We start from the raw sequence: 72089 nt of genomic DNA, 5'->3' as shown, positions 1-72089 counted from the left end.
AGCTCTGAGAAATTAGAGGTTTAGAGACAACAATTTGGTGCCTATTTTATAAAGAATCTTGAATTTATTAAAACCTTCAAAGCAAAGTTTTTTCACATTCAAAATGTGCACACTGAAGCCACATGCCTAGCCTGTCGTTTCACCCTACTCAATCATTGCGACCCATAATTAAAAAGTCACTGTACATAAAATGTACACAATGGTCACTTTTAATCTGGAATAATATTCAGCAATTACAGCACTACACTTCTCCTCAGTTGTCCCTACTCTAATGATACTAAAATATTTGCAAATCATGGGAAACTGAAGAAAATATAGTTGCAATATTGTTGGAAACGTTATGAAAGTCCAGAGAAAATAATTGCGGTATAGGCTCCAGTTTGCATATGCTACAGTGTGTTAGGATAATAGGTTTTGTCCCCTGCAGGTTGGATATGCAATGCATAATAAAAAACATGCGAACGATGGATCAAATGATACAGGAACACTGTTGTTAGAAATTCACGGGAATTGAGAGGTGTTAATCTCGGAGGTAGGAAAGAAAACACGGATATCCGCGAAGTCGCGGAAAAGCTCATGCCTGATAATGGTCAACATGGATTCAGGCCTAAACACTCAACGGTGCTGGGCACTTACTGCAGTTGTCCAATGCCCTATATCATAATAAGATTTTAATTGGAATTTTTCATGATCTTTCGAAAGTGTTTGACACCATTGACTACAACATTTTGCTTTATAAGCTTAATCATTATGGCCATCTGAGGAAAAAGCATCTATGTACCAGTTATGAAGATCATACAAGTTGCACAAGATGACTTATCCTGTTTACAAGCAGAGGTGTCACGTACTACATACACACATGCATGCCATCGTATAGATGCATTTTCTCTTCAACACACGGAATAAAGGTCTAGACATTTTTTACATTTTCTAAATCCCCCCTGAGGCTTATATAACTCATAAAGAGGACATGGTCTGGGTAATTTAGACATATGTTAATGTTGCACTCATCCTAGGAGACAAAATACATTTGAGCTTCTTCTAGGTTTTTGAGTACTAAGGAAAGGGTAAGTGTGAAGAAACATTCCAAATTATTAAAATTAATCTGATCAAAATCATACCGAATACAAACGATTCAATTCTATCCGAAATATTTCATTGGCTTTAATCTTCTTCACATTAAGCTGCAAGCACCAATTAAAAATATCCTACCCCACCCCTGATATAGATACTGAGTAGGGACCATCAATGGATCACTGCGGGTAAAATTGCGCCAAGTATTAACTCTGGAAACTCTGATTAATGCAATTCTGTGTTTAGGACCTTTTCTATGTTGAAATCTATTTGACACACTTTACACCAATGGAGTGTAACCCAGCTGTAGTTGTTGAGTATTAGTGTGCTTACAAGGCAAGATGTCATATACAAACACCTGTACACACACAAAGAATCAAAATGCATTGCAACATGATCAACAAAATTGAAATGAAAACGAAACTGACAAGAAGTGGTGCAAAGTTGCTTTCATTGATCCAACTTGTTTTCTATATTGAAAGTGATACAAATACATTATGATCTTTAAGATAATAAATAAGGGATTTGCAGCTTGTGTTTCTGAAGTTAATTGAAGGCTTCTTCTAACTGGTCAGTAACTAGATGAGAGCAACAAACTTCTGCATAGGATTTGACACCCAGCTTTGTTACTGCATAAAGGCTCCTGCTGAAAGGTGTGTCTGACTTCAAACAAATACAAACAAGATCATTTAATTTGATTCTGTTTTCTCCTCAGTGTGCATACTTGTCTTTTACTCATATTTCTTCTTGTACAATAGGGTTGTCATTGAGTATTAAAAGTTCCACAATATTTGGCAACCACTGATACAGTCACAGGCTAAGTATAATGTATTAAGTGTGCTCTAGCATAACATAGAAAGCACAGTTGGTTATTATATTTGACAAAGAACTTGTGTCAAAAGTCAACTAACTGTATTATCTAAATGAGTTAACACTTGCCCATCATTTGCCCTCCAGCCTAAGCTACATAACATATCTAACACACAGGTCACATCCATTATGTGATGGTATTCTGCAGGGTATATTAAGCTATGGTCAGAAACCAATAATCCATGAAAATTAATTATCTCCACAATACTTAGATAGAGACATCTACTGCAGAGCAGGATTTCAATGGTAACCACCACAAATGACAGTATTATGTAGGCAACTCTCAATGATACCTAGTTACACAATGCTAACAAAATGCCATCCTGAAAGATGACCATATCTGCTTCAGTTTGATGGTCCCAAAAATAATATTTGATCAATACAAATGGAACCTGAATGTCTAATAACAATTTCAAGATTGTCTAAGAAGGCAACCACAGTAAACAAAGTCCCACTCAAGATCAATTTATTAGCCTTAATAATCAATACATAGGTTCTTGCAGTAGTAATCATCAATGGCTGATTGATTTAATCATCCATGTATAACAATAAAGGCACCATGACGAGAACAGAAATTAATTTTTCCAGACTGCACATTGCTGATTTCCCAGCATCTTTATCGACTGATGAACAAATGAATCAAGGCATGGTCTTGATGTGTAGTAGTTTATTACAAGTACAAAATAATGAGCTTTCTTGTTACTGATACTTTACAGGGTTGCATATTAATCTGCTCCCAGTGCAAGTGACAAAGTAACCCAATAGTTAAACAAAGTTGAATATAAAGATGCCTTTCACCTAACTGATCACCATTGTTAAACAAAGTTGAATATAAAGATGCTTATCATCTAACTGATCACCATTGTTAAACAAAGTTGAATGTAAAGATGCCTATCACCAGTTAGGTGATTACCACTGTTAAACAAAGTTGAATATAAAGATGCCTATCACCTAACTGATCACCATTGTTAAACAAAGTTGAATGTAAAGATGCTTATCATCTAACTGATCACCATTGTTAAACTAAGTTGAATATAAAGATTCCTATCACCTAACTGATCACCATTGTTAAACAAAGTTGAATATAAAGATGCCTATCACCTAACTGATCACCATTGTTAAACTAAGTTGAATATAAAGATGCCTATCACCTAACTGATCACCATTGTTAAACTAAGTTGAATATAAAGATGCCTATCACCTAACTGATCACCATTGTTAAACAAAGTTGAATATAAAGATGCCTATCACCTAACTTATCACTATTGTTAAACAAAGTTGAATATAAAGATTCCTATCACCTAACTGATCACCTTTGTTAAACAAAGTTGAATATATATAGATGCCTATCACCTAACTGATCACCATTGTTAAACAAAGTTGAATATAAAGATGCCTATCACCTAACTGATCACCTTTGTTAAACAAAGTTGAATATATATAGATGCCTATCACCTAACTGATCACCATTGTTAAACAAAGTTGAATATAAAGATGCCTATCACCTAACTGATCATCATTGTTAAACACAGTTCAGTATAAAGATGCCTATCACCTAACTGATCACTTCACACCTACCTCTCAAGGTACAAAACCAGAATTATAATAAACATTCTTCAACATTCTCAGGGTGCTAATAGTTGATGAAACAAAACCTTTCTGATTCTATCTTGAGGTTCACTTAAACTCTTAATAGGTACTTAACACATCACATAACTGAATAAACAAGGAAACCTTAAATGGAATTTGGTTCACTGGCAATGCACAACTAATTGAGATGACTGAAAACTGATGATGTCCTACATCATTCCATCAAACGAGGAATTCATAATGGCCACAGGCTGTGGTTTGTGACTTTCTCTGACGGTTCCAGTCAGTAAATATTTCGGTTGAGTAAACTGATTATGATTACAGTTATTTGCCACTTTCAATTAACATTCCTTAGATATCTTACATAGGTCATTGCATGTGCTTCTTCTGTACAAGTGTTTGTACAATTCAAGAAGGCGGCTCATAAAAATGCTTCTGTGAAGTTGTGCTCTTCTCTTCTTTGCTATATTATTCAACATGTGTGTATTTGAAATTGGTTAACTAACTTTTAAGCATTGTTCATGAGATTGCTGTTTTGCACAGTAGAAGTCTTCTGACAGACATAGCATTCCACCTAATAAATGCAATTGTTTTCCAAAGTGGTGTCACTTAAGTCATCAGTTTTATGACCTCATTGGTCCTCCTCCACCTCCCCCTCCTCCTCCTCCTCTGTTGGGCCTTCTGTTATCTCCTTTGCCTCCTCTACCTCCTCTTCCAAAGGCACCTGAAACATCAACAAAGAACAAAAAACCATAACAATGGAGGATGATATGAAACTGATATGAAACTACTATGGAGAGGCCATTCTGGATGGGGTTACTACAAATACCTCTTCTACGGAGAGGCCATTCTGGATGGGGTTACTTCAACTACCTCTACTATGGAGAGGCCATTCTGGATGGGGTTATTTCAACTACCTCTACTATGGAGAGGCTATTCTGGATGGGGATACTTCAACTACCTCTACTATGGAGAGGCCATTCTGGATGGGGTTACTTCAACTACCTCTACTATGGAGAGGCCATTCTGGATGGGGTTACTTCAACTACCTCTACTATGGAGAGGCCATTCTGGATGGGGTTACTACAAATACCTCTACTACAGAGAGGCCATTCTGGATGGGGTTACTACAAATACCTCTACTACAGAGAGGCCATTCTGGATGGGGTTATTTCAACTACCTCTACTATGGAGAGGTCATTCTGGATGGGGTTAATTAAAATACCTCTACTATGGAGAGGCCATTCTTGATGTGGTTTTTTTTTCTTCTGTCAATCATAGAAGTCATACCTTTAAAATGATTCAGTTACAGCTACTGCTGTAATCATTTTAGTAGATAGATGAAAACGTATGTGAACAAACAAACACAGTAGTTCAACAGTGTGTTGGTTAGACTCTAGTATTACTGAAGTTTCAAATTTCAGGAGTTAGGCCCATCTACCCTGTTGTGAAGACATCATTACTATGTACCATAGTATCAGTATGCACTACATTGTCACATTTTACAACTCTAAAAATATCTGTCAAAGCTTCATCAGTTAGTGATTGAACTTAAGTGGAGACCAAGTCCATGACATGCTTAGCGAAATGTGAATTTTTCTCATGCTACCCTTCACTATTTGATCACTGATTTTATGACACGTTAGTGACAATTTAAACGTAGAATACATTCTTCTATAGCCTATAGATGCTATTGTTAAAACAAATTTCAAAATTTGACCCCTGACACTTTCAATTTACCCTTTGTCTGCAAGAAAAACCATGCATATATCTTTCTGATCAGTCCATTACACAAAAGTGTGTGAATATGTTAAGTTTGCAGATTATGACCTCTAGTGACCTTTGACCTCTCTGACAAATGAAAAAGTTCTTGCACCATATTAAAAATGACTTGACAGTATGAAATTAATGTGTCATTACTACTGGGTTGCCAAAACTGGATAAACTTTGGGTGAAATTCTCCATTTCATACAACAACTTTGGTAGAATGATACCCAGTATATCTGTGGTCAAAATTGAGCTAATGAGCAGCAGGACCCCCAAACTAGCATCATACAGTATACTCCTGATGTAGTTAAATGGTAAATCTCAGATGTTTACCTAGCAATTAAGAAACCAGTGGTAATTGGCTCACACCTAGAGGGTTAATGAGAACGGAGAAGGTGGGACAGGACAGTCGTTGTCTAGATTAAGTTCAAGATGACGAAGAATTTCAGTTTCAAACAGCTTCAGGGACAGTAATGTCATGACTAATCAATGTTTTTTGCTTCAGTCTGACAACTCCCCTGAAGTGCATCTCTCACAACCAATTAAAGAGCATGTAGAAACATCACTCTCTTCTATGCGCCTACAGATGAACACTCAACAGCTGCTAACAATATTACTTCTAGGTAAAGAAACTGATCCTAGTTACACAAACTGAACTTATGAGAAAGAAGAATTAAATTTATAACATTGTACAATTGATCCGAAGAACTTTTCACTAACACATTTTGCACAGATGAAGTATAACATCACATAACTATTACTTAAATCGGTTACTATAAAGGCTACACTTGGTTTGTTTCATTTGTTACATTTTTTTTTAAGAAACCAAGAAATATTTTCCATATTGCAACTATGATAAAGGTAAATGTGGAGTGAGATGGAGAAGTTTCACAATAAGAACACAATAGAGGTCATTTGGCCAGATTTTGAACAGTAAAAACTTAGAACCTATTTAAAATGAAATTTTAAATTTTCTCTGAAAGATACTAAAATATAGCACTGCTGCTACAATTCCCTTTTAACAATGCCAAGAGTGATAATATTCAGTATTAAGGGCTTTCAGACCACCACAGGAATCTTCCAGCCGAACAAAATGGGCAAGAAAATATAATCTATATAGATATCGTATCATAATGAATTACAAAACGTGGGAGCAACTTAAATTGCTTCACTGTTTCAAATGTTAATTATATTTTGTTGCATGCATTAGTTTCCTTTTTGAATCAATATCTAGCCCTGAATCATCACTAGCTTTTTGTTGGTTGTTCTCATTCAAGGTGGATACACATAGCAGGGTGAAAGTACCCCCCCCACCTTCCCCTCCCTACCATCTCCACATAGAGGGATCATCTAACCTCAGGCTTACTCTTGCTGTTCTGTAATTTGTTGGAGGACAACATCACAATGAGAATCACTCCCACCTTATTCATCACATGTAGGACATTCTTTTGGAATTCATTGACAAGTTTAACTATGCAACTTTTCCTGGTCCATTTTGTTTCTCTCTGTGTTGTTATGAGAAGAAACTGAAAAACAGCAGAGTAAATGTCATTCAAAGACTCACATATAACCCCATGAAAACTTAAACCAGATTTATATTTCTCGCCCATGAAGAAGGAGGTAACACATTGAAGCATGAGAAGACAGCCTAGTGCTTCCAGATGTCCCAGAAGGTTCTATATGTCAGTGACCCCCAAAAACTGTTGGTATGTGGGTTAGTGCCAAACCTTTTCTAACCTTGAGACCAACTGAGGTCTGGTGCATACAAGCAAATTATTATTATTATGGTCCCTTATATAGCGCAAATACATTACTATCAAATATATACAATCTAGGATATATTTAAACTGAATAACATCAGTACTTTATACTCCTGTAGGAAACGTAATTTATGAAAATGGGACTACACTTTATAGTTAATTACTTTACTGCCTTTCCAAGCTGTGCAGAGAATAAGATAAGAATGAAACTATACTGGTGGTGGATGTAGTGTTGTTTCAGGCTGTACTCATTGACATCAGTGCATAGACAGTACTGATCTTACAAGCAAGCAACATGCACTATGGTTCCATACTTCGTGGAATATTAATTTTTTGTATGTCATCATCCAATATCATAATTATTATACCCACATGTACCACCAATGAACCAACAACTATATTCCAAGTTTGGATATAATCTGATTTAAGGTTTTGGAGTAATTGCAATTTTAAAATTTGGCCCCTCCCCCAAAATTGGGCCCAATAATATTTTGCACCCAAGTGGTACCTAAAATATTGAGCCCCACAAATTCGGGCCCAAATAATGTGTCGCATAATGCATTTGAGGTGGAAATAATATTGAGTCAACCCGGCCCAAAAAATGGCGCCAAAAAATTTTTTGGGCCAAAATTGCCAATATGTACCAGCTATGAACCAGCAACTGTATTTTGTGCAAAAAATAGGCATTTCGCACGAAATTCAACAAGCATCACCAGTGCAGGAGAATGCATGATACGTAGGCTGCTACTGTTACACCAGGGAGCTCCATAACAACTCACTGGTTACACCTAGAGCCATATTGGTACTCGAACTACTGCTACTACTAGACTCAACAATGGAAAGAATTCTAAACAGTCTAGACTACAGTACCTACATATCCTAATAAACGACGTGTGTATATCAAGCATATGCAGCGCAAGTTGAATTTAGTTTGAAAGAGCTATTTTTTCACATCACGTGGTTGAGCAATTGTTGAACAGCGCCGATGGCAACAACTTAAGTTTAGACAACGGGGAAGTTTAGACATCAACATGAGTTTGAGCAACAGCATGGTAGAACAGCAGCAACAACTTTAGTTTAGACAACAACAAACTTAGTTTAGAGAACGAAATAAGTTTGCCGTTTCGCGTTCCATAACAGACGAACACACACACTCACGACAACTTGACTGCATATGTTCCTTTGTTCCAGCAAGGAACCAATAAAAATGGCTTGTTAATAAATTAGAAATATGCCAACAGTCTGCATTGCAAGCCTTCATGTTGGATGTGAGTGATATTAAGCTTTTACTTCAATCTTCTTATACTACTTAAAATGGACCAGCATATATGAGAGTGTTGTAAATTTGTTTTTTAAAAACATCTTTACTTCCTTTTACTATGTAAACTAGACCATCATATATGATAATGTGTTAAACCAATCCATGTAGACATTCCTGTTTGATATTACCTTATTGCAAATATTGAAAAAATACTAACATTTACAATTATATCGAAGCAACCAACGAGGACACATGCAGGGACTAATACCACAGAGAAATTCTACTAATGATTACTGCTGATTCATCGATACATGCTTCATCATTAAAAGTGCATATGATCCCAATACATCTTCTTTTATAGTGATGTGCAGCAACTGTCATTAATAGAACAGGCCCCCTTTTCTCTGAATGATTTACTATGTAAGTGGAAGTATGGAATGGGTTTCATTTGGTTTTGACAGGAGATCAAAGGAGGCCTCTTTACCTTACCAGTGCACCTCTTTCCCTTAGTGAGTAATCAATCAGTTCCCTGATATACCTAATTTCTGTCCTGCCAAAGTCTGCTCTGTTTGTTTCTGTTTGCATTCCTACCTGTCTATACTGTTTTGTCTGTGATTGCTTAACTTGTTGCGTTGTAATATTAGTTGTGCTTGTAAGACTGAGGTGTGTATATTGAGATTACTTAATACTGTACACATACTACAATGGTTGAAGTGTCTACCAAATTATCAATAAAGTTACACAAATGTTCATCCTTATGAGGTCAACTGACATACCACACTTGATATCCAATTATTTTGTTTAAAATGCTCTCACTCGTTCAAGAATTTTCTGCCACTTAGTACTGGCAAAGTACCACTTAGTATTAAACTAAACATACTGTATAGTGACTGCGCATGTGTGCAATAGGCAATAAACAATACGAACAACATTTGGTCTGGAGCTTGTGTACCTGGGTCCTATTTCTTGCATTTTGCAAATATTGCAAACAGCAATTCACACAAGAGGAATAAACCATTGATATTCTTCCAAAGAAATGCACAAAGCCTTGACTTCAGAGCACCTTGAATGGAGGTTACACCCATAATCCAAGAATGGTGAAACTGTAACATCATGATCCAAGAATGGTGGTAACACCATTATCCAAAAATGGTGGTAACGTCATAATCTAAGAATGGTGGTTACACCATTAACCAAGAATGGCGTTAACACCATGATCCAAGAATTGAGGTAATAGCCATGGTCAAAGATGGTTGCTAACAATCAGTTCTGTGTCTTAAAACTTAGAAGTATCTTCTGCTGCATCATCCTTAAAGGAATAACGAAGGCAGGGATCAAAGACAAATTAATATTATTCAGTAACCTCAAAACTTTCTAATACTGGATTTTTATGTGAACCGCATCCCGTTTGACAGATTACGTTCACTAGAAAATTGGCTCCTAAGGCCTCACCACAAACACAGCTAGCCGCCATTGATTACGTAATACGCTTGAAATTCCATATTGATATTATATATTTATATATCAGGGAGGAACAACTCAATCATGTAACTCACTGAGTACTGTGGTGAGGGCTTAGTAGCCAATTTTCAAAGTGAGTGTATTCAATCAAATGGGAAGTGGTTCACTTAGAAATCTAGTATCAGAGAATTTTGAGGTTACTGAATAATACCAGTTGCCTTGGTTATTCCTTTAAAATTGCCAAAGGCAATAACCCCAATCAAAAAAATATACTAGATGGAGGCTGGTCCTTGCTGCTCATTACAATGTAAGATAAATGTCCATTAAATCAATGATAGATGGAGTTGTAACAACACCCTGCTTTATAGTAAAAGGCTTCCTTTAACTTGATTCCATCAAATTGTCACATAAACTACTAAAAAAAAAAGATCTAACCATTCAGAAGATAAAATCCATTCATAAGGGACTGCCAAACTGTATTCAATGAAGTTATAAGAACTAGATAAAAAGATGGAATCATAACATATGTGAGCAAAACAGTGACTGTGACATATCTGCAGACAGTTAGCAAGCCAACAGTGTTTGCGATTCAGACCTTTGAAATTGAAGGAGATATTTTAGGACTACTAAAATATTGTCTATGAGGCAAACCAGACATAATGGAACCAAACTATCATATGACAACAAACTTCATGTCTTACTGCTCTTACCATAGCATTCCAGGAATCAAAACATTTTGGAAGAAGTTATGTATTTGTACATATACAGTACAGTACATGTCCTTCCCCCATATCCCACAAACCCCTACACCCTGCAACCCTGGCTGTGCTTACAATTAGCATATATATGCCAAACGTTGGGAAAATACCACCCCCTATCTGGAGAAAATATACCCCCTATCTGGAGAAGGAGGGAATGCTCTTGTATTGATATCAGAAATTGACTGATGCAATGTAACCTATATGTAGGAGAATGGTGATATTTCAAACACTTTGGGTACAATCTGTATTGAAAATTGAAGAGGAAACTTCACTCTTAGGCATCTCATACCCGAATATCATAAAATGACATCGTAACGAAACATGTGCAGCATTTAACCAAGTTAACCTTTTTCGATGTGAGCTTGATAATTAATTGAAAACTTACTGTAAGTCCACCAACATATAACCTACTGTAGTCAGACTAATTTTAACAATGGAACCACAATCCTTCCTCCAATAATACAATTTCCTGAGATATTTCAGTTTTTGTACCACCCCACCTCATTCCTTGTAGACAACTGTCTGATCAATACTGTGTTAATGCTTCAAAGGTTTGCAATGATCATGATCAGGATGAATGTCCAGTGATGCAATCTATCACGGTGGTTTTCCCTATTTCGATAGTAATAATAATAATAATAATAAAAACTAATATTTATATAGCGCATATTTATAAAGTAAGCCCTCACCATTTCGTACTAGTTGTTCCGGTATACACCTCTGAGTCATGAATGACGCTGCCTTTGTTCTATGATTTCAGAGAAACGTCATTCATGACCACTTTTCCCTGTGGCTCCGTGAGATATAGAGGTTTATTTAACATCATCTCATCTTTGTTTTATATACTACTAAGAAATAGAGTTTTTCCTCGGAACTTTCACTCGCCACTTATATTTTCTTTACTGGAAGGTCATGATCACCATTACTTGTTTTCATCATTTACATATTTCGTTATAATTATATATTTCATGCCGGACCCCTTTTTATGTTTGGACTTTGGAAGATCTGTTGTGAATAGTCAAGAGGCTGTCTAAATTGTAATTGGTGGGTTGCAGTTTAATGACCAAGTATTAATATTTTTTATCCCGTAATACCTACGACCCATATCACCAAAAATGTATGATCTAAAGTTGATATACACATGGCGTAGATCGGAGAGCTCTGAAACGATAGTATCCTTGACTTGTTCCTTCTATTTGCCACAGCATTGGTAATATGTTGGAGACTGAGGAGCAAATGCTCTATCACTGATAATTGTCCATTATTCACTTATACTGTAGATTTATTACACTAGGGCAAACAGTTGCACTGATTCATCTCTGTCAGTAGCCCAAAGGTTAGGCCATAAAGGCAATATAGGGTTTGGGAACAACAGATGTTGATACCAAAACTTTAAATTTATTTCTTCAACTTTAACTGGTGAGACCTTTCCTTTCATGAATTGCTGCAAATCCACTAAATAGAATAAATTTATTGGGTGCTGGAAAAACCATGACCCCAAACAAAGCTGATATAATGATATAAACTTGTTTGCCGAAACTTTAAAATGTATATACAACAAGAAGTGGTTAGTGTAAGCATGTGTCATTTGTGGGTCTAATATAAATACAGTTGTAAGAAATATAACTTTCATTTTTTAACAGCTGTTTAGTGAGTGTTTGAGTATATTCTATGGTCCATTAAAAGTGATGACCCTTATACATTAATGTAATAGGTTTACCCAAAATACCTCAACTCACTGTCCATAACAAAACAATGGCAAAACATTTCAAACAAATTGGTGAGACCTTTCCTTTCATGAATTGCTGAAAATCCACTAAATAGAATAAATTTATTGGGTGCTGGAAAAACCATGACCCCAAACAAAGCTGATATGATATAAACTTGTTTGCCTGACACTTTAAAATGTTTATAAAATAAGAAGTGGTTAGTGTAAGCATGTGTCATGGTAGGGTCTAATGATACAGTTGCAAGAAATATACTTACATTTACAACAGTTGTGTTGCCAGTGTTTGAGTATATGCTATGGTCCATTAAAAATAATGACACTTTTACATTACTATTAATAGACCTACCCAAAATATCTCAACTCACTGTCCATAACAAAACAATGGCAAAACATTTCAAACAATAATTATCCCCAAATTAAAGCAGCATTTTGCTTCTTGTCACTGTTTTCCACTTTTTTGACAAGTCCATCAAGTTTTTTACATATATCAATCACAAAACAGTGAACTAAGATATTAGCCAAGTTTTTTCCCTGCCAAAAGCGTTAATTGGCGAGTAATTAAGGACATTTGCAGATAATGAGAAAAGTGTCCTCCGACAAATTACACATTTAATATTAATCGCATACAGTTCCCCCAACCCACTAGTTTGAATTCAACCAATCAGAGATGCAGGTTTAGTTATGAGCCGTTGCTAAAAATAGATTCAAAACGTTGAGTTGGTAACTTGGTACAACCAGCAAGCTGGACTCTAACAGCTCCCTGGTACAACTGCCATAGACAATCTACACAAATCAAGCAAGGTGTTGTATTACGTGTTGGCCAATGATGTTCGTAGCTCTTAAATATTCCTTATATGGGCGAGGTTTATTTGGATCCCAAACGGAAAATATCTTCGAGAATCGAGAGAAACAAAGTTGAAAGTTGTAAATATTTCGACTTTTATGCCACCATTTGAAGTAAGATTTGAATAGATAAGCTAGTTATGTATGTCATTATGGCATTGAGGAATCAGTGGGGCTGAGAAAAACCATAGAAAAGGACGCAAAATGAGCCCAGTAGCACTGCTTTAAGGAAAGCTCTCTTAATATTGCCAAACAAGTAAGCAATTTGTGGAGTTCAGAGCAGATCTCATACTAGTATTTGGTTATGACAAATATCAGGTTTATCATTAATTCTGGAGGCATGTATGGTAATACACACACCAAGTTTGAATTATGTCAGCCTTTATGCTTGGAGGTTGCAGAACACTTTTTATCAACTAGTGAACTTCATTCACTTCATGACCTTTGACATTTGCTAACATTGGAAGTCGTTACCTTCTATACAGGTATACATAACACTTCCCTTTTACCTCAATTGACCACACAACGTTTGGTGTGTGCACTGTAAACTTAAAAGAGTATGATAGCCATGTACCAATACAAGGAATAAGTATAGTTCTAACCATGACCATGACACCATACAACCAACTAAGTTAAGCCCATGAACAAACATCAAGGTGAAGGGCTTGTGTGTGTTAGGGATTAACTTCTTTGAGTGGCTTTTAAAGGTTGTTAATGGTAATGTAATCAAATTACTGTCTTAAAATAAAATATCTTTCACAGTAAGACTTTCTTCGATAATACAGTAGTTCGAAGGTCTGACCATGGAGGTAAAACAGACCTCCATGGTCTGACCAACCAGGCAAATGCCACTATTCTCTGGACAAACAAAGCCAGAGCTATACATGTGCCTTCTACTGCAGCTATAAGAGTAACTCAAAAGGAAAAATGTACTCCCAACAAAAAAAGAAGGAAAACATGTACCACACACATAGAGTTCCATGTTTTGTTTCACTTTTTCACAGGATGTCAGAACATGAATGAGGTTAAACATCTAGACAATAAGTACTCAGTAAATAACCAGAAATGTGATCTGTATCTTTAACAATCTGAAAGTCTCCTTCTTGATTCCAATCGTTTCTTTGTAAAATTGACATGATATGCCTACTGAACTCCACAACAAACAATATAGTTACTCACTAAGAGAAATCCTCATGCAGATTTATACAGAGTATGAGGTACATCCAATTTTCCCTTTTGTGCATTTAAAAAGTTAATAAAATATGACTTCTACTGACCTTTTGAGCTTCAATATAACAACAGGCTTCATCTACTCATTATGCACAAATATATTGATACAAGTTTATGATATTTATTTTTGCAACTTTTCCAGATTTATAAGAACCATAACATTCATCTACACAAAATGGAATATCAACAGCAACACTTCCCTCGAGATATCACTTCAAGTTTGTATAGTTTGACCTCTGCTGTTCCTAAATGACCTTTGATCTCTAACGATAAAAATAAGGTAATCCATACAATGATGGAACATGTATGTATACTACATGTGAGATACATCCAAGTTCTCTTTCTTGAGATACTTGGCTTACAAGGTTTTCAAACTGGTGACCTCAAATGACCTTCGACTTCCATGTAAAACTGTAGGGATCATCTACTAAACATGGGGAATCCACATAGCAAGCTTTGAGTTTGTGTCACACACAAACATACATACTGTATGCACACACAAACACATACCTACACCATTATGATTGCATCTAGGTGCATGCAAGCTAACACATGAGTAAATTATGCAGACTTTGCATTTAAGCCAGCTTTATTACAGGTGCTCTCAGAGCACAGCTCATAGTGGCTTTCAAAAATTACAGACCTCCACTTAACTAGGGTTAACGTCACTCTAGGAAAAAGGTGGTAGCATAGCAAAAAGTAAATGTCACTAGCAAGATAATGCACACAGCTTCATGCCAACTTCATATGTAGCTAACTAACTTGGTAGCCTGACTCAACACAAACTAGGACTACATATTATCAGATTGATTCATGCAATTCTAAACCTGTTACCACCTAAATGAAAAGTGACACTGACTTTTCTTACAATATCACTTTAATAAAGACTATATTGGACACAATTTGACATTAAAAAGAAAAGTCTACATCAAGAATTTGATATAGTTTATAGCAAACATGTCAATAGTAAAGGTTTTACTCTCCAGGCTAACATAAAGGACATAACTTTAAACTAATACAAGTTAATTAACACTTCCCTCAGACTCACATTTACATGTAACAAAATTCTTTCTGTCTCGGACTACAGTTTCTCCAAATATGTGCAAAGATGCGCCATGGATACAACCAACAATTATATTTTATAAAGCCCTATAATATTAACATAACTATATCCTACAGCTCAAAGATTTTACAATGTGCATGAGTGCGCCACATACTGAAAGAAACCACAATATCCCCGATCAGCTAAGTAAATTAAGGAAAACTTGATTATGAAGCTCACTGCTTTAATGAAACGTGTAGAAAATAACATTGCATGATGCTAATAAAAAAGTCCTCAGATTTAAGACGAGATATTTAAAATCTTTTAGCTCCGGAAAGAGAGGGGGAAATGACAGATTTGACACCTGCACATCAAAGAAAGGCCGCAGGTGCTGAGGGAATTTGGCAAGCTGTAATCTGCTAAATGCTGTTGTCTGAGCAGAAAGGTGTTAAATCCCCTCAGGGTACTTCCTATGACAAACAAATGCTGGAATGCAAACTCAGGAGAGGCAAACAGTTGAATAAGAAAAACAGTTTTGAAGGCAATCGAAAACCTCTGCCTCTCTTTGATTTTAAAGGTATAAGTAGGTCAGAGGAAGTAATAGAAGGTGTGGCAATAACAAGCATTACAGGTTGTTACATCTTGTTAAATAATGACATGATATTCCACGGGGAGTATGTCCTTCAGCTCTCAAGATATCTGGTATCAGGCTCTATCAATCAGCAGTCAAACATCTCCAATAAAAAGCAACTACCATTGTTACTTCTCCATTAACATGTTAATGGTCAATGGCAAGAGGGGATTCTTACCATTGCAATCAATCCAGTTGTTTAGTACTTTGACACAACCAGCTGGAAAGTGCAACAGCATTCAAGCTGTCAATCAGGCATAGTACTGAGAAGGGCCATTGTGAGCAGAGAAGAAAATGTTACAACTGTATGTTTGGTTTATAATCAATGTTACCCTGTCCCCCTCTACTCCTCCTGACCCCCCCCCCCGACAAAACAAATGACATCATTTACTGTCTATATGCACTACTATTCTTCTACAACTTAGAACATCTGTTAAAAACAGTGCCCTTTGGTTTCATGAAACAATAGTCTGCAAGCTGTTTTTAGCACCCAGTCAATCAAAATGTCTGTGATGCAATCTTTTCTACAAGAAGAAATAAAACAATGCTGGTCTACAGACATGCTTTTAGTCCCACTTTAAAGCTCTTTAAAACAGCCAACGTAATATTGTACAGGTCTTTGACAACATGTCAGCTCATTTCACATAATGGGTTAACTGAACTTCTGTTATGTACATTTGTTTCCTAAACAGTCAACATATAATATCAAAGGATTTGATTGGCTTATAGTCCACATAAAGTTGTCTGCAAGCATTCTTGAATTGTCTGTAAGCCTTGCACACCAAGCTCATTATCAGACTTAGGATTCGTTTTTTTTTTTTTTTCTGTAGAGGTTCAGTTCTTTGTAGTGCAGTGTACCATCACTACCGTGCATACATGAACACAAGGTATCACAAACGGCTATAATTAACACATTTCCCAGTGCAAAAAGCATTGATGCTATACATGCTAATTAAAATATATTGGCAGAAGCCATTGGAATTGATTCAGGGATTTTCACAGATTAATGATTGCTATTTCCCACAAATGTTTCCAATCTGAACTGAGTCGCACCACAATGAATTGCTCCATTGACTTACACACTAAACCCGTCACTTTCCATAGCTGCTATGAGCATAGATAGTGGTTTTCAACTGACATGTCTAACAACCATATGATAGCTGGTGGGTTCGTGTTATCACATCACATTCAACTTTTGCCACCATGACCGTTTTGATTTTGAGACAGTTTACAGTAGCATAGTGCTCCCAACCCATCTGCAAGCTCTCGCTGCGGAATCTTCTTTTTTCACACAAGATGTTCAAATATGCCTTTAAGGGAGTGAAGACTGGCACACAAGGAAACGCCTGATGCCGGTAATCTGACCTAGTTTCGAATTAGGTGTAACAGAAGTGTTGGACACCACATTGATCCCAGAAAATACACACACAGCTTGTTACCATTGGTAATTAGACACTAGTGTACAGTCAATACATACAGCTACAGTCAATACCCACAACACAGTGTACATAGCAGGTGGACATCTCAGCAGGGAGTTGTTATGGAACTCCCTGATCTCAGGTCCAGATAAAAGATAACAAGGTATCACATTTCATTACTGATTGCATTTTGTAGTGACAAGAAGAAAACTTCACCTGCAAGCAATGGAAAGTTAACTTTTTCAGAGGGCGACACACTGTTTGGGGCGAGTCTTCAATGCCTTTAAATCACCTTACTATAATCAATAGTTTATATCATCCTCTGCAACAACCAAGTTTCAATAAGAAAGATGACGACTTACAAAATGCCCCCAAAATCAATACAGTACTAAGTAGGTCACTTTAGGGCTATTATCCTACGGTTAACCTTGCAGGCTGATGAGCAATACTCTAATTGTGGTGCAAACACAGACCTTAGGAATCTGTTATAGGAGACTGTATTATTATATGTTGCTATTTCTAGGCATCATTTCTATGAGTGTGTTTATGCTCAGCTACTTGCACTGTAATGCATAACCATTTCATTTGCCTAAGGTCTAGGATGTCACAATATATATTTGTGACTTCCAAAACATAATCAGACTTAAAGGTCGTCAGTATTTAACCCAAACTTTAGCATACTCAAATTTCCTAGACGTTTACGAAAATACTGCCTTTGAGGCACTGATCCTCCAAATTACTCCCAGCAATTGAGGATTAGGTATTTAAACTACACAATTCAATGTCTCAGTACAGATTTTACCTTTAGAGCAGTGGTTCTCAAACTTTTTCAGACGACCGCCCCCTTCGACCATCTTGAACTGTCCCAATGCCCCTCCCCCTCCCCTACCCCCTACCTACCGTTCATAGTCGGCCGTTCAAGCGAGCAATCAGATTGTTCAAAGATATGAATATAGGAATTAAAAAATAGCCTACATTCCCTAACAAGAAGATGAATTTTCTCTCAACAATATTTATTTTGTTATCAGTTATCTTTTCTGTTTGCAAGAACAACAAAAACCTGCAGAAGGCAGGCATACTGTGAAACTGGTATAGAGAGCCTAAATGTAGTTCAGTCAGTGCGAAGGGTGAGCTTGGTGTAACGCTGCGAGATTAAAAATGTCTGGTTCCATCTTAGTGAGGAAGAGACGCAGATCGCCTCTCCCAGTTATGTCAAAGCCAGATCGCTGCAGTGATGTGTCATAATCGCCAGGGACTCCCAGATCAGTGCCCCTACTCCCTGTGTACCCTGCAGCACCCTCCTGAGACTTTCCAACGCCCGCCGGGGGGAGGCAGGGACCACATTGAGAACCACTGCTTTAGAGGGACTGTAGAACTCTTGTTTAAATGGTAGTATGTGTGACCATAATCTGGCTTTCTAGCATATTTGTGGGCAGTTCTGAGGACCTTTCAGCACATACAGTAGGGTGATCAGTCACATACAGTAGGGTGATCAGTCACATAGGGTGATCAGTCACATACAGTAGGGTGATCAGTCACATACAGTAGGGTGATCAGTCTCATAGGGTGATCAGTCACATACAGTAGGGTGATCAGTCTCATAGGGTGATCAGTCACATACAGTAGGGTGATCAGTCACATAGGGTGCTCAGTCACATACAGTAGGGTGATCAGTCACATAGGGTGATCAGTCACATACAGTAGGGTGATCAGTCTCATAGGGTGATCAGTCACATACAGTAGGGTGATCAGTCACATAGGGTGATCAGTCACATACAGTAGGGTGATCAGTCACATAGGGTGATCAGTCACATACAGTAGGGTGATCAGTCACATAGGGTGATCAGTCACATACAGTAGGGTGATCAGTCACATAGGGTGATCAGTCACATACAGTAGGGTGATCAGTCACATACAGTAGGGTGATCAGTCACATACAGTAGGGTGATCAGTCTCATAGGGTGATCAGTCACATACAGTAGGGTGATCAGTCACATAGGGTGATCAGTCACATACAGTAGGGTGATCAGTCACATAGGGTGATCAGTCACATACAGTAGGGTGATCAGTCTCATAGGGTGATCAGTCACATACAGTAGGGTGATCAGTCACATAGGGTGATCAGTCACATACAGTAGGGTGATCAGTCACATAGGGTGATCAGTCACATACAGTAGGGTGATCAGTCACATAGGGTGATCAGTCACATACAGTAGGGTGATCAGTCACATAGGGTGATCAGTCACATACAGTAGGGTGATCAGTCACATACAGTAGGGTGATCAGTCACATAGGGTGATCAGTCACAGAGGCTAAAATGCTTAATAGCCAACAGAGAATGCAGCGGGAAAAGTACAAAAAGAGTTTTTGTGGAAATTGGATGTAGCTAATTCCCTGTTGAGCTGACAATCTCTTGCACATTTTGAATTACATATATTTTAGCTACTGTATGTAATTAAAATGAATTTTGCAACTGGAATCGTGGACAGGTACTTGAGCAAGTGGAAACAGAGTTTGGAAGTAAGTGACATCAACTGCCTGGCTCCTGTCATTAGCAATTTTCATCTTCTGCAGATAACAGGGCCTCTAATATTTACATTTCGAACTGGGGAAACTATTAATACTAATACAGAAACTATCAGCTCAGATACTCAGTTGAAACACAAAAGACACTAGGAATTGTACGACTTTTGCTTAATCTCTGGAATACCCTTAAATGCTAAATTGATGACGAGTTGGCTCCATGGTTACAGGTATAAACTTAAGGTTAGTCTATATTGTTAATAACTCAATCAAATGTTCTGTTAAAGGAAGGTAGGGTGATGTGGAAAACAAACTACCAAAATAATAAATCTTCTGTATCAGTCTAAACATTTTACATTTTAGGTTAATTTCCTTCATTTTTGGACAATACGATAATATCCATGAAGGTACAGTATGTAGGCTTCTCCTTTCGTTTCAAATATGGAACGTTGCAAAGGTCAAAGGTTGACCCAGTCGAATGAGCAGTTCTGTGATTACATTGTGTACTGAATATGCTTGTACAGTGTAGCTGCTAACACTAGTCCGAACATTGAACAATGCCGCAAGTTACCGTGTTGTAACAAAAGTAATCTTTCTTGAAGTATATTTGACAAGGAGAATAGCCTACAAGCAGTATTTGGAGACTTTGACCAGACCCAGGGGCACCATTGAACTGACAATTTGACCTATTACCAATACACCATTCAAACAGACTGTAGAGAAATGACTGTAAAAAAGCATTTCAAAGTTTTTAAAGTGACCATGACACAAAAATTTCAACGACCAATCTATTTGGGGATCCATCTAAGCATGTTTTCTAGAACATGTATCAACCATTCTGATTAAATCTATTTTACTATTTGCATACTTCTGAAATTGTTTTGGACTATTTCATTTTAGTTTCTAGTATCGTGTAGTACGGGTGTGTTTTTTATATTGTTGCTTTTGGCAGTTACATTTTTTGCCTTATTGGATCTATATATTTAATATTTAAGTTTTTGTTACTATTTGTTTCTAGGTTTTACATTTGTATTTTGGTTTTTGTTACTATTTGTTTTTAGGTTTTACATTTGTAAAGCACTTTGAGCAGCTTTGCTGATTATGCGCTATATAAACATTACTTATTATTATTATATTATTATTCTGCCAGTTAAAAACTTGATGCTTCCGTTCAAAGGTGATAAGAATTATTGTCAGCAAACCAAAAGAGTGATTAAATTGAACTGTAGAAGATGGAAAATCTGTGATCTGAAAAAGGTGGCACTCTTTTGGAAAGGACAAAAAGAAAACATAAAGAGATGCTACAAGGTCACTAAAGGTCAAAGTCCACAAAAGACATCCCCTTCTACACTCATTATAACAAATGTAGACCTTTATTTACATTACATTCAGTATGTTGTTCCATTATCTATGAATTAAGAGACCCCTTTGACCCAACAAACAAGGGTACAGTTCATCTACTCACTATGGGCATCTATGTGCCAAGTATGACTGCAATCTATTGATTGACATTCTTAAGATTATGTGTTGTTATACAAGGTGTCATACAAAAACATACACCAGCATACACACATACATACTAACGCCGACTTGAATACATAGGTTCCGACTTTTGGAGGTACTGTACTAACAATATTTGCAGACAAACGATATCGTTCTTGTGACTCTCTAAGGTGGATCCTGATGCTTAAAGGTCATCTACAGTAGCCTAACTAATGAAGTTATCATGTTTATAAAATTCCAGACTCTTTTGACCTGAAATGGCACTTGATGGCCACAGAAAACACAGTATTCCTCTATTCACTTAACCAGATGCACATATTACAATCAACAAATGTGGCAAAGAGACAAAGACAGTAAAATACCACATTTTTAAATTTTCAAAAACTCATGAATTGCTTAACTTTCCAAAATATCAGCTTATCATTTTCAAGCCTGTTTGCTTCAAACTATCTCAGACTCAGGCTGACTAAACTTTGTTTGCTTGATGCAGACTAAACTGCTTTAACTGTTTTAAACTCTTTGGTGAATTAATTAATATCAATGCAGTTCTGATGCAATGTGGTAGGCATTAATGTTGTCTACAATCACTGCAAAAGTGTAACCTTTCTTAAAGGTGAAATACCACATCCCAGCATTAAAAAGTCTGGCTTGTTTGGTATGTCCTTCAGAGCAATGATAATTATGGCTGGGGATCTGTAAATGGCTGAAACTACATCACTCAGAGATAAAGAAGGACTCCAGGGATGCGAAGTAATAGGCATAAACAGCAAATTGAACACATGCCTAATTCCGAAAGCGTTTATCCACAGCTTGTAAAGGGGTGCAAAGATTTATCAATTGCTTAGAGATGTTAGTAGTGAAGAAGATTAAGAAACAGTGTCTAGTCACTGTGACAAGGTTTATATCCAATTGACTTTTATGTCATTTGACTACTTTGACCCCATATGACACATCATCTATTGATCAGTATGACTTGAGTATGAGGGGTGGAAGAGAACTGAAGGACAGGGGTATCATAACACATGCAGAAATATCTCCTGCAGCCTAAAAATTGGTATTTCTTTGGCCAACATAACAAATTTCTCCATTGTAATGGATCTTAAAGTCTCAGTATGTGTTTGCCAAATTTAAATTCGACCTTCCCAGCTTACTGCACTAAAGAAGCTCAGTGAAAATGACACTGTTCTATGCAATTTCCATATCAATATTTATTATTATAATAGGGTTATCTGTAATTTTGAACTGAATGTTTTCATCATTAGCTACAACATAATACTTGAGTTTGTAATGTCTTCATCATTATCTACAACATAATACTTGAGTTTGTAATGTCTTCATCATCATATACAACATACTTGAGTTTGTAATGTCTTCATCATTATCTACAACATAATACTTGAGTTTGTAATGTCTTAATCAGTATCTACAACATAATACTTGAGTTTGTAATGTCTTCATCATCATATACAACATACTTGAGTTTGTAATGTCTTCATCATTAGCTACAACATAATACTTGAGTTTGTAATGTCTTCATCATTAGCTACAACATAATACTTGAGTTTGTAATGTCTTCATCATTATCTACAACATACTTGAGTTTGTAATGTTTTCATCATTAGCTACAACATAATACTTGAGTTTGTAATGTCTTCATCATTATCTACAACATAATACTTGAGTTTGTAATGTCTTCATCATTAGCTACACCATAAAACTTGAGTTGGTAATGTCTTCATCATTATCTACAACATACTTGAGTTTGTAATGTCTTAATCATTATCTACAACATACTTGAGTTTGTAATGTCTTCATCATTATCAACAACACAATACTTGAGTTTGGAATGTTTTCATCATTATCTACAACATAATACTTGAGTTTGTAATGTCTTCATCATCATATACAACATACTTGAGTTTGTAATGTCTTCATCATTAGCTACAACATAATACTTGAGTTTGTAATGTCTTAATCATTAGCTACAACATAATACTTGAGTTTGTAATGTCTTCATCATCATATACAACATACTTGAGTTTGTAATGTCTTCATCATTAGCTACAACATAATACTTGAGTTTGTAATGTCTTCATCATTAGCTACAACATAATACTTGAGTTTGTAATGTCTTCATCATTATCTACAACATAATACTTGAGTTTGTAATGTCTTAATCAGTATCTACAACATAATACTTGAGTTTGTAATGTCTTCATCATCATATACAACATAATACTTGAGTTTGTAATGTCTTCATCATTATCTACAACATAATACTTGAGTTTGTAATGTCTTAATCAGTATCTACAACATAATACTTGAGTTTGTAATGTCTTCATCATCATATACAACATACTTGAGTTTGTAATGTCTTCATCATTAGCTACAACATAATACTTGAGTTTGTAATGTCTTCATCATTAGCTACAACATAATACTTGAGTTTGTAATGTCTTCATCATTATCTACAACATACTCGAGTTTGTAATGTTTTCATCATTAGCTACAACATAATACTTGAGTTTGTAATGTCTTCATCATTATCTACAACATAATACTTGAGTTTGTAATGTCTTCATCATTAGCTACACCATAAAACTTGAGTTGGTAATGTCTTCATCATTATCTACAACATACTTGAGTTTGTAATGTCTTAATCATTATCTACAACATACTTGAGTTTGTAATGTCTTCATCATTATCAACAACACAATACTTGAGTTTGGAATGTTTTCATCATTATCTACAACATAATACTTGAGTTTGTAATGTCTTCATCATCATATACAACATACTTGAGTTTGAACTGAATCAAAATTCACCAGATTTATTAAAGAGTCCGTAGATTCTACAAACTTCAATCAAACTTTGCAAGCCCACCCAACAGATCAAGCGCCAATCAAATCTCTCTGTTTTGCTAATGACCGTTAGGCCTAGGACTAGTTTCACGGTAGTGGCTAGCCTTCTCTTGTATAGTATCTTTCTTTCGGTCTTACCAATGTAGCTTGCAAAATTGTGTCATTTCCTTCCATTGCAAGGAATACACAAGTGTTTTCAGACATTTCTTCCGTAGAATTGGGTAAAAAAAAATGGATGATACAAGTATACATACTGTAGGTTACATTTGTGTAATGAACATGCTGGTATGGGCGGTTGCAGAGATTTACAGCAATTCGTTCGCGCCATTAAGGCAATGGAAAATAAATTGCTTTCTTTCGATTGTGACAGCTTTTCTCCATTAAACCCACCTGGTCAGAGTGCATTTAGAAAAAGAAACATTGAATCGGCTTCGGAAGTTTATTTTCCGAAATTCATCAGCGAACACATATTGAGACTTGAACTGCTTCTAGATCTGACAGAGTGTGTTAAGCAGTAACCCTGCTGTGTGAGTCTATATATAATCTATACACTGATCGACATGTTATTATTATCAAAATGATCTTACCCCCTCTTCCACCTCTTCCTCTACCTCTCATACCGCCACCTCTGCCACGACTCTTTGCAACAACTTCTTCCTTGACCATGTCGATGACCTCATCTGGAATTCGGAGGTATTTGATGGTGCTGCCTCTGATGTAACACTCAGGCATTCGCCAGAAGCGATCTCCATCCTAGAAGAGAAATTATAGATAAAAATATGTTTGTATTCTATCCACAGAATATTTAATTTTCTTTCAGTAATACAAAGGATACCACCAAGCACATGAGTACAATTTGTCTTGGAGATCCCCTTTTTGGTTTTAAAAAATAACCACCTTCCCCAAATGTAAATTACAGTGCATAAAGCGGAAAACCAATTGACTGAGTGATTCCTAGCCACATTGTCATGTGAACTTTAAAATGCCAAAACAAAATTTTTAAAGACATTTTAATTTTTACCAATATTGACTTCAAGTGATTAAAATTCTTAAATAAATGTGGCCCTACCTACCTATGCAACATGAAATTCATCCATGCTTTATTTATTTGCTTATATTGCTTACAATGTTTTTGGACTTTAAACTATGGATGTTGACCTCAAATGACCTTTGATCTCCACCAATTTCAACTAATTTCTTGCACTTACTGTACCAAGGCAAGCTCTACCTCACACATATGAAGTTGAAACAAGCTGCAGTTTGTTTTAGTTACAGTATCTTGATTTCAAGGTTTTCAGAGTTTGACCTCTGTTAACCTTCGACCTTCACCAATTTCATTAGAAATTTTGTTCTCGCCAAGGTAGATATACTTACCAAATGTGAGCTTCAATCAAGTGGTACTTAATAGTTTGTGTGTACAAAAAGGTGCACTGCATACATAAACACACACCCACACATACAATCGGCAGCATATAGATTCATTTTGCATTCAGTGAGGTGTCAAAAACACAAAAGAATGGCAAAGTGTCAGTATATATTCCTTGACCTAAAAGATTAGGCCAAGATATCAAAGTTTTGTATACTCTTCAGGCCTTGGAGAGCTCTGCTAACCTGAGGACCTATGGTTGTCCTTGCCTTGGCAGTTATCTGATGACTAAAAGCAAATATAATTTAAACTTACCCTTGATGTGCAAATGACTTCCCTGAGGTTGATGTTCATCCAGTTGTCACAGGCAACCAGGTGACCATTGTATGTTTCACCATTCTTCAACTCTACAAGCTAATAAGCAAACAGGAAGAAATGAATTGCACACACACATCCTTGTGAAATTGTTCATAGAGAACACATTGTACTGTAACTCACAGTTCATCAATTGTAGATGATTGTTCTCCCTAGATTAACAAATGCTTAGTCAGTACCAATATCTATGAAATGCTTTTAAGAAATGACTGGAAATTAAAATTAATGCCAAAACATTAGTGTTAAATAATAATAATAATAAATGAGACTTATATAGTGCCAAATCAGTAAACAAAAGTTACTGCTCAAAGCGCTTTACAGAGAAAGTAAATTAATTTACAAAAGAACAAGTGAAAAAATGGGTCTTAAGTAGACTTTTGAAAGTAGAAAGTTTATAGCATGTTCGAATGTGATCTGGTAACTTGTTCCAGAGATAAGACCCAGAGTATTGGAAGCTTCTGTAACCATAGTTCTTCAATCAAATCATGGTTAAAAAATGAATCATTTGATGTACAGGATTTATATGGCAGGTAAACTGTACAATAATAATTACAAACACCAAGCATGTCAGACTTAACATTACAGTAGTTTCCTTGCATGCACCAAAATATTTCATCTACAATATTTCTAAAATGTCAATATTAGTAATAAATGCTACAGTAGGTCAATGGTAAGCTACAGTAAGTTGCGTCCTCATAATTAAACAACCAGATAAACTTAATGTGCACTTTTTGAAATCTGAGGTCATTTGAGTAAGTAGAAAGCAATATTAATGATCTAAGTCAAACTTCCACATATGAACTTTCGCAGCTTCAAGATTGAGAACATTCAGCATCTTGTGATTGTGTTAATTGATAATTTTTTATACAATTCCAGAATTTTGAGCAATTAGCATGATCCACTTTATCACAAATTAACTGTCCTATAAAAGATGCTTGGAAGTTCCAAACAGCAACCCAAATAATTGACTCAATCTAAAGTGTCTCCTGACTTTCCGGTTTCTTGTTTCTTTTTCATCTCTGGTAAAAGCATTTTTAGTTAATTTCAAGTGTTTTTATGATTAATTATCAGTCTATGCAATATGCAAAACTTCTCAACAGGCTATGAAGTGTACAGTAGGTAGAGCTGTTCATAATTGCATCATTGATGTATACATAGTTACTAACCTTATAATTATGATAGTAGAGCAACCACATGACAGACTAACATACAACTAAGGAGCCAGGTACTGTAAACTACAGTATATATCTGAGCATTGACAATTTAAAAACAAAATAAAATAATACTTACCATAGGATGATTCTGAGCTGTCCTAAGTAATGATAATGGTAACTGTGAAGTAAAAAATTATGAAAACAAATGATCTTTCAATTGCACCATTAAAAAAAAAAAAAACAGAATATCAAAGGGAGGAAAAATTAAAATTAAGAATTTGTTTTTGGTCAAACCATTTCCTGGTAACTTATAGTGGATACAGTATAATCAAACATTCACATAGTCTAAGTTTGATACTTGACAATATTATTGTTATCAAGTTGTCATGAAAACTTATCTATCTGTCCATCCCTCAGTCCATTTATTCATTTAAAAGGAGATACAGTAGTGAAGAGGATACTATCTCAAGTACTTTGGAGAACATATTTGAAAAGCCCTGGATGATCAAAAAGCATTTGTACTGCAAAATACTTGTTATTCCAGATCAGTGGAATATAAAGAAGTGTGGCAATCTTAAAAATAATGTAAAGTTGGAGACCAACAGAGGCGTCACACAGCCAACATGCAACACAAATTAATAAGCATGAGATTAACTGCCCAATTGTAGGCCAAAAAACAGATGATGCAGAAGATTGCCTTTAACTGGACAGAGAGGTTACTTCAAAAGTGGGTACAGTATTCCAGACTGTAGGTTTGAAATGGCCAATTGGGATGGAAGTGTGGTGAGCTGAAGGAACTGTCATATATGCTATTCAAATGTTATATTTATCAGAATAAAATATATTATAGAAGATTGAAGGAAGTCACTATATCCAGGAAAAAGATAGTGGTGACAGCAGGTGCAGGAACCACTTTACAAGAGGGCTCAGACAAGTTAAGAAACAGAGGCAACTCTTGTGATCTTCTCCTTACAAGAGGGCTTACACAAGCTAAGAAACAAAGGCAACTCTTGCTTACTTTCACCTTACAAGAGGGCTCAGACAAGCTAAAGAATGCAGGCAACTCTTGCTTACCTCGACATTACAAGAGGGCTCAGACAAGCTAAAAGATGCAGGCAACTCTTGCTTATAAATCTTGATAGGCATCAACTGAAATTGATGACAGTGCTGGAACATTTTTTTACTTTACTTGGTATATATTTGATGCTTTGAATAACTATGACCGAAACTTGTAATTTGTCTAGATGTTTGCACTTTCAATGTGACACTATTTTTCTTGCGGGTTACTTTAACTTTGTATTCAATTAGGAGAGCTATGTTTTGCATGAACCAATCTTCAAGCAATGGGGAAATGTTTGGAATTATGGATATTGATCACCTCTTGGATCTTTGGAAGACATTTATGACATAAATAATGATATAAATATTGCCAGATATTCACTATTTGTTATTTCAGTTCCTAGACATGTCAGACGCAGGCTGGCCTCATTTATGCCTTGTTGCTCAGGCCTCATTTATGCCTTGTCGCTCTGGTGTCCACTTCACAAACAATTTGATTTTCTTCGTAAAAAGCTTGCATCCTGATCATCCTCTCATGGTACAATATAAGAATCATAAATGCCACAGCAACATGCTAATTTCTACTTAGATTGAGTGTGTGTGGGCCGTGCATCTAGTGTAGTATTGTCATCCTAAGGCTATGCTACCATGACAACTAAAGTTTTGGAGTATACGTACTGAGATCTGCGCATGCATGACATATTTCCAATCCATTTTTTTAACCAACATCCAGTGAATAGTGGAGGATCAGAGTACGACTCAAGTGTAAATGCATCCTGATCATGCATTATAAGTTTACCCCAAGGAGAGATGATCGTCTGATAACATCAGGAGATCTGATCCGAATCAAGTGTAAAAGCACCAATGAAGCTTGTGGTTCTCTCTAGCTTTGTAGTATTTAAAAGAACATATTGTGGGAAAGGGGAACCAAACTAATCCATTATCTCAGAGCTGGGGAAGTGAAGGCAAAGTTGTGACATGAATATTAATGAGGACTAATCCATAAGTAATTACTGATTGGTCATTGTATCAGTTGAGAAAGTACTGCATTTTGCCAGAATTAACCAATTGGACGGGTGAAGTCGTGTGACCAAAAGTTGTTGTCACCCAGTTCTTGTTGATAGTTGACAGTTCTTGGTAATATTTTTTAACTTAGTCTAAGAAGTTAATTCTAGTCCTCAAGAGAACAGGATCTCTCTTGCTTAATCTGTTGTAATCTTGTCAAAGCACCCTGGAAGATGTGTCCATCATTAGACATTACATTATGATAAGACTGCAATATTGCTATATTTTTGGCCACCGGTGGGGATCTTAGCGAGTTGGGAACTTCCACCCGAACTATTGACATTTTGTGTTCCATTTGATTGTTGTTTTCAAGAAGATACATGTATATTTAAGTCAACTCAACTAAATGACATCTAGTTGTACAATAATTTTGTTACCAACTGACTGACATTTAACTGGAAAGGAATCCATGGTAATTAAGGATCAGGGAGTGTCTTAATGTCAGCCATCCTGTAGTACCGTATTTACTTGATGGACTGGATATGAACCTACTGTACTGTAGATGTCACCCTAAACTATTTGTTAAGTTGCCACTTGCACCATAAATCTCTGGAGTGCTGTTTACTGCCAAGCACTGATGTACGGCATAACTTAATTCAGGGAGATTACCTTTCCAGGTATAGCAAAGCGAGACTCATATTTCTTTTCTACAGAAGCAAGATAGCGAGCACAAATTGGAGGATTAAATATAAGTGATTTATGGTACATTTCTTTGTGTTTGTGTAGTGAAGTTGTGTAGAACTGACTCAGAAGTTGTTTCATAATTTATCAGCATAGAACCTGGAGATAATTTTCATGTCTTGGAGGCTCAGGCCCACTTGTTACAAATATTGCTGATACATCATCTTAATTTGCTTGACTCAAGGAAAGGAGGGTAACATGACTACCAAGTATTTCTGAGTAGCATGGTGACTTCGAAGTTCGGACACTTAAGACTTAAAACACCCCAAAACTAAATCTTCTGGTATAATTAACCAGAAAATATACTTCATATGGTGGGAGAATTGTGTTATAGTACGATACACGGCCAAACTTTCTTTCCTGCAAACTGTTTTCACGTTGTTTTCCAAGAAGATTCTTCGTGATTGTGGAACTGGTATTTCTTTGCTAGAGTATTGCGAAGTTCGGACGCGCAACCCACAGTGTGGCGCTGGTGATAAAATTGGTGGCGCAGTTGCTCTTTCAGTAATTATAACAGACTTCATAGATCTTCGTCATTTTGTTGACAAATATGTAAGTAATTTCTTGCACACGGGTCATTTTGGAGAGAAAATAACTGTAGCTTCGTACTTTTTGGTGAAATTTGGCTCTTCCTGTAGTTTTTCATGGTGAAATCGTGTGTTTCTTAGGGGTGTCCGATCTTCGCAATATGCCGAACTTCGCACTACTGACTATACTTGACATTCCTGATACCAAGAACCATGTGCGAAATTACATGATTGTTTGACTTAACGTTACTGAAAATCAAATCTAGCACAGTTCAATGTGAGTTTACTCTCAGTTGCTATGGTAAAATTAAGAATTTTTCCAAAAGTGCGTCATAATAATAGGTACCATGCTATATTTAATTTTAAAGTGTAACGATAGCCATGTTCTTCGACTATACCGGTCGTTACTATGCTACAGTGTCAGTAGGCTATTCCTAAAGTTACAGTGGCCTACGCGCGTTATTCTAACGGTACAAACTTAGTGATGTTAAAGCTTTGTCTTGGTATTTAAGCAAACTTGGTAAAATAATTGTAAGCAGATAAAACTTACCATTATATGTTTCTGACTGATTAAGGATGAGTATGAATGGTAAGGTAATGTCTTATTTCCTATTCTTGGTCGGGTAATGCAGCAAAGCAACGTCTTTGTAAGTTGGTAGCGATTGTGCGAAAAACTCTTAGCATGTTCGTTTGCCGTACCCGTGCTCTAAGGAACGCGAGAGAAGATTTTAATAGTACGTTAGTAAAATACCACTAAAAATGTTTCACAATTATCAACACCGCGACGTTCAAAACAACAGGGATTGTTTGTAATACGGCCCAATCATTGGTGTAGCGATAGGATTTCAGGGATATTTTAATATCATACTGATTACTGACTTAAATGGAAATTATATGTTTTATAGTAAAGACGACAACAACGTTTATACGAACAATGACTTAAACTTGTCAAACACTGCATCAAATTAAGTCAATTCTTTCAGAGAATTCTAGTTCCATACTTATATTTGCTAGTGAGGAAAACAGATCTAACGATAGAACAAGTATCAATAAAGGAGGAAAATGCTGAATCTTATATCTTAACCTTAGTAAGAAAAGGTTGTCAATGTCAACACTGTTATCAATTTACCTTCGTTTGAAATATGAAACAAAATCAAAGAGAAAGTAAAAGGTTTCAGATTTTAATGGCACTATGACAGACATATTTACAAAATAACAGCGCTAAGACAAAATTTTAAACTAGGATATTTATCAAACGAAACAAGGTATTTCTTAGTTGTTTGAGAGAATTGATCGTTACAAAGATCTCTTTCATATAAGCTAAAGTTGATGGTTGGATTTGTGTATTCTTAAAGCAGTGCGTGGGTTGGTGGCTGGTGTCTGGTGATGGGTGGTTGTGAGCCCGGGTAGGGGTTGGTAGGTATGATGTCCACCATCTGACAACAAATAGCACGTCTCTCTGTAAGACGGTCATTTCGACACGATCATTAGGTGTATAAGATGATAGTGATTTTACCATTTCGGCTGCCAGTTTATATAAACTGTATTGGCCATCATACGGAATGGACGAATCAAAACGTCACGTGTTGAAGGTAGTGAAGACTCACGCACAAAGAAATGTTTGATGCCGGTAATCTGACCTAGTTTCGAATGAGGTGTAACGGAAATGTTAGACACCACCATCGATCCCAAAGAATATGCACACAGCTTGCTACCGTCGGTAATAAGACACTAGTGTACAGTCAATAAATGCAGCTACGGTCAATACTCATTACACATTGTACATAGCAGTGATGGACATCTCAGATCCTGACAAAAGATAACAAGGTATCACGTTTCATTACTGTCTGCATTTTGCAGCGACAAGAAGAAAACTTCACTTGCAAGCAACGGAAAGTTAACTTTATTCAGAGGCAACACGAGGTTTGGGGCGAGTGTTAAGATTAACAGGCAACCAAAGCGTCACAAATTCAATGTCTGAAGGCCTTTTTTGCTGTATAATGTTTCTCGAGGTAGCCTTAGCCAAATGTACAGGGGCTCGAAAAAGGTAAGTTTGGTTACAATTTTTTGACATACTCTATAGAACATCTCGAAATTATTTTTGAATATTGGTAACAACCCTCATACGATGAATGATGCCTGATATCAGACAATGCCCATGCAACATCACTTGTATAGTACAGCACCTTACATACATCCGTCAATGACGAGAGGACATAACTTTGAGGTTTCCAGGTATCCGAGACCATTAGGAATCATATAGTGTAAACGAGGAATGTATATTGACAACTTTGTTCTGAGGTGGGAAATGTTTTTTATGACGTTAACTCCATGTATTTAATAGTACTGTATATGACTGTGGAGTAATTTCTATGGCAATTGCAAATATGAGTAGAGGCAAATTTGCAACATACGATATTGTGGGCCAGTGTTAAGAGAAATGGCACTGGGCGGTGTTTATCATTTAATACAATTTACTGTTAAGTAAGAATATTGATAATTTGTTTAATTGTCACATATTAACTGTACTACATGTTAATATCCGTTATGAAGTTCACCTTATTGGGAGGGATCACTACTAAAATAGTAATAACTTCAGTTCTTCTTCAAGTATTTCATGCACTCAAGATGGAGTGTGGTGCTTACTTTTAGGTATGTTGCCCAGGCCCGTAGCCAGGGGGGGGGGCGAAGGGGGCAGCCCCCCCTTGAGCATATTTTTTTATTTTTTTTTAAATGTTTTTATGATATCGCTAGTATTTTCAAAAGAGAAAATGCTAAGATGCAACTTACAAGGCCTGGGAAGTGCCATTTCCAGCGATCTGGGAGGCATTTTCAGCCAACATTTTCTTGTACGCTTCGTGCCAATTATGGTGGCGCTACGCTTAGATAGTTTGCAATGCCGAATCTACAGTTTCGCCCCTCCCTTGGCAAATTCCTGACTACGCGCCTGATGTTGCCTAGTGGAAGACAACAGGTACAGTTATCAATGTCCTTTTAAGAAAAAGGGCTGCTCTTTAATAGTCATTTAAAGAAGTTGCGCATTTTAAAATCCGTTTTCCATGTACTGTCTTCTTCTTCATCGAATTGCTTTAGTTTGTGGCTGCGAAGGTTTTCTGTGATTAAGCGCAGGCGCGTAGCGAAGGGGCGGGGGCGAAGGGGGTGACCCCCCACCTTGAGCAAATTTTGTTTGTATATTTTTTATGATATCACTAGTAATTTCAAAATAGAAAATGCTTAGATGCAATTTACAAGGCCTGGGAACTTTGTGGGAAGTGCCATGTCCAGCGATCTGGGAGGCATTTTCGGCCAAAATCTTTTTATACGCTTCGCGCCAACAAATGGTGGCGCTATACGCCTAGATAGTTTCCAGTGCCGCATCTACGACTCTAACAGTTTGCCTACAGGTTCGACCTTCCCTTGGCAAATTCCTGGCTACACACGCCTGATTCAGCGATTAATAGCCAGTCAAGATCAGTGGACTACAAAACCCAAGTTATAAATAAGTTAAATCTAGAGTGTCGCTATTGTCAAGCCTAATGTAAGTTGAACATTTTCGGATAGCAGGGAAAATTAATGTCATTCGACGCAACTAGTATTTGGTCAAAGTGAAGTATCATTTGTTAAATTTCAGTTGCAATTTAAGAAGGGAAATCTCCACCGCATACAATCACTCATTTACAAGTAATTCAGTGTGTAGGGATCATATGAAAAGTTTCTTATTAATTTAATATCGTAAATCAACTAACTTTTAAGACTATTTTAAAGTTCTAAAACAGTTTTTATTACAACCTTCAAAGAAATTTTCCTCACTGGGACATTCAGTCATCTTTTGTTATCCTTAAAAATGTCTGAGAACAATTTGGAGAGTAAAGACCTCCAGGAAAGTACTTTTTGAAAACTTCTAGCAATTATAGCGTGCTATAATTTGGGTCCTATACTGACTACGTTTAATATCTTAAAGGGGCTATCTGAAGACAGATGAGCTCTGTTGAGAAGTGTAATAAACTTGCTGTTAAATAAACTTATACAACTTGTGTCACTCTCTCCTGGTTTACAAGTTATGGAGATCATCATGTAACACTTGGTTTAATTCAAGTTAGGTAATTGCTGAATTTTTTCTAACTCTTTAGATGATATCCGGATCCTCATTGCATTTTGTATCGCTAATAAATGAATTTTCAAATGTTATGATAATCAGTTGTATATGCATCTGGCAACTGAAAATGTCTTTGTTTTTCTTTATAATTTTTCCAAACGACAAAATGATTTTTCTACCCAAAATTTTAACTTTAAGGTACAATGAACTTTGATGGCGAAGCAATCATTTCAAATGCATCAGGTTTCAAGGATAAATCAATAAGAAGGTTATAAAATAGCCTAGTTATAAAGCTTTTGAAGAGCATTTGACCAGATGACATTACAGACCCTATATACTGTGTTCCAACTTCTTGGAGTAATTGAACGTTTAGCCAGTCAAAATAGGTACACTCAATCAACCATATCCCGAGTAAGGGGCAAGATATTGATTTTGGGATTGCAACTAACAGTGTGGGATATTTTTCTCTTCAATATAATTTTCACATTGTTTCTCACGAGAAAATCCCTTTAAAGCCATTATTAAGGAAGTCTATATTTTTTTGTTGTTGGTGCGGGGTAGTACAGAACGATTCCCCGTGGCTACGGCCGTACTTGACACAAAACCATAAATGTTACATTAGAGAAAAAGTACTTTGTCAACCAGAAACAACAGTTGTTAGAGAAATAAAACGTTTGGACTAAGTCATAGGCATATTGGTACTCAACATGAATGCATTAGATGGCTCACAAATTTGGGATCATGGATCAATGTACCGCTTGAAATACCTATTGCTACGCCACTGCAAATAAGGTAAGTTTGATTTGCTTTCAGATTGGGGCAGTCGTAAAATTACATCGCTATCATACTAAATACCGTTATCAACTTCGAACACATCACCATCATTTTGCTATCAACATTTTTCTCTGGCATTCGATGACCGGGACAGCGTTCCTAACATTATTGTGCCACCCACTATCTTTTAACTTACCAGAGTGGGGATTGCACCTTTAACAGTTATCACACGTGCAACGTGTATTCCATATCTCATAGACCTTCCAGTTTCCAGTATACTGTTCGTCGTGCTGTCGTAGACACCATAACTTTCATCGCAATATCTGCTACATTCGTAAGGAAGACAATCCGGATATCCTTCGTGATCTCCGGTGTTCTGCGTAGGCCTAATGTGACTTTAGTTTAATGAAAGAGAATTACTCACCAAAAAGGATTAAAACTCCAAGACCTTGCCTTGTATTTGTAAAGGATAGGCCTAGCCTACAGCTGTGGGCAGAGCAGTTAAAACTATGCAACGTAGCCTAAGTTACAGTCATATACATAGTCACAGCATCATGTACTCAGTAGGCCTATGTTGGCTTACTAATGCCAAGTTTACTATTACTAGCCTTTATACTCTTACGATTACGGACAAAGTATGCCCCTTACCAGCCTAACCAAGCCTTACCTTACCAGCCTGGGCTAACCAATATTACATAAAAGCAGAATTTTGGCACGTTTTACAAAATCATGAATCATTTACTAGTTGCACTAACCTCACAAACTAGCTTAAATTCTTGAAACAGGCCTGGCGTATGTGAATATAGTGTGATTCAGTTGTACAATAATGTGACCATCAACCGGATCTTTTGTGTCCCTGTACTAGCCTAGGCTGTGTTACTGTTGTAGGAATTTCTGTGAAAGTCTCTGAAGACGATGTTTCTTTGTACTTGGCTCCAGTTAATTGAAAGCAATATCTAGGTTATAAACAAAGCCCTTGAACCGTAGTTCTATGCTTACATGCATTTCTCCAAGTCTTTTTTTCCCATTAACTTATGCAACAAAAATCATGGACAGACAACCATTGTTTTAGTGTGTGTAAAATATCAAGTAAATATATACCCCGGCATAAATATGATATTGGGTGATAACATACAACACTTAAATTTTCCACTAAGCAAGGGACCATAGTGACCATTGCAAAAACCTGCAATTTGGTCAAATTTAAAAAGGAATAAATTCATCTCAAAAGAAGTTGGTACCATTACTATTGATATTAATACAAAAGCAGTTTCAATTTCAGGAATGCACAACAAAGATTGCCAAATGATTATTCTGATTCATTGTCACTTGGAAGGACATCTGTAATTACTAAGAAATTTTGTGTTTTGTTCTTAGTAATTTAAATTAGACAATACTTCTGATGGTAGGTAATTAGTTGCAGTTGTCTCCTACTTTCCAAAGTAATGGTAAATTGATTGCTGAAATAATCCTCAGATGTTATGTTTTGAATGATCTCGTATAGTATCTAGGAAGGGGATTATGTGTAGCTGCGAACAAAGATGTCCAAATTTGTAATGAAAATGTCAAAAGTAGAAGCAATTGATAAAAATATTATTTACCTTGTAAGTGTTCAATGTTTTGCATAGGAAATATTTTAAAATACTGATAACAAGAAGTTTGCTTCCTTTGTCTTTTAAGTTTCATATACTTAGAAAAAAAAATCAATGTTGTAACTCTTAACTTGCATTTAAATCCCAGAAAACAGTTTGTGGTTAACTTTAAAGGATACTCATCCTGAAATTTATAGAATGTGTATTCTGATCATGAGGCTTCTTTAATGTTCAATGGTGTAATGTAAACTCCAATGGCAGAGAAAATCAAAACCTGATATCAACAGTTCCATAAAACTCATCGTTAAAATTTAGGACTCTTGAATTAAACTCATAGGTATTGGTAGTATGTCAACAGCTTCCCTCTGTGTAAGTGAAGATTGGTAAGCATCATTGCATTATTCAAGGCAACTTATTTTTTTTCTCTTTTTTTCCCCTCAGAAATAATCATGGTTTCTGCTTTGATGCAAGAGGATATTTGGTTTGATAGACTGGCTGTTGAAGATGCTGAATATAAGTATTACCAGCACCTGGCCAACAAGCAAGCTGTTCTTACTGGACAGGTTGGTATCAAAACCTAGGACACTTGTGCATGCTTGGTTATCACTATATAATGCAATATTGTATCCCAATATCTAAAGCTCAAAATTGTGAAAGATTAGTATTAAATTTGTTTTTTAATATTGTAATTAAGATCTAACTTATTCAGGTCACCCTACTCCAATGAACAACCGAAAAGTTCTTCCTAATTCTGCAAGAACTCTTCAATACTGCGTATTTACAGGCAAATGCAGTTCTAGTTGTTGTATTGGATGAACTGACATAATGATCTGTATGCTAGACTGAGTAGTCCAGCCACTTTATATGTTGAGCATCAGATACTTAAAGGGTTAATTTCTGAAAAGTGGAGCATAAATAACAAACTTTAATTGATATCAGAACTTTTTTGTGATGTTCAACAACATCCACTTAGCATTACTGCTCTGCATAGATCCTATCTCTTTTAACTTGTAAATTCCCTTCACAAGTTTGAAGAACTATTTTGCTTTTTATGTCAGCTATAACTCTTTAACCCAACCATTTCTATAAGACTTTGCCATTCATTCTGTAAATGTAAGCTGTATGTTTCTTTCTAGTTTTTGTGACTGTAGACTAGCAAGTCTTCTTTATAGTTTGATCAATTGCAATCATGTTTGAATCATATTCTGCAAACAAGTAAGCAAATGTTACTGAAGCATGGTGTGTCTTGAACACATGTTAGTTGATCTTCATGCTACCATGTGGTTGACTTAACAGCAAATTGTTGCAATGTCAATGGCTCAGAAAACTTACTATGTTCTTTCAGCAAAACAGGATGTAGGTGAGGATATTATAAGAGAATAAGTGAAATTGGGAAAGACATTCTCCAGATGCAAACTTGTATTACCCAAGATAGGCATGATATATCTTAACAGTAATACTGATTATTAGTGGTTCTGTTAAGTGTGTTATCTTTATATACAACAGACACTACCAGCATTGAGTTGTTCATAGGTATCAATGTAATTCTCCATTTGTGAGTTTTACTTGCTATGTTAAACCATCAGGATCTCAGGAAGGGTATTGAACAGATTGTTGGAATTATGGTATTCATAGCTGATCATAATCAGCAGTCTGTTTTCATTGCTGTTGTGGATGGGGCATAAATTAGTTTTTGCCATTGTCAACCTTTGCATGCATTGTGTTTTTGATATGTGTCAAACATTTTGATCAATTCAAGGTGGTGGATCATTCTATTCATGTATGGAATTTGGGAAACCCAGTAATTTTATTATCATTATTATGATATTTTTTTGTTTCATCAGTGTTGGAATTGAGGGATTGTCATTCATTGCATAGTTTGATGTTTTTCTATTCTTTATTAGCTACAGTATGTACCTGTAGTTTTCATTCATTGCACATTTGTCAGTGTCTGTTTAAACTTTACAAAGTTTTTTGGTCTCAACATGTAGTCGGTTTAAGTTAATGTTTCACAGGTAAACTTCTTCTTTGGTTTGTAAAGTACCTAGACCAGATTTTTCTGGATCAGGAGCTATATTAATTTAGTCATTATTATTATTATTATTATATAAGTTCAGTCTCTTCTATAGAATGCTGAAAAGTTCTTTTCTGTGTAAAGGAGGTAAAAGAGTTCATTGTATGTTTACAGTAATGCTCCACCACAGAAAGGCCAACAGGTTTGTGAGATGAATTGATGCTTTCTGTGTGTGTTTTCATACGTCTACCATTGACTATAATAGGCCTTGGTACTCATATTTGGTTGCTGATTACTATGAATCTCCCTGGCCTGGTCCTTTTCAATGAAACTTGCCTTTCATGCCTCGGCACTCATATGTGGGTATCAATGACTGAATCTTACAATAGTTACTTTGTTTTAATAAAGTAGCATATATACCTGTTTATGATCCTGGAATACACACTTGTCAGTGCATTGGCAAGGAGACAAATTTAGATGTACAGTACATAACCCATTTGTGTGTGCATGCCTTCATAGCAATGGACTATAACAAGGGAGATGTTAGTTTTGTAGAAACAATGCTCTATCCATAGATAATACCCTAGTCTCCATACTGTATGTACTGGAGAGTACTTTAATGAGTACATTGATGAGTACAATAATGAGTACAATAATTAATGAGTAATGTAGTAAAATGAGTAATAAATTAGTACAATAATAGATACATTAATGCTTGTTGTGTGATGGACAGCGCCATGAAAGTACAGTATGTACGATTATACTTTCCATCAGATGCTGAAGCTATCATAATAACGAAAATCCTCAGAAAATGACAAGTTATCAATAATAGTTTGAAGTCATTTGCATAGCTGCAACTCAGGTACGATCTGTGAAAGGATTCTGTTAAGAAAATTTATCAAAAGTCCAACTGTGTTGGAATTGGCTGTGACACCATCTCCAAAAGTTATTAAAAAGCTGGCACTACTAGTTATGTGTGTTATAAGAGCTCAAGACATCATTTAGCACATAGCTAACAATGAAAGAGTCCATAATTCGCTCTTATCCAGTTTATGTTACTTTTGAAAACAAAACCAATATTACAGTTGGCATTGTACATGCATAGTTTGAAAGGCTAAGTACAGTACTTTGATTCTCTATCTCTAGTACCTCCCTGCTTCAACTAGCCCTTAACATGAAACCTATTTAATGAGCCGTCAGGGCCGTCACTTGCTGTGAGTCAGGTCGTGGTAGTCTGGGGCTGTCTACGACCAGACTGCGATCCGATTCTAATGGATAGAAAATGAGGAAGCGTTGTGAAATCAAGTGAAAGCTGCAGATAGTCAACATGGCGGCCCCCATATGACTGATGAGCCACAGGAGATTAAACTGTCGGGTCGGGCTATTGCGGCTAACCTACGACCCGACGCCGACGCGACTAGGTGGCCATGACTCTCTCCAACTTACATCCAACGAGTGGGAGAGTTGGGTCGCAGTGGGGTCGATGCAAGTTGCAATTGTCCTATAAAATGTGGCAAGGAATCACTAAGCCTACAGTTGGTTTCCTCATTCTAAGGGATATTTTTGGCTTGATATTGCATTGTGTGTTTGTGTGCTGTTTGAGTGGTCAACTGTTGTGTGTAGTATCAAGATTGAAATTTGAGAGTTTATCCTGCTCAGTCCTTGACCACTGAGTGTTTCATGAAGTAGGTAAGTACATAGGGTTATGAAATGGATTCTTCATTATGGTAATGAAATATTTGCAACCACTGCAAAGTTAACGCAATTAAAGGTGACTCTCTCGGGAACTTCAGTGTTTAAATGACTTACTGTTCTGTGATGTAAACAGTTTAATGTGAGTGTTCTATTTCTGTGTTGCCACTTGTGGTACTATTTGCCACTTGTGGCTTTAGTACAAAGATGCCACCTTAAATGTGGGCATAGTTGTTGGCAGAGGTACAAAGCCTGTTTTTATGGTGTTTATAAAGTATGTGAAAGTTCAGAATCAGTTCTAAATAAAGGTGGATGGATGGTTTTAGCTCAAGCTCTCTATGCAAGATACACACCTGGTATCAGACTGAAATAAGTCATCCAACTTGTTTGCATTTCTTACAGACCTCCAGCCCATTGGTGAATGAAATTGCACGCGCTCGTGAGAATATTCAAAGCTCGCTAAGCACAGTGAGTAACCTAAGTAGTAATGCATGCAAAGAAGTATAAGGGAATGTGGGCTCAAGGAAATGCTAAGAGAAAAATACTAATTTCAGTTTCAGAACTTGAATGAGTGGGTCTTCCTTAATCAGTGATATTTTTAAACCAATATCACATAATGATTACTTTCTATAAGATGCAAATAACATAGCACTGTAATTCAGATAGAAGAAGCTTTCCTTACAGTGTTCTCAGCAAAAATGGTAATAATTTCAGCTTGGTGGTTCCAAATTAGCAGCTGCAGTATATACCCTATTTATCATTATGAATGATTTGTAATGGTAGACTACAGTACAGCTGTACTACACTATTTTAGTTCACAATTATGTACACACCATTTATGTAAATTTCTGTCAAAACTTGACCTTTGGATAATTTTAACACACTCAAATAAACTTTTGACCTGTCCAGAAATGATTTTACTCTATAATGAAAAGATGGAAAGATCAAACATTCATGAATGTATGCTTTTAGGTCTGTTTCATCTTGTATTCAAAGTACAAACTAAAAGTACTGTTTATTAATTTGCAAAGAAGAATGTCTAAAAATTAAGAGTTATATGCTGTGCTTACCAGCAAATATACTTCTATGATGGGGGATATTGTTGGATAATAATGCTTTGTGCTTAAAGGTAGCATTTAACTAACACACCAAACAAACAAAAGTTTGTATTTTCTCCTTCCAAAAGGTTTAATTTTTTTCACTGGTTTTGAGTTTTTGGATCATTTTCTTCATGCATTCTTTCAACTAATCACTGCTTAGATCAACCATGGATATTTGAAGGTATTTGGAGAGTTTTGCTCACAGGATAATTGTTGCTATGCTCTGTACGTAGTGCATGTTTGGTAGCAGGTTGTAATAAACAGCAGGCAAAACAGGTGTGCATGATTAGTGATTGTATTATTGTATCATATCATACAGTAGTGTTCATGGTTACCATGGCAATAAATATTGTGTGAACTGATACAATGGTGGCCATTGTAAATGTCTGCCATTAGCTTTTAAAGCAGGAATGGGTGCGACAATCACGTGCCTGCTCCCTTATTCTCCAAACACTCATTGAAAAGACACAGCTCGAAATAAACCATTGTTCCAGCACAACCATAATATTGATAGGGCTCAAATGAGCTTCTATTCGGCTCCTAATACATGAGATTCACTGCACTATACCAAATGCTAGCCGACAGGTTTGTATAGTGCCTACGTGAGTGAGGAAATGCCCTCCTCTTTTGTTCAAAAAGTTTTAAGTTACATGGATGTGTCCCTGTCAAATGCTTTTCAATTTTGTCATGCTTTTTTTATGATAATTCATTTGTTCATCCATAACTGTTTTTCAGTGTAGTCTGTAAAAACTTCATTTTTATTTGCGGGTGTATCATGCTGTAGTTTATGTTGGTGTAATGCTAAACTTTTAATAAGTTTTTGTTGGGAACTACTTGCATCTATTAAAAAAATTGCCAGGATTTGCCAATTGGTCTATATAGTGAATGACCTTATGGTTTGTAATGACCGGTCGAAGGCAAAACAAATTTCTATATTTGTGTGTTAGTGGATGCATACATGTGTGTTAGTGCTGTGATGCTTCTTGTAAACACAACATTTCAAAATGTACAACTTGCTTGACCATATTTCCATGCACGTAAATCCACCCAAGTAAGTACATGAAACATGTTGTTTCAGGTGCATCATATGAAGGCCACTTTGAAGCTTAGATGAACTTCATTGTTCAGTACATCCACCTTTAAGTTAAAGAATGTCATTGTTTTTGGCCAAAGTTCATATGAGGTTTAAAAGTATCAAATTCTCAACAGTGAAGCTTGGATAAAGTTCAGACATTTATCTAGCTCCAACTCATTGACTACAGGAACTCCATTGGTTTATGTGGAGTTCAAAGGTCATTTGTGGTCAGCAGAGGTCAAACTAAGAAAACCTTGTAAAAATGACAATGAGTGAAAGATACCTATTGTACTATGTGAAGGTGAATGATCAACAGAGGTAGTCTGAAAACAATTTTCTCCCAAAACCCTGAGATGAACTTCATACATAGTGCTTAGATTCACCTTAATATATTTTTTTTGGGACCAGCTGGGCCCTAAGAAATCCTGGGCCCATATTTGCGCTGGTTGGGAACTAAGTCTATTTCAACCTCAAATGCATTTTGGGACACATTCTTTGGGCCCAAATTTGTGGGACCCAATTGGAAAACTTGGTATACAGTTGTTGTTAAATTTACCAAATTTATACCAAAATTTACCAACAAGACTGGTGTATGTGGGCATAATAATTATGATATTGGGTGATGACATACAACACTTACATATTTCACTAAGCAAGGAACCATAGCTGTTGGGCTCTTGTTCGTTATTGTCTTCATGTTAACATTGCAGGGGTAATTTTTGCTCTAAAAGTTAACTCGATGAAAAATGGTACTTTAAACAGGTGACATTTATATAGAAGCTATGTGACGTTCTGAATATATACAGTGAAGGTTTGCATAAAATACCTGTCCTTCACCTATGTTTACAGTTATTAAAATGATCAGTGATAAATGATGAAACAATAAGTCAGCATAATGCAACGGTCATAAATGACCAAATTGTCAATTTCTAAGCATTCTTGCTCAAGTGAGAAGAGTATCATCTACTGTAGGTTTAGGTTGTATGAAACTGAAAGCCTCATGTGTGTATGTATCATTCCACTTCCAAAGCTAGTAACTTGTCAGATTCTATCAACTTGATACTTTCTTGGAAAACATGTTATGTTGTTGTACTTATAATATCCTTTTTAAATCTGTTTCCACTTCTCACCATTTTTCCAAATATTGACTTTAATCAAATATTGCAGTTCCTTCCTTTGTCTTATTGTAGGGAGCTGGTAAGAAGATAGAAGGCACTGGTGGGCAAACCTTATCTGCACGGATGAATGCTTTGGAGAAAGAGAATGAAAACCTCAAGAAAGGTATACCTTTCTATTAGGTAGCTTAATAAATTTGCCAAGCATTTGCTTTGCAGAGAATCAACAGCATCAGAAATTTCTCAAATTGTACTATTCTTAGGGTTTGATCACACAGTTCAGGGTATTGATTCATTAACTTGACTCTCACAAGTAAAAGCTTTGGGTTGCTATCAATAAGCTCAATGTCTCTGGTCAATGTCTGAAAAAGTTGTCAACATAATCTAGGCTAAAAAAGTGATTCTTGATTGAACTTTTTAGTTGGGATGAAGATCACCTTGGTGAGTACACAAAAAGAATCTTATTTTTTTTCTGTGAAGATCAAATTTGGTAAACAAGAGTCAGAAGCTGAAAATCCTCACATTCATGGTCATTCTAAAGGTAACCTTGTTTACACGTACTGGTCAACAAAAGTCTGGAGACTTTAAGTCAAGCTGGATTGAAGTGATGGTTAATATATTGGTCCCCATTAGTGAAAGAATCAGTTGTGCTGTGCTACTCTTTGGATGTTGTCATATCAAATGTGGAGAGGAATCACTAAGCAGATTAACTCCCTATTATATATATGTAGCAATGGACTCCTTCACTAGCTTGATTAGTAATGTTATAGCCCTTCAGTATTTTTTTTATCACAGTGAAAGATTACCTGTACTTCCTGAAGTCTTTCTTTGATATTGGGGATACAGTTTAATATACTGATGAAGGTTTTAATTCTTAATGTTCTGTTTCTTGATTTTTCTCCCAAAGTTACCTCTGATCTTCAGACCTTAGTGATGCAACTGCAAGAACGAGTGACAGTCCTGGAAGGTGGAAGTGGAAAATCAATACCCAGACTTCCCAAGGTCCCCACCTCCTCACAAAAACAGGTCAGTTTCAGTTCTTCTCAGGTTAGCTCTAGTACAGCAACATCCATCCATCAATACAGTGTGGTCATCATAGAAATGGTGACAACCATTTTTGGTTTTGATGATAATCGTAACCTTTGCATTCATGATGGCTTATGTGTGTGAGTGTGTTTGTGACGCCCAGCTTATAAACACGATATCCCAAGGAGGGAATCAGGGCAGACCTCATATTTGGTGTGTAGAAGTACCACATTGTGTAAAAGAGGGCCTATTTTTTAGGAATTCCATCAGAAAGTGGTGTGTTTGGCTCTGATTTTGGTGATATGAGATGTTATCTATCAAGTTGTATTATTATCCAGAGTATAACTAAGTGACCTGTTTCTAATGGATGAACATGGTGTAGAATACCAGGTAAATGCAGGCATGAGACTCTTCCGCGGAAACGCGGATTTCAGATTATTTTTTTTTTCATTTTCGCGTTTTTTCTCGTAATTCGCGTTTTTTATTATTTTTTATTATTTTTTTTATTATTTTTTTAATTTAATTTTGTTTTGTTTTGTTTTGTTTTTTGTTTTTTGCCGAACATGCTGGACTGCGAAGGGAAGGAACACCGAATTTGACCGGTGGTGGAATCAAGTAGCACAAAGCAAGCAAAAAAGCCTTTTTTTGGTTCAAAAAAGCTAATGGATAAATTATACAAGCAGAAATTCCACAATTTTTTGGCGAGTTACGTGATGTGATAGATTCCATCTAGAGTCCACCATTTTGCATTTAAGCCCTCCTTACCTGACAAAAAAATTCTAAAGGGGAGGGGGACACCCCCTCCCCTTAAACCCCTCCCCCAGGACGGTGATCAATAAATTTCAGATTTTTTTCCCCCGGCTCAGTCTCATCCCTGTAAATGTTTAAAATGTTTTTTCCTTGTTTTCTTTGAAGGGTGAAGATGAAGTTGACGAAGATAGCGACAGTGATGATGACGAAGACCTGTTTGGAAACAACGAAGATGTGAGTGTTTATCAGAGGCTTCTCTCTCAGTCTCTCTTACATCTCAACAAAGTTTAATAACTGTTATCCCATTGAGAGGAGATCTTCCTCCTTGAGATGTAAACATATGGCATGACACATTATACATTGTAAACATTACTACATCTGAAATAAAACTGGTTGGCCATGTTTCATTGTATTATAACCAAAAGTCCTACTCAACAAACTTTTGTTAAGCATGTTTACTGTGTGGGTCTGGTGCAAAGTGACTACGCAGTTACTAGGCTACAATTGCAGTGTACTTATAGTTGCTCAGTGTTCTTAGGAACTTTTATGTATCAATTGTTTTCATGGACATTGATTAGTGTTCAATTAAAATATAAGGAAAGTGAGGAAAACTGCTTTTACACTTGTTCAAAACAGATAATAAGACTGGTAATAAAATGATTGGCTGTGCGTCAGTAAAATGGTTTATGCACAACGTCCTGATCCAATGGTACTTGCATGATATATTATGCATTGGAAGAGACATCTTGTACATCCTGTTATAGTAACTTACATCTGTTCATCTCTCTTTCAGACAAAGAGAAAAGCTGAGGATTTGAAAAAGCAAATGAAAGAGGCAGAGGCTGCCAAAAAAAAGAGTAAGAAGCAGAAAATATTTTGCAACATTTCATTCCTTGCTACAAGAAATATGTAAGCAATGTTGATAGTTTGTGCTTTTATGGTGTGATGCCTTGGTGTGTAAACAGCTAACTTAAAGTATACATATATATATATATGGTGGTGGTTTGACTTCATATGTTGTATGCGTATCAACTGTCTTTTTCACTTCATTTTCATTTTCATTACATTTTTCATTTTCACAAGCTTGGAATGATTGGTAGGAATTAGTCAAGTTCAGTCTGTTATCTATATGAGATAATCTGTGGATTTTAACAAGCAGGAACTATAGGTGGAATTAGTCAAGTCCAGTCTGTTATGTATATGAGATAATCTGTGGATTTTAACAAGAAGGAACGATTGTTGGAATTAATCAAGTCCAGTCTGTTATGTATATGAGATAATCTGTGGATTTTAACAAGCAGGAACGATAGGTGGAATTAGTCAAGTCCAGTCTGTTATGTATATGAGATAATCTGTGGATTTTAACAAGCAGGAACGATAGGTGGAATTAGTCAAGTCCAGTCTGTTATGTATATGAGATAATCTGTGGATTTTAACAAGCAGGAACGATAGGTGGAATTAGTCAAGTCCAGTCTGTTATGTATATGAGATAATCTGTGGATTTTAACAAGCAGGAACGATAGGTGGAATTAGTCAAGTCACTGTTATGTATATGAGATAATCTGTGGATTTTAACAAGCAGGAACGATAGGTGGAATTAGTCAAGTCCAGTCTGTTATGTATATGAGATAATCTGTGGATTTTAACAAGCAGGAACGATAGGTGGTATTAGTCAAGTCCAGTCTGTTATGTATATGAGATAATCTGTGGATTTTAACAAGCAGGAACGATAGGTGGAATTAGTCAAGTCCAGTCTGTTATGTATATGAGATAATCTGTGGATTTTAACAAGCAGGAACGATAGGTGGTATTAGTCAAGTCCAGTCTGTTATGTATATGAGATAATCTGTGAATTTTGCACGAACGATAGGTAGGGATTAGTCAAGTCCAGTCTGTGGATTTTGCAGGAATGATTGGCCATATGGTCCCTTTGTCTCATTTATATCTCTATTTAATTCTACATAGGATAAAAAATTCTCTTCACAATTTTCCACATTTTAATTTTCTTTCAGAAAAAGTAGTGATAGCCAAATCCAATATTATACTTGACGTTAAACCGGTAAGTATGCAAAAAAACAATTAATTTAATTTTTTAAAGCATTACTTCTGTCTTGGATATTTTCTAACATTACATGTGAAATCACAAAGTTATTCACAGATTTGATCATCCTCATAAATATTTCCTTTCATGAGAGTGTTACCATGACATTAAGGCCCTTGGAAAGGTGGCTTTATATGTTTAAGTTTAAAGCGGCATAAATTTGAGTTGATGATGTTTTGATGAAACTCAAGTTTATTAGTTTCATATGAAATCTTCAAGTTTTCATTCATGAGTGTCTGGTGATGAAGTATTGAGATGTGAATCAACTTCTGTTTCTTACTCACCCATAACTAGCATTCTGAGAAAATATCTAGAAGTTAAGTAAAATTGCCAATCTTAAGACAAGACTAAAATTTATAGTTTCGTCAGATCAATCAGTATTAATGCCTAAATCCTGAAATCAGGCTTTGGTTGTTAAATGTGAGCTGTTTTAGTACCAGGTGTTGCATGGCCTGTTCTTGCACAAATAGAATACGTGAGATATCAAGTACCTTCCAGTTTCTTACATTACGTTTAAATTTGCCCTTTATAACTGTTTACTTACTCCCCCTTCCTTATGATCCTGGCAATCTGTGTAATGTTTAAGAGCTGAAGAAATGAAGGTGATATTTGACTAAAGTTGTCATGTAACTAAGATGTTTTTTAATGCACTGTTGGGTGTACTACAGCATGTAGAAATGAAGGTGATGATTGACTAAAGTTGTCATGTAACTAAGATGTTTTTTAATGTACTGTTGGGTGTACTACAGCATGTAGAAATGAAGGTGATATTTGACTAAAGTTGTCATGTAACTAAGATGTTTTTTAATGTACTGTTGGGTGTACTACAGCATGTAGAAATGAAGGTAATATTTGACTAAAGTTGTCATGTAACTAAGATGTTTTTAATGCACTGTTGGGTGGACTACAGCATGTAGAAATGAAGGTAATATTTGACTTAAGTTGTCATGTAACTAAGATGTTTTTTAATGCACTGTTGGGTGTACTACAGCATGTAGAAATGAAGGTAATATTTGTGCACTGTTGGGTGTACTACAGCATGTAGAAATGAAGGTAATATTTGTGCACTGTTGGGTGGACTACAGCATGTAGATATGAAGGTAATATTTGACTAAAGTTGTCATGTAACTAAGATGTTTTTTAATGCACTGTTGGGTGTACTACAGCATGTAGAAATGAAGGTAATATTTGACTAAAGTTGTCATGTAACTAAGATGTTTTTAATGCACTGTTGGGTGGACTACAGCATGTAGAAATGAAGATAATATTTGACTAAAGTTGTCATGTGACTAAGATGTTTTTTAATGCACTGTTGGGTGTACTACAGCATGTAGAAATGAAGGTAATATTTGTGCACTGTTGGGTGGACTACAGCATGTAGATATGAAGGTAATATTTGACTAAAGTTGTCATGTAACTAAGATGTTTTTTGATGCACTATTGGGTGAACTGCAGCATGTGATCTTGTCAATCAAGCATAATCATTTATACCATTTTAAATTGTTAAATTTAAAGAATTCTTTCTCTTTATTTCTAGCTTGGAGATGACACAGGTAAATATACCCTATTTCTAAGTTTTAAAATTGATTTGCAATCTGTTTTGTGACATTGTACGAGCCTGGAAGTGTATGATCTCCTAGAATATTGAATTCTTCATCAGTTCTGTAGCCTACTGTACAGATTATATGGGCAAGGTTGTAGTTGTCACCATGCAGTTAATAAGGAATAGCTACATTGTAGAGTGTCAGCATATGCAGCAAGAGCATCTATGTTTTGTTCATGTAGTTTACTGTGAAATTAACACTCATGAGAAGTTAAAAATGTTGCCTGTTTTGCAGTAGAGATTTGTAAAAGTACAGTTGGTGCAGGATCCTTCGGTGCATTTTACATATCCCTGTATGTCACATATTCCCTGTATGTCACATATTCCCTGTATGTCACATATTCCTGTATTTGACATATTCCTGTATTTTCTTTTGTTGCAAAGTGCTAAAAGAATATATGCAATCATGATGACAGGTGTGTGTGTCTGAATAGGCCATTCCTTTGTAAACTCAAGAGGTAAATCTGACTTGAACTTGACACTTGGTCCCTTGTTAGTACAAGGTCCATTGTTAGTACCATGTCCCATGTTAGTACAATGTCCCTTGTTAGTACAAGGGCCCTTGTTAGTACAAGGGCCCTTGTTAGTACAATGTCCCTTGTTAGTACAAGGTCCCTTGTTAGTACAATGTCCCTTGTTAGTACAAGGTCCCTTGTTAGTACAATATCCCTTGTTAGTACAAGGTCCCTTGTTAGTACAAGGTCCCTTGTTAGTACAATGTCCCTTGTTAGTACAAGGTCCCTTGTTAGTACAATGTCCCTTGTTAGTACAAGGTCCCTTGTTAGTACAATGTCCCTTGTTAGTACAAGGTCCCTTGTTGTACAATGTCCCTTGTAAGTACAAGGTCCCTTGTTAGTACAATGTCCCTTGTTAGTACAAGGTCCCTGTGCCCTCGGTGAATGTCAAAGGACATATGAGGTGAGCAGAGGGCATAGGTACTCGTGGTACGTAGAGTCCCCTTTCATGGTAGCAATTGCAAGAACCATATCATTTATAGGAATTTATTTTGCTTGCTATTAATAAGAAATAAAGATATCAGTTATTGAACAATAAAAGAAATAAAATTCATTTTGTTCTATTTGATCACAGTTTTGCTCAAGTTATCCATGAAATAAGGTTCATTTAAAAGTCAGAAAATTGCTAATTGCAATGTACAAAAGTGAAAACCTATTTTTAAAAGAAATGACAACAAAACTTTTAAACTTTCAGTCATAGTATGTAAAATATTGACAAAATGATTGAGAAAATAGAAGTCTATAGTTTTCAATACTTCCCTCCTTCAAGTCAAGTTCAAAGGTCATATAAGGTCAACTGGTACAACTTTAAAAGACTAGCAAACCATGCATATCTTGAAAGTCTTCTTGACAACAGTTTCAAGCACATGATCCTTGATGGAAGTCAATAATCATGTGAGTTTATAGGATTGAATCTGAAAACACTAGCTTTAATAGCAGAACCATTGTTCTTGGTGAAGATTGATTGTTCAAGAGCTGTGTCCTATTATGTTAATATGTGTGTTGTATGAATGTTAATATGTTAAATGTGTGTACTGAATCCAATGAATGTCTCTCATACTGGCTGTTTTCAGTTAGTCTGGAGTTTGATATTATAACTCTTTCCATGCGTTACATTTCATATTTATTTACTAGATATGGAGTCTTTAAGAGAGAAGGTCATGACTATCACTACTGATGGTCTTGTATGGGGTAAATGTGAGTATCAAATAGAGAGAAATATCATCATCAGACCTGCTGATGGTCTTGTATGGGGTAAATGTGAGTATCAAATAGAGAGAAATATCATCATCAGACCTGCTGATGGTCTTGTATGGGGTAAATGTGAGTATCAAATAGAGAGAAATATCATCATCAGACCTGCTGATGGTCTTGTATGGGGTAAATGTGAGTATCAAATAGAGAGAAATATCATCATCAGACCTGCTGATGGTCTTGTATGGGGTAAATGTGAGTATCAAATAGAGAGAAATATCATCATCAGACCTGCTGATGGTCTTGTATGGGGTAAATGTGAGTATCAAATAGAGAGAAATATCATCATCAGAACTGCTGATGGTCTTGTATGGGGTAAATGTGAGTATCAAATAGAGTAGTATCATCATCAGACCTGCTGATGGTCTTGTATGGGGTAAATGTGAGTATCAAATAGAGAGATATCATCAGACCTGCTGATGGTCTTGTATGGGGTAAATGTGAGTATCAAATAGAGTAGTATCATCATCAGAACTGCTGATGGTCTTGTATGGCGTACATGTGAGTATCAAATAGAGAGAAATATCATCATCAGACCTGCTGATGGTCTTGTATGGGGTAAATGTGAGTATCAAATAGAGTAGTATCATCATCAGAACTGCTGATGGTCTTGTATGGCGTAAATGTGAGTATCAAATAGAGAGAAATATCATCATCAGACCTGCTGATGGTCTTGTATGGGGTAAATGTGAGTATCAAATAGAGAGAAATATCATCATCAGACCTGCTGATGGTCTTGTATGGGGTAAATGTGAGTATCAAATAGAGAGAAATATCATCATCAGACCTGCTGATGGTCTTGTATGGGGTAAATGTGAGTATCAAATAGAGAGAAATATCATCATCAGAACTGCTGATGGTCTTGTATGGGGTAAATGTGAGTATCAAATAGAGTAGTATCATCATCAGAACTGCTGATGGTCTTGTATGGGGTAAATGTGAGTATCAAATAGAGAGAAATCATCAGACCTGCTGATGGTCTTGTATGGGGTAAATGTGAGTATCAAATAGAGTAGTATCATCATCAGAACTGCTGATGGTCTTGTATGGGGTAAATGTGAGTATCAAATAGAGAGATATCATCAGACCTGCTGATGGTCTTGTATGGCGTAAATGTGAGTATCAAATAGAGAGAAATCATCAGACCTGCTGATGGTCTTGTATGGGGTAAACGTGAGTATCAAATAGAAATATCATCATCAGTACTGCTGATGGTCTTGTATAGGGTAAATGTGAGTATCAAATAGAGAGAAATATCATCATCAGACCTGCTGATGGTCTTGTATGGGGTAAATGTGAGTATCAAATAGAGAGAAATATCATCATCAGACCTGCTGATGGTCTTGTATGGGGTAAATGTGAGTATCAAATAGAGTAGTATCATCATCAGAACTGCTGATGGTCTTGTATGGGGTAAATGTGAGTATCAAATAGAGAGAAATATCATCATCAGTACTGCTGATGGTCTTGTATGGGGTAAATGTGAGTATCAAATAGAGAGAAATATCATCATCAGACCTGCTGATGGTCTTGTATGGGGTAAATGTGAGTATCAAATAGAGTAGTATCATCATCAGAACTGCTGATGGTCTTGTATGGGGTAAATGTGAGTATCAAATAGAGAGAAATATCATCATCAGACCTGCTGATGGTCTTGTATGGGGTAAATGTGAGTATCAAATAGAGAGAAATATCATCATCAGACCTGCTGATGGTCTTGTATGGGGTAAATGTGAGTATCAAATAGAGAGAAATATCATCATCAGACCTGCTGATGGTCTTGTATGGGGTAAATGTGAGTATCAAATAGAGAGAAATATCATCATCAGACCTGCTGATGGTCTTGTATGGGGTAAATGTGAGTATCAAATAGAGAGAAATATCATCATCAGACCTGCTGATGGTCTTGTATGGGGTAAATGTGAGTATCAAATAGAGAGAAATATCATCATCAGACCTGCTGATGGTCTTGTATGGGGTAAATGTGAGTATCAAATAGAGAGAAATATCATCATCAGACCTGCTGATGGTCTTGTATGGGGTAAATGTGAGTATCAAATAGAGAGAAATATCATCATCAGACCTGCTGATGGTCTTGTATGGGGTCAATGTGAGTATCAAATAGAGTAGTATCATCATCAGAACTGCTGATGGTCTTGTATGGGGTAAATGTGAGTATCAAATAGAGAGAAATATCATCATCAGACCTGCTGATGGTCTTGTATGGGGTAAATGTGAGTATCAAATAGAGAGAAATATCATCATCAAACCTGCTGATGGTCTTGTATGGGGTAAATGTGAGTATCAAATAGAGAGAAATATCATCATCAGACCTGCTGATGGTCTTGTATGGGGTAAATGTGAGTATCAAATAGAGAGAAATATCATCATCAAACCTGCTGATGGTCTTGTATGGGGTAAATGTGAGTATCAAATAGAGAGATATCATCAGACCTGCTGATGGTCTTGTATGGGGTAAATGTGAGTATCAAATAGAGAGAAATATCATCATCAGAACTGCTGATGGTCTTGTATGGGGTAAATGTGAGTATCAAATAGAGAGAAATATCATCATCAGACCTGCTGATGGTCTTGTATGGGGTCAATGTGAGTATCAAATAGAGAGAAATATCATCATCAGACCTGCTGATGGTCTTGTATGGGGTAAATGTGAGTATCAAATAGAGAGAAATATCATCATCAGTACTGCTGATGGTCTTGTATGGGGTCAATGTGAGTATCAAATAGAGAGAAATCATCAGACCTGCTGATGGTCTTGTATGGGGTAAATGTGAGTATCAAATAGAGAGAAATCATCAGACCTGCTGATGGTCTTGTATGGGGTAAATGTGAGTATCAAATAGACAGGTAGCTAAAATGTTATCATCAGAACTGTGTTAAAGAATATCTTATATCTTTAGTTTATTTTAGTGTGCCATCACTGAAGAGTATACAGTGAAGTTATTATGTGAATTGTTACATGTGTTAAAGTTCGTATGAGAAAGAGCCTGGATTCAAAGGTAGTCTGGAACCAATGTGTCTATGAACTGATTTAAAAGTAGATAAGTTAAAGCCTTCATATATGTATTGCAAATTGGTTGAATTCTACTATTGTGAGTTTATTAGTGCAACAAAGATCAGGGTCAAATGTCGATACCTACCAAAAATTATGAACTTTTTTCATTTATATAACATGTCCTAAATTAAAAGTATGAATTGTTTTTAATTAATACATCCTAATAATCCTAAATTGTAGTTAGGTGTTTACGGTATTGTGCCAGTAGATTCAGTATGTTTTTTTTCGTGTCACAGCTCTGTAGTTCAGCAACGTTATAATCTATGTTCTTGCCTTCAGCTCAATTTGTAGACGTAGCCTATGGCATCAAGAAACTACAGATAACATGTGTTGTTGAAGACGACAAAGTATTTGTCGATGATTTAGAAGAACAAATTTTGGAGTTTGATGACCTTGTAAGTATTTGTAATTTCTTGAAATTGTCTTTGTCGTGATTGTTTGTTTTTTGCTAGATGTCTCACAAGACTCGAGATGAATCTGAGGTTTAATCACAGACAGATGGCAAGCAAACCATGCTGGATACCCATTGTAACTTATTTGACTATCAAAAGCACATTCAATAGCAGATATGCAAATTAGCTGCACAGCTTTAAGTGGTGGAGGGGACACTTTAAGTGTGGGAGGGGACACTTTAAGTGGGTAAGGGGACACTTAAAGTGGAGGAGGGGACACTTTAAGTGGGGGAGGGGACACTTTTAGTGGGGGAGGGGGACACTTTTAGTGGGGGAGGGGGACACTTTTAGTGGGGGGAGGGGGACACTTTTAGTGGGGGATGGACATTTTGAGGGGGGACACTTTTAGTGAGGATGGACAATTTGAGGAGGGAGGAGGACAATTTGAGGGGGGAAGGGGCACTTTATGGGGGAGGGGACACTTTGAGGTAGGAGGGGAGACTTTAAGTGGGTGAGGGGACACTTTTAGTGTGTGAGGGGGACACTTTAAGTGGGGGAGGGGACACTTTAAGTGGGGAGGGTGACAATTCAAGTGGGAGGGGACATTTTTAAGTGGGGAGGGGGAGGGGGAACTTTTAGTGGGGGAGGGGGGACACTGTTGCTTTTCATTTCCCACTTGTTTGCTTTTTGAAGCCCTAAATGGAAAGTTTGTAGAAAACATTTCCCACTTTTTAGATCCCCTAAATATTACCTTTAAAACCTGCATGCCAATAACAACAATTGGAAGAGGCCAACAAATAATATTTAATAATATTAATATTTGTTTTTTATATAGCGCTTTATAGCAATAGGTCTCAAAGCGCTTTACAGACGTTGTATTACCCCTGGTCAATGATAACCTGTCCCAGAGACAGTCCCTCCAGTCGGCAGCAGTTATCTCATGATAATTTTGTTCATTCATGTATATCACTATCTGTCTAATTATGGACTATTTCCTCCAAATGTTTAATGCAGCACAGGGAATGATGTAGAATTCAAATTTTGTGTTGCAATATTGAAGGCAGATAGACTTTCTCTTATAAAATGCAATGGTTCCTTTGTACAAAATCTGCTTCACAACTTTGCACTTGTGTAGCAATGTGCCAGTTTTGCATAGTATATTTGGATGTGACACCTAGGTGGTTCGTTAATAATGTATGTGTGTGTGACACCTAGGTTGTTCATTAATAATGTAATTGTGTGACACCTAGGTTGCTCATTAATTATGTTTGTGTGTGACACCCAGGTTGTTCATTAATAATGTAATTGGGTGACACCTAGGTTGTTCATTAATAATGTAATTGTGTGACACCTAGGTTGTTCATTAATGATGTATGTGTGTGACACCCAGGTTGTTCACTAATAATGTATGTGTGTGACACCCAGGTTGTTCATTAATTATGTTTGTGTGTGACACCCAGGTTGTTAATTAATTATGTATGTGTGTGACACCCAGGTTGTTCATTAATTATATATGTGTGTGACACCTAGGTTGTTCATTAAAAGTGTATGTGTGTGACACCCAGGTTGTTAATTAATTATGTTAGTGTGTGTGTGTGTGACACCCAGATTGTTCACTAAAAATGTATGTGTGTGACACCTAGGTTGTCCATTTATTATGTTTTTGTGTGACACCCAGGTTGTTCATTAATTATGTTTGTGTGTGACACCCAGGTTGTTCATTAATTATGTATGTGTGTGACACCCAGGTTGTTCATTTATTATGTTAGTGTGTGACACCCAGGTTGTTCATTAAAAGTGTATGTGTGACACCCAGGTTGTTCATTTATTATGTATGTGTGTGACACCCAGGTTGTTCATTAATTATGTATGTGTGTGACACCCAGGTTGTTCATTTATTATGTTAGTGTGTGACACCCAGGTTGTTCATTAATTATGTATGTATGTGACACCCAGGTTGTTCATTAATTATGTATGTGTGTGACACCCAGGTTGTTCATTTATTATGTTAGTGTGTGACACCTAGGTTGTTAATTTATTATGTATGTGTGTGACACCTAGGATGTTCTTTAAATACGTATGTGTGTGACACCTAGGTTGTTCATTAATTATGTATGTGTGTGACACCCAGGTTGTTCATTTATTATGTTAGTGTGTGACACCCAGGTTGTTCATTAATTATGTATGTATGTGACACCCAGGTTGTTCATTAAGTGTGTGACACCCAGGTTGTTCATTCATTATGTATGTATGTGACACCCAGGTTGTTCATTAAGTGTGTGACACATAGGTTGTTCTTTAATTATGTTTGTGTGTGACACCTAGGTTGTTCATTTATTATGTTAGTGTGTGACACCTAGGATGTTCATTAAATATGTATGTGTGTGACACCTAGGTTGTTCGTTCTACCACATTTTGCAAAGTCTACACTAGACAGATTCTCTTTTGAAGACCAAAGATGTTATCAATGTACAATGTCAAAAATATGAATAAAATTGTTATATGATGAAAACAAAGAAATTGATTTTTGTTAGTATACCTATGACTGTTCGAATTATTCCTATTAGCGTAATTATCCACACTGAGTTTATACCATTTGTTAAGCATATATGACTCCACTCCACAAGAGAAGCAGCAGTTACTATGGCAACTGTTGACCTTGTTCCTCATCTCAGGGTGTCATCATACCAAAAGATACCAAAAAGATACCAAAAACCCTTACACAAGCAATTATTTCAGCTTCCTTGTTTGCACGGCCAAAACTTGACCAAAACTCTCCCCCAGTTGATTAAGCACTTCTTTCTTCTCTTTTCAGGTACAAAGTGTGGATGTGGTAGCTTTCAACAAAGTATAACAGCCAGTACAGTGAAGTTCACTTTCATATATTAAATAATCCATCAGAAAAATTCTGTTCATTTATAAGATAGGAAAGTTCATATTATGGTTCAATTTTTTCACTGACTCATTTCAGTTAATGTATTGACTTGCCTTTACATGGTTATTTATGTTAACTGCAATATTGCATATTTGAACTAATTAATTGTCAATTAACACAGATTCAATATTAGTTTCAATGGTAGACTCAATATAGATTGTAAGCACTTAATAAAGTAGGTCTCTGTAACATTAATGGTGTCAAATGTATTCTGCACACAAATCTTTGATGTGCACTTTCCAGATGGTTTGATAGTTAGTAATGTTAGTTATTGATCTAACATGACAATGTAATTGTTGATTTTGTTCCATCTTATCAGGTGAGACAAGGGAATGGTTTTATTGTGTCATTGAATGACATTTTCCAGCTATATAATATGGAATGATTCAATACATCATATGGTAGAGGGAAGCAAACCTGTGAAATTATTCCCAGGAGATTAGTTCAATAAACTATAAAAGAAAGATGTCCTTGACATTGTCTACTTTCTATGAAGTTTCATTTCAATTCACACATTGCTAATTAACTGATAAAAATGAGAAATAAATTACATGCAATCTAAAACAAGCTGATTGTGTTTGTTATTTTGTTAAAGCGTAGTTGTTGTCAAAGTCCATTTGTAATACATTGGGACCCCTTCTGCACTGATGATGATGATTATGATTGTGATGATGGTTCTTCTGTGTGCAGTTGTGTACATTGAGACCCCTACTGCACTGATGATAATGATGATGATGGTTCTTCTGTGTGCAGTTGTGTACATTGAGACCCCTACTGCACCTGATGATGATGATGGTTCTTCTGTGTGCAGTTGTGTACATTGAGAACCCTACTGCACCTGATGATCTTGATGATGATGGTTCTTCTGTGTGCAGTTGTGTACATTGAGAACCCTACTGCACTGATGATCTTGATGATGATGGTTCTTCTGTGTGCAGTTGTGTACATTGAGACCCCTACTGCACCTGATGATGATGATGGTTCTTCTGTGTGCAGTTGTGTACATTGAGAACCCTACTGCACTGATGATAATGATGATGATGGTTCTTCTGTGTGCAGTTGTGAACATTGAGAACCCTACTGCACTGATGATAATGATGATGGTTCTTCTGTGTGCAGTTGTGCACATTGAGAACCCTACTGCACTGATGATATTGATGATGATGGTTCTTCTGTGTGCAGTTGTGTACATTGAGAACCCTACTGCACTGATGATAATGATGATGATGGTTCTTCTGTGTGCAGTTGTGTACATTGAGAACCCTACTGCACCTGATGATGATGATGATGGTTCTTCTGTGTGCAGTTGTGTACATTGAGAACCCTACTGCACTGATGATAACGATGATGATGGTTCTTTTGTGTACAGTTGTGTGTGGCTGTCTGTTGTGTTGATGTACTGTTTGCAGTGTGTAAGTTATTAATCAAGCTGCTTATCAATCAAATCATCATCGATGTCTTCCGTATAAGTCGCCTTTCTGTTGGAAATAGAATAGAGAGTCATTAGATACATGCAGCAACACCTGTGTTGTGTAACCTTGTAACAGGGAGAAATTCAGCAGATAATTTCATGTTTCGCCTGGCCTTCTGATGTGATTAATTATCAATCTTGTTATAAAATGCATGAATATGCAATATCAGATTTGGTCACCAGGAAGTGAAAGCTTTAAAATGGCAATCAAAGTCGTAAAAGGACTTGAACCTTTTGCTCTATCAACAGTCCAAATTCAGTGACACTCTGTATAGAGTGTGTTCCATTTGTAAAACATGTTAGTGTTTGTTCAATATTCCAAATATTCAGCATCATTTCAATTTGTCCTATTTTCCTATATTTACCCCCCCCCCCCAGAAAATCACGTCATGTATACAGGGCCATTCACCCTAAGAGAAATGATACAATTCTCAGACTGCCTATGGTTAATCCACGTACTGCATATTCCATGCCAAATGCAAGAAGAAACTACACCCCTCAAAAAAGAACATGGTCTTTAAACTTGGTGTGTAGATGTATCTTAGTGAGTAGAAAATTATATCGTTGTTGCAGCTGTGAAAGATCACTTGTAGTCAACGGAAGGCAAAGTCTGAAAACCTAAAATAACTTCACAAAGCTTGGATGAACTTCATATGCAGTATGGATTAATGATAGGGAGTGTGAGAATTTTGTCACTTCTCTTAAAGGTCATTTGAGGTTACCAGCGGTCAATGTCTGAACCGTATAAAGGCAATGACTTCGAAAGCAAAGCTTTGATGTATGTCCTACTTGATGTGTGGTCCCTATTTAAGTTGGTCGAGGTCAAAAGTCATTTGAGGTCACCAGAGGTCCAAGTCTGAAATGGTAGCACAAGAAGTGCAGCTTGGCTGAACTTCATATTTTTTATGTAACTCCTCCTTCATGAGTACAAGATCCGTATTAACAGCTGGTCGGGTCAAAGGTCATTTCAGGTCAACCTTGGTCATAATCTGAAAACCTTATAGACAAAGTCAAAGTTCATCCTGCTCGAAGTTCGTATTTGGTATGTAGATCCCGTTGGTGAGTATAAGATCCCTATTGAAATTGGAGTATTTCTGTGAGGCTCAGGGGCCATGTGAGGACACTTTTAAACACACAAACTTGTAAAGAGAGAAATGATTAAACTTGATATAAGCCCACCTCAACGCAAGAACGTTTCTGACCCCCTTGATCTGATAACTGGGTTGATAGAGGAATTGATAACATTCACCAAAGAAAAGGATGAAATTAAATCAAAGCATCTGCTTTGTCGCAAGGTAGAATTACCTGGAATTTCTTTTTTGGGAGGCCTCTTGGCATCCTCAGGTTTCGCTTGAAGTTGTCTACTGGTGTTGGTCCTCGTCTCCAGACTGTTAACCTTCGCCATTTTGGTAAAAGAGACTGGTTTAAGATCTGCTTGGAATAATGCTCCTCTGCGTCCGCGTTTCTTAACTTCGTCAATGTTTGTTTCTATGACAGCTTTGTCTTCTGGTATCAACCCAACTTTACCATCTTCAAACGACCGTCTTGCTACTTGCGAACGTTCTTTTCGCAATTTGTCAAATTCTTTCAGCGATATGCTTCTAGTTGACATTTGCGTGGATGAGCGCCTGTGCTCACGAAGACGTTGTGCCTGTTCTTTTGTAGTCCCTCGGGGAACGAAAAAGCCTTCGTTTGGATCTTTTTGTAGGTCGGGATTAATAGTCTCTAACTCTTGACGTAGTGCTTTCTGTTCAAGATCCATCTTATGAGCAACTGATTTCATTTCTTTCTCAAAGACAGACAACTTTAACTTAAGTTTTCGTTGTTCTCTGTCGTTTAATGTTTTGGCTGACGTATAATTTTTATTGCTGATGCTTCCTGCACGGCTTTTCTCGTCTTCCTCCTCATCTCTACCAAACTCTGCTTCCACGACCCACCGATCGGGCACTGACGTCATCTTTAACCTTGGGGAATTGACTAATTCTCAGTTGTTTTTTTTTTATCTCGTTCCTGTTACAGTTTATGAATATAAACTTCAAATAAATCAATTCCTAAAATAAAATTTCCGTTCGGTCAGGCCTATCTGCTTTTTGTCGTTCAATAGGCAATCAATGAGAGTCAATTAAGACCAACTGTTGACGTACATGCATGCATTGGAAAATCCATGCGGAAATGGAAATTGGGGAACATTTTGTTATCGATCTTGATTTGGTCAATATCTAAAAAAGAAGAAAGAGAAATGAGTGTTATAACCTTTAAGAAACATTGATAACGGTTGATAAAAAGACGAACGAAAGTTGAGACGTCCGTTTTTATACCAGGATATAGGCCTGTGATGTGTTTTTGCAGTACTGCGAGCTTTTCAGGTATGTTCGAGGTATTCCAAGACATATAGCAGATGATGATTTTCCTCATGACGGAAGTGTTTCCGCCCACAGCAGTTTGTGAATATACCCTCTAGCACTAGAGTCTGTTGACTAGTTGGAAGCGGCGACCTACAACCAACAAACTACTGCTTATGCTGTTTATGGGACACTAAAACAAATGAGTAACATTACATATATAATCATGCACATGAGTAATTCACGTACTTGTCAATGTTTTAGTTGTTTTTATGCAGATCTCTGAGATGTAAATTGGAGGTGAAAATAATGTACTATACAGGGGATAGGAGCCGGGAGAAGAGGGGGGGGGTCACGTTGCCCACCCCCCACTTTTTTCTAAAATAGCAAATGTGCCCTACTGGCAAATAAAATGTGCCCCTTTGATAAAGAACTGTCTTTTGGATATCTTAAGCCTTTGTTAATTTTTATATTTTATATTAATTATTTATTGTTTTTAGTCTGTACATGCTACGGATTAAACCGAGGTTGCTAAAGACTTTTGTTCAAGGAATGAACACAGGTGGATTTTTTTTGGAAAGTTCTAAATTATGGATGGACATGTGATGTACAGGTGTAGGTTGATGAGTCACGTGCACCATAATAGTATTGATATCCTACTAACACATCATATGTATTTAAGTGACATGGCCGGTGTGAATCGGTTTATAGCATAACGAGTGGTGGTTATGGAATAAGAAAGTGCCCCTCTGATTTTGTGCCCCACCCCCACACTTTTTGGAAGCTTCCGACCCCCCTGGTATTATAAGTGGGCAAGCTTGTTTTACTAGGTGGGCAAGATGATTAAAAGGGCGGGCAATTAGTGCCCAACCATAAAAAGTGTGGTATTTACTCGGACGATCCTAGGTCTTTCGGAAATAGCCTACAGTATGTACGGATATATTTATTTCCAAGGATGTCAGCATTTTAACACAACAGTTGTTTTGCTGCAAATCGCATCAGCCTTCGTAAGTTTATTGTATAGCGTATCAAATCTGTAGGATACAATACCCGAAAGCGCAATTCTCTTTCATCATTTATGAAGAGCTTAGAGTTGTTTATGAGATTATTTTCAATAACTCTCGTTGATAACCTTTAATTCAGAATTTCTCGGAACAGATGAACGTGTGGACAAGAAATAGCGGTCTGGCATAAGAAATATGGGATAGAAAGTGAGGTACGCACCAATATTGACCATTTCCTGAGTGCAACGTAATGCTCGCAACTATACTGACTTTCGGCTTTTTGCACCCTCCCCGCCTTTCCCCTTCCCTTAACTTTGAACTCCATATCAATGGAACGATTAGTCTTGACCTACAAAGCGACTTGGTGAACATTGACTACGTAGCGTTGTATGGAGAACGAACCAAGGTTATATACTTCGATAAACACGAGCCAGTCAGAACAATATAGTAAAGATGCACACATTCACCCCAAAAAAACTGATCCTCAATGTATAATTGTACATATGTGTTACCGATACCCCAGAATACTGATCCTCATTGTATAATTGTACATATATGTTATCGATGCATTACACCCTAGAATACTGATCCTCAATGTATAATTGTACATATGTGTTACCGATGAATTACACCCTAGAATACTGATCCTTAATGTATAATTGTACATACGTGTTACCGATGAATCACACCCCAGAATACTGATCCTCATTGTTTAATTGTACATATGTGTTACCGATGAAATACACCCCAGAATACTATGCTCAATGTATAATTGTACATATGTGTAATGACCGGTGAATTATACCCCAGAATACTGATGCTCAATGTATAATTGTACATATATCCTATGTGTTACCGATGAATTGCACCCCAGAATACTGATCCTCAATGTATAATTATACGTATGTGTTACCGATGAATTATACCCCATGCAGAGTACTAATCCTCAATTTTGATTGACATCAATTCATCGGTAACACATAGGTCTATGTATATAATTGTACATAGCGCTGGTTTCGATGAGGTGCATCATTCTACAAAGCCATTCTTTTGCCATACATCTGGGGTTGACGGTACATTTGTGAAAACAATTACCATAATTTGAGCCGTTTACTTACCTCCAGACGAGCTGTCGTCTTCTTAAATATACAACCAAGTCTACTGGAAATACAAAACGGTGACAATGCTCCTGAGAAACTCCACTATTCGAGATAAATGACACGATCTGAACACCACCCTGTCATCAATTCGTCGTTGTTGCTTAGTACGTTGGCCTTTCAAGCTGGTCACGTGATTTAATTGAACCAATCTGCCCTTCAGTTCTCCTTAATCCTGCTTTAGTTCTGCTGCCATTGGTTATGTTTCCTGGTGGAGCAAACCTTGTTCCTTTTGTGTCTCAAAGAATGTTTATCGAACACCTAACTCTCGTGATGTTGGAAATTGATTATCGATTTGAGAGTGCCTCAATACAATAAGTCTGTTTCGGAGGGAAATGCCTTGTCAACCAATTCATTTGTGTTCGTCCATCTTGACAAGTAGTTCATGTTAACCAACCATGTTAATTCCAATTTATATATTAGTCATAGATGAGTGAAGAAACATTGTGGAAAACAACGACATGAAACACCGACTCTGTTGTTAGGCACCTGTTGTTAGACATTTTCCAAAGACATGGACAGATAAACACTGTATTGTGGGTTCGGGTTTCATGGGTAGATTTTTACTTTCATTCCGGTCAAAAATCATGTTAATGGGGTGGGGGGGGGGACTGTTATGGGTCCGCTATGTGTACGTCAAGCGCTATTAACAATCATACACGTGGTTAACAAATCTGATGTACACAAAACCTGTTTTTTTTCTTTTCTCAACACAGTACGCTACATACTTTAAGCGTAAAACCAAAAATTACCATTTCATATTGTAACTTACCATTTCATATTTTTCACTTCATCTTTAAAGCAAAGTTGACCGTCTTATAATTTACAGAATAACATATATATATATATTTATATATATATATTTATATATATATATATCTATTCCCTGTTGGTGATATAAAGTCACAAAACAGCTAGCTGTGCAGAAATAAGCAAAACCTTAGCGTATTTTGATTTTGGTGTTGAGGGCCGAGGACAAAGATCAATTGAGGTCAAAGGTCAATTTGTCTAGCTTGTGCGAAAAAAAAGTGTGTTGCGAATTCTTCCTTCACCGTAAGTCCGAGGAAGTTCAAACATGGTGGGTAGGTGCCTGACCATGTAACATAGTACTTGCGTGATTGACGACGTAATAGGTCTAACGTCAGAGGTGAACGGTTGGAAAGCCTAACAATTGGTTTTTAGCCATATTCTGCTTGTCAACATGTAGGGAAAATCCATTAAACCACACGGTAAGTAGAGAATGATGAGACCAATACTAGAATATTCCTTTTTGGATGTTGAGGGTTTGAAATGAAAGGACAATGAATGTGAAAAATGTAGGTGAAATTGGTCCATACAAGTTTGATGCCTTGTATATGAAACAACAGTGATGGTTAGGTAATATCGTTTTCTACTAAACTATATACGTTAGAAAACTAGATTCCAGCCTAGTAACAAAGATGGTAACCAGAATATTAATAAGTGGGCCAGGCTTCACATAAAAATTCTTAACATATAAATATCTCTTCAACAGCATTTCCGCTTTAGTTCATACTGGGATTGTGATATAACTACATAGTAAGTATATGCTCTTTGCAAAAAACAACTTTGACCTCATTCATATTCATAAGTTTGTCGGGCTTAATGCGAAGTAAAAAAAAAACAGCTTGTAAACACGATCATCAACCACAAATTGAACCAACGTCATACTTGGTAGATAAATGACCCATGATTGAAATTGGTAGAGGTCAACAGGTATCAAAGTCTTAAAACCTTTTAAACATGATAGCTCCAAATTAAAGCTACAATAAATCTGTCTACTATCCAACGGTACATGATTTTCTCTTGGTGAACATAGTTTGGTGAAATTCAGTTCAGTTTAGACTCTGCATATCTTTAAATTAACAGAACATCCAGCAAAATTCAGAGAAATTTGATATGTAGTATTACTTTAAGCACACTCAAGTGGCTGTTGTCCAGTTTCACCCTCTGAGCTTCAAGGGGTCAACATGGGTCAATTTCAAATGGTGGAAAAATTGGCTCAAGGGGTCCAATGGTTATTTCAATTGGTCTCCAATTGGCAAGTTGTTTAGTGGTTATACCAGATGACTTGTAGGTTGTCAAAATATTTCACAGTGCATTTAAACAATGTCATATAGAGCTCTTAGTTATAATTAAAAAAATAGTAAAGGGATTGGCAAGCTCAAAATTGATAAGAGAAAAGTTCCTTTTATTCATACAATCTATGTGTCTAAAGTTAATTACACATAGGAATTGGAATAAAATTCTATACTGTAAAATCCTTACCAATGAATTAAATGGTTTATGCTTTGTCAACATGGTAACTGATGTCTGATATTTTTCTTTATATGTTGCTGCATTAGTCAATAGATAATTCCACTAAAGTGTGTATAAGTTCATTTACATTAACACGTATGGCTTACCACACTGTGAATACGTTTATACACATAGGAACCACTAAATGTTTTTGTCCATTGGTTGCTTCTATACCCTGCACCGGGACACTTTCAAGGTGACTACACAAAATGATGTTATGCGTGATCGTTGACACTTTTCAATACAACAATACATAAAAAACATACATTCGACTTGTTGGCAGTTGTTCGATATTTAATGAAACTAAGTAATTGAAACGAACTCCGACATTGCTTTCTTAACAAGACCTTCCCAAATGTTAACATTGAGGAGGTTTAGAACGATAAAATGCACTATGTCATGTACTTCACTTGGTAAAGCTGGTACCCTTTCCAATCCTAGAATGCCCCGTGTCATGTATCTCGCATCCACCATGGTAAATCCGGTACCCTTTCCAATCCTAGAATGCCCTATGTCATGTACCTCAAATCCACCATAGTGAAGCTGGTACCCTTTCCAATCATAGAATGCCCTGTGTCATGTACCTCACATCCACCATGGTGAAGCTGGTACCCTTTCCAATATAAGGTCGAAGCAAAGAGAAAAAGAAAAAGAAACGAAATATTTGGCTGTCAATAAATGTATGACGTCACATCTGTTTGACATCACTGTATGACATCACACCTGTTTGACATCACTGTATGACGTCACACCTGCTTGCTACTAGTTTAATTATGGTACAAACTGTGACAATTTCAATGTCTCAGAACATTACGGAAGAATTGAAAGGAATTTCTGTCAGAATACTTACATATCGCTCTATTTCATCAGTCAAACATAATAACCACCCTGAACTTTCAACTCTTAAGGTATTGGATAGTAACATCTCACAATTTGCATTGTACGGTATTGTGTTGATCCCAAAATATGCACGACAGTCAAATAGTGCTTGTTCATGGCGAAATAATTTAATAATTAATAATCTCCTCATCATTTTGTCTCGTGTGATGGTTCTGTAAGAAGGACACAAACCCTCATCTTCAGCTTATACTATACAGATATCGTTGTGCAGTATGTCTCCCACAAACAGCTTACAAATATTGCGTTCCATTTGGGAGACATCCCAGTTTAGAAGTATAGTGTCTTGGAGCTATAGTATGTAAATCTCTGACGTCATAGCGCCACTATAGCATCTGGAACCGGTTATTTTGTCATTGTATTTCTTTCCATATGTTGAAGGTAAAATGTAATAGGGTTGATACTGCAGTTCCTGCAATCATTAGTTCATGTGAAGACCTTCAATATGATATATTCAGCATTTGCAAAATCAATCTCCATAAAAGAAAATACACAAATGTAAAAAATAAAGAAAAAAACATTACAAATATGTAGTGCCAGTAGCTCGATGATGTCATATTTAGACTTGATCAAGCCTTCAGCCTTGTATAGAAAGAAACGTTAAATCTAAAATACCTAGCAAATGGAATAAGATTTTTCTTAGCTGTTCGGGGAAGTACTTCATGACATTTATCTCTATCAAACAATGCAATAATGATGGTAGAGTTTGTGTTTCCTGTTATTTCTGGAATAATTTACAGGACCTCCAGAAATGCACTTCGGAGAAGCATTATCAGTTTTATGAATGGTTACCAGGCGCGTATCCAGGATTTTCTAACCCGGGGGGCGCGAATTACCATCTAAGCGGAGCGCCACCATCGGTTGGCGCGGAGCGTACAAGAAAATTTCTGGTTTTGATACCCCCCAGATCACCGGAAATGGCACTTCTCGGGCTTGAAAATGACCAACCAGATGTACACTTTTGCCTGAGAACCAAGTATTTCCCAAAAGTTTTTTCCATCCATAACCTTTTTGAAGATTTTCACCAGTCACACATCATGTTCGACCTCATTGCATGTCCTATGGATCATTGCTTTTGTAGGTGATACTACGTCACGGCCCACAATATCCGAAAGCCCCATTTTTCAAGGTTTTAAGCCCATTATTTGTTGAGAATTTGAAAATTCACATTTCTCGTGAATAAATATCACTTGAAAACATACCCATAATGTTGCACAAAATTCAATCTATGGACAACCAATATAGAAAAACCTCCTTCAACCCCTAATAGACAGGTCAAAATTGCACGAGTAGAAGAAAGTATGATGAAGAATGTTGGTGTAGAAATTTTCGAAAATTCAGACACAGTTAATTTATTGGTGTAGAAATATTAAAACCTGTTATAACGGCTATTATAAAACTTGGTTGAAGGAAATGAAAAATAGCAGATATTTCCGATATCAGGTATATCGAAACCGAACACTACACACATAGGCGTAGGTCCCGTAAGAGGCGGGGGCTGCAGCCCCCCCCCCCCGCAACCAATTTTTTCCCATTTTTTTCTGGCACCTGCTGAAAGAAAAATAAATAGCAATGAATAGCATAAAAATGATCTCCTTGGTAATTAAAATAAAGTTCTAAGCTTGGCCGTCATAACTACTGTAAAAGAGTTTTGACTGAAATGGATCTGTATGCTTTTTCTCCATCTACATAAGACATTTGGTTGTTTACATTAGCATCCGGCGGTATACTGTGCAACTTTCACGGACCGTGCGGTACACGATGCCATGCAATGTAATGACCGATGCTTACTTATATGATATTGGCATCGATTTGTTGAACGCGCGCTTTGCGCGCGAAAAATTTCGGCTTTTTTTCGGGCAAGTCGTTAGAGCCCCAAATCCAATTGGGCTCCTACGCCTTTGACTACACACATAGACAGTTTTTTGAGGCTGTTCATCGTGGAACATGCATTTCACTGCCTCACTGATATGATGTTATATCTGCTCTTTGCTTTACAAATTCGAACAGGCGTGTAGCGAGTAATTGCCAAGGGAGGGGCGAAGCCTGTAGGCAAACTATATAGCTAAGCGAAGCGCCACTATGAGTTGGCGCGAAGCGTACAAGAAAAATTTTGGCCGAAAATGCCTCCCGGATCGCTGGAAATGACACTTCCCAGGCCTTGTAAGTTGCATCTAAGCATTGTCTATTTTGAAATTACTAGCGATGTAATAAAGAAAATTTGCTCGGGGGGGGGGGGGGCGGTCGCCCCCTTCACGAAATGCGTCATGTTCCCCGACGATTCGGCCGAGTTCAAGACCAACCACAGTTGGTTCCATATAGCACAATTGTACTACAATTTGTACAATTGTTTAAGGCGTCCATACACACACACGCGTTATGATAGACCATATATAGTATTTTATATAGATACATTAGTGAGAGAGGGAAAATGGAAACGTCAAAAATGGAGTTGTCGGTGTAAGGGGTAGGGTGAGGCGCACACCCCCTCCGTAATCCTTGATCTGTCACTGGCTACCCTGTGTATATAATAGGGATCAGCGCTTAAACTATGACTATTCCTCTTTCTCTTCCCGAGGTCTTGGCTCTCTTCTACTCCCTCCTTTTCTTCTTTTTCTCTCTTTTTTCTTTTTCTTTTCCCTTCCTTTCTCTCCTCCTTTTCTTTTTTCCCCCTCCTTTTCCCTTTTTTCTTCTCTTTTTTTCTCTCCTCTTTTCCTTACCCGGGGGGCGCGCGCCCCCAACGCCCCCCCCCTGGATACGCACCTGGTTACGTAATACAGTTGCCACGCAAACGTAATACAGTTGCTCGGCACGTTTGCAACTTTTTCCTGCTCAAATGACGTATCACTTTGAAATTGAATATGAGGTTAATTGGCTGCCAGGTTTTGCCTGCCGATCCCAATGCATTTGCTAGATCGGTGCCAGCAGCTAGTGTCGAATGGCATTCAATACCTTTCAACGCAACCCATGCCGGCATATACCCGCATAGTCGTTGCGCAAGGGGGTTGGAAATAGCAAATATACATTTATTTCACAACTTCCGTTATGATGTTGTCATCATCAGCGCATGCTACTGTCATGACACCCTCATCTTCTAACACACGAGCTCGACATTTCAGCTTCTCTGGTAGACATATTTGTAGTAACTTAATAAAACTGTTTCTAAATTCACGGTTACGATAACAATATATCACTGGGTTTACAAACGAGTTTGCAAAAGCAATATGAAATAAACAAAGTTGTAAAATGTAGAATGTGGAATAATGTGAGTCGATAAACCATGGGATAATGAAATCAGACAAAGCAATAGCAGAAGCTGGGGTCCAAGCTATAAGGAATGCCCCCAGTACTAAAGCTACAGTCTTAGCTGCTTTCAAGTCACGTCGCTGGAACTTTTGAGCAACTTGTTCTAAAAATGCTCCTTTAGTTTTATGACAGGACTGAACTTCAGATGCACTTATTCTCTTTAGCTGAAGTTGAGCACATCGGATCATTTTGGTATACATCACAGTCATGACCATACACGGCAATAGGGAACCAATCACTATCGCCAGGACTCTCAGGACCGGTGAAAGCACCAGGAGTAGGTCGCAACAACCATCCTGTAAGCAAGGAACGTTATTTCCAAAATCCAGAAACGCTAGGCTGCTTACACATATAGCTACCGTCCATGTACCAATGATTAGGATCGAGATTGCTCGCAGAGTCATTATAGTGTGGTGTCTGTAAGGTTTGGTGATGGCAAGATACCGTTCGAATGTCACTGCAGTCATATGCCAAGTAGACACTGCACTGACTGATAAGATGGCGGCAGCCCCACCCACGCATTGCCAGGTACTAGTCCACGGCAAGACACCTAGTCCGATTAAAATATCTACTGGAAGGCATACAAAAGCAACAAATAAATCTGCAGTTGCCAAACTTGCTAGAAGGATGTTAGAAGGCGTTCTCATTCTCGGGTACTTCAAAAGTGACAATATTACCAGAGAGTTTCCTAATACAATTCCTATCAATATGAAGGCGTCCCATATTATAAATACTGTCATTTGAGTTGGTGATATGTGAGGACAGTGATAAATCATTTGGTGATTACAAGTACGGTTGCTCGGTTGGGCAGTCACATCTGTCATCCTGCCAGCTTTTAATAATATAAAACCGATATATTACACCCGTTGAAGGTAAACAAAACTATGGCGATGAAAATATACACTGAATACAAATAAACACGCTCCCTATGTACGAAAACCTCTCAGCTATACATCCATTCTTGTAAACTTATTCGTTGTTGAAAAAATCATACGCTGTCGTCAAAACTCTCCCCTCAAAATAACACCACTCTCTCTGTACCTCAAAAAACGGAAATTATGACTTTTTCCAGATGTAATTTTGTATCAGTGGTAGTGTTCAATGTCCAAATTAAACAAAATGTACAAAAACGTCGTAATTAATATCCAAAGAAGCGCTTTACACAGCTGTCTCGATATCAACTTCTGCAGCGACAGGGTGTTGACATATTTGTTAAGAGCACTCGTATGAAATAATTCTTTATCTCAATTTAGAGCTACTGAAATTTGATTCGCACTGATATCGATTAAAACCTTCGGTATTGAGAAAAGTCAATCATCAGATACTAGTGTCAGTCTAAGTCAAGTGTTGAAGTCAGATCACATCAATATATAACTCTGCATTGTAACTTATTATATTATGGGACAAATGTATCACATGAAGTTGATATTATCAACATTTTATACTTCATTACGTGGACGCTCAGATCGAAACAGATATGTGTTTAATTACGAGAAGAGTTTTTCATATATATATATATATATGCTATGCTGGGAATGTTGAAATGAATGAATTACATTTCATAAATATAAAAACAAGTTGAAGTAATGATGATATCTGTATATACTTTACCCTATATTTTACCCAACAATGGATACCTGTTTGTCCAACCAGTTGGTGAAATTTTGCCCTTAAAACAAGTAAAACTACCACATCTTAATTAAATCAATTTTATTCCCTTCAGCGTGATACATTGGTCAATTTTCAGCACCACGAAAAGTTACACAAAGTCGTCAATGAGTTATGAAATGCATGTATATACCAACCTGACAATGTAATATAAAGCCTAGAACTTAACAGCGGTTTGTATAAAACATTTCTGAACGTTTTCAGTGCAAGCAAGGGGTGTACATTCATGGGAGTGAATGTGTGTGTTTGAGGTAGGTGTAACAACCC

General features: G+C 36.7%; 4 protein-coding genes across 12 annotated transcripts; 1 reads left to right on the top strand and 3 right to left on the bottom strand.

Moving 5' to 3' along the window:
* Window positions 1-1508: 1508 nt before the first annotated feature.
* On the bottom strand, window positions 1509-31261 carry LOC139976950 (U6 snRNA-associated Sm-like protein LSm4). 7 transcript variants are annotated; one of them, XM_071985875.1, is made up of 7 exons: window positions 31102-31261; window positions 27356-27397; window positions 26006-26104; window positions 24912-25077; window positions 3246-4258; window positions 2996-3195; window positions 1509-2792 (listed from the first exon to the last, which is right to left on the bottom strand). In XM_071985875.1, exons 1-5 carry the CDS (start codon window positions 31102-31104, stop codon window positions 4158-4160), a joined length of 411 nt encoding a protein of 136 aa, XP_071841976.1. In that variant the 5' UTR covers window positions 31105-31261; the 3' UTR covers window positions 1509-2792; window positions 2996-3195; window positions 3246-4157. The 7 variants fall into 7 exon arrangements, with proteins under 7 accessions (XP_071841976.1, XP_071841989.1, XP_071842005.1 ...); XM_071985888.1 differs by having other exon boundaries at window positions 1509-3195; window positions 3246-3359; window positions 3412-4258; XM_071985904.1 differs by having other exon boundaries at window positions 1509-3195; window positions 3246-3399; window positions 3500-4258.
* Window positions 31262-35647: 4386 nt separating this feature from the next.
* Window positions 35648-58228, top strand: LOC139976920 (elongation factor 1-delta-like). Its single transcript, XM_071985806.1, has 13 exons — window positions 35648-35801; window positions 37455-37576; window positions 41122-41187; window positions 41980-42000; window positions 44085-44175; window positions 44917-45035; window positions 45951-46019; window positions 46579-46642; window positions 47798-47844; window positions 49424-49439; window positions 51139-51201; window positions 54614-54729; window positions 57542-58228. Exons 2-13 carry the CDS (start codon window positions 37463-37465, stop codon window positions 57578-57580), a joined length of 825 nt encoding a protein of 274 aa, XP_071841907.1. The 5' UTR covers window positions 35648-35801; window positions 37455-37462; the 3' UTR covers window positions 57581-58228.
* LOC139976930 (uncharacterized) lies at window positions 57909-64156 on the bottom strand. 3 transcript variants are annotated; one of them, XR_011796327.1, is made up of 4 exons: window positions 63597-64156; window positions 60438-61351; window positions 58934-59139; window positions 57909-58305 (listed from the first exon to the last, which is right to left on the bottom strand). XR_011796327.1 is itself a non-coding variant. In XM_071985818.1 (3 exons), exons 2-3 carry the CDS (start codon window positions 61087-61089, stop codon window positions 59102-59104), a joined length of 690 nt encoding a protein of 229 aa, XP_071841919.1. In that variant the 5' UTR covers window positions 61090-61351; window positions 63597-64156; the 3' UTR covers window positions 57909-59101. The 3 variants fall into 3 exon arrangements, 1 of the variants encoding a protein (XP_071841919.1); XR_011796326.1 differs by having other exon boundaries at window positions 57909-58933; window positions 58995-59139; XM_071985818.1 differs by having other exon boundaries at window positions 57909-59139.
* Window positions 64157-69618: 5462 nt separating this feature from the next.
* LOC139972789 (adenosine receptor A2b-like) lies at window positions 69619-71163 on the bottom strand. Its single transcript, XM_071979201.1, has one exon. It carries the CDS (start codon window positions 70976-70978, stop codon window positions 69875-69877), a length of 1104 nt encoding a protein of 367 aa, XP_071835302.1. The 5' UTR covers window positions 70979-71163; the 3' UTR covers window positions 69619-69874.
* Window positions 71164-72089: the final 926 nt, after the last annotated feature.

Source organism: Apostichopus japonicus, chromosome 2 (assembly GCF_037975245.1).
Source record: "Apostichopus japonicus isolate 1M-3 chromosome 2, ASM3797524v1, whole genome shotgun sequence".
NCBI classification, from domain to species: domain Eukaryota; kingdom Metazoa; phylum Echinodermata; class Holothuroidea; order Aspidochirotida; family Stichopodidae; genus Apostichopus; species Apostichopus japonicus.
This window is presented reverse-complemented; position numbering and strand designations above follow the sequence as displayed.

Excerpts from the sequence above, each read along its gene's own strand:
- LOC139972789 (XM_071979201.1), bottom strand. The coding sequence starts at position 70,978 with ATGACAGATGTGACTGCCCAACCGAGCAACCGTACTTGTAATCACCAA.
- LOC139976930 (XM_071985818.1), bottom strand. The coding sequence starts at position 61,089 with ATGACGTCAGTGCCCGATCGGTGGGTCGTGGAAGCAGAGTTTGGTAGA. Across the intron at positions 59,140-60,437 it reads TCCCAAAAAAGAAATTCCAG|AAAGGCGACTTATACGGAAG; the intron begins GTAATTCTACCT and ends TATTTCCAACAG.
- LOC139976920 (XM_071985806.1), top strand. The coding sequence starts at position 37,463 with ATGGTTTCTGCTTTGATGCAAGAGGATATTTGGTTTGATAGACTGGCT. Across the intron at positions 46,020-46,578 it reads TGTTTGGAAACAACGAAGAT|ACAAAGAGAAAAGCTGAGGA; the intron begins GTGAGTGTTTAT and ends TCTCTCTTTCAG. Across the intron at positions 54,730-57,541 it reads TTTTGGAGTTTGATGACCTT|GTACAAAGTGTGGATGTGGT; the intron begins GTAAGTATTTGT and ends TTCTCTTTTCAG.
- LOC139976950 (XM_071985857.1), bottom strand. Across the intron at positions 26,105-27,355 it reads CAGCTCAGAATCATCCTATG|CTTGTAGAGTTGAAGAATGG; the intron begins GTAAGTATTATT and ends TTTGCTTATTAG. Across the intron at positions 4,259-24,911 it reads AGGAAGAGGTGGAAGAGGGG|GTGCCTTTGGAAGAGGAGGT; the intron begins GTAAGATCATTT and ends TTGATGTTTCAG.